At 15.8% G+C, this 70,126-nt stretch overlaps 11 protein-coding genes across 11 annotated transcripts, besides 130 other annotated features; 6 read left to right on the top strand and 5 right to left on the bottom strand. All coding sequences in view use genetic code 6, as the record gives it.

Moving 5' to 3' along the window:
- Positions 1-2,362: 2,362 nt before the first annotated feature.
- Positions 2,363-2,452: a microsatellite.
- Positions 2,453-2,649: 197 nt separating this feature from the next.
- Positions 2,650-2,717: a microsatellite.
- A 153-nt stretch (positions 2,718-2,870) lies between these two features.
- Positions 2,871-2,923: a microsatellite.
- Positions 2,878-2,928: a microsatellite.
- Positions 2,907-2,988: a microsatellite.
- Positions 2,918-2,968: a microsatellite.
- Positions 2,941-2,989: a microsatellite.
- A 1,788-nt stretch (positions 2,990-4,777) lies between these two features.
- Positions 4,778-4,805: a microsatellite.
- A 604-nt stretch (positions 4,806-5,409) lies between these two features.
- Positions 5,410-5,462: a microsatellite.
- A 560-nt stretch (positions 5,463-6,022) lies between these two features.
- Positions 6,023-6,086: a microsatellite.
- Positions 6,087-7,256: 1,170 nt separating this feature from the next.
- Positions 7,257-7,330: a microsatellite.
- Positions 7,331-7,693: 363 nt separating this feature from the next.
- Positions 7,694-7,739: a microsatellite.
- Positions 7,740-7,846: 107 nt separating this feature from the next.
- Positions 7,847-7,911: a microsatellite.
- Positions 7,912-8,026: 115 nt separating this feature from the next.
- Positions 8,027-8,066: a microsatellite.
- Positions 8,067-8,539: 473 nt separating this feature from the next.
- Positions 8,540-8,651: a microsatellite.
- Positions 8,652-8,887: 236 nt separating this feature from the next.
- Positions 8,888-8,939: a microsatellite.
- A 139-nt stretch (positions 8,940-9,078) lies between these two features.
- Positions 9,079-9,143: a microsatellite.
- A 59-nt stretch (positions 9,144-9,202) lies between these two features.
- Positions 9,203-9,234: a microsatellite.
- Positions 9,235-9,959: 725 nt separating this feature from the next.
- Positions 9,960-10,029: a microsatellite.
- Positions 9,992-10,031: a microsatellite.
- Positions 10,032-10,221: 190 nt separating this feature from the next.
- Positions 10,222-10,271: a microsatellite.
- Positions 10,272-10,273: 2 nt separating this feature from the next.
- Positions 10,274-10,313: a microsatellite.
- A 1,065-nt stretch (positions 10,314-11,378) lies between these two features.
- IMG5_206861 (hypothetical protein) lies at positions 11,379-11,860 on the bottom strand (the record flags this gene model as incomplete). Its single annotated transcript, XM_004037139.1, has 3 exons — positions 11,379-11,473; positions 11,546-11,612; positions 11,696-11,860. Coding segments are annotated over 2 exons (232 nt in total), but the record flags the coding sequence as incomplete, so codon positions are not given.
- Positions 11,861-11,995: 135 nt separating this feature from the next.
- Positions 11,996-12,041: a microsatellite.
- A 473-nt stretch (positions 12,042-12,514) lies between these two features.
- IMG5_206860 (hypothetical protein) lies at positions 12,515-14,045 on the top strand (the record flags this gene model as incomplete). Its single annotated transcript, XM_004037138.1, has 3 exons — positions 12,515-13,076; positions 13,463-13,969; positions 14,023-14,045. The coding sequence occupies 2 exons, from the start codon at positions 12,515-12,517 to the stop codon at positions 13,966-13,968; spliced, it is 1,068 nt and encodes a 355-aa protein (XP_004037186.1). The 3' UTR covers position 13,969; positions 14,023-14,045.
- Positions 12,660-12,690: a microsatellite.
- Positions 13,333-13,376: a microsatellite.
- Positions 13,335-13,374: a microsatellite.
- Positions 13,989-14,021: a microsatellite.
- Positions 14,046-15,214: 1,169 nt separating the features above from the next.
- Positions 15,215-15,252: a microsatellite.
- Positions 15,228-15,281: a microsatellite.
- Positions 15,282-16,137: 856 nt separating this feature from the next.
- Positions 16,138-16,194: a microsatellite.
- Positions 16,195-16,330: 136 nt separating this feature from the next.
- Positions 16,331-16,368: a microsatellite.
- Positions 16,369-16,372: 4 nt separating this feature from the next.
- Positions 16,373-18,113, top strand: IMG5_206859 (tubulin tyrosine ligase-like member 11, putative; the record flags this gene model as incomplete). The annotated part of the gene is made up of 2 exons (XM_004037137.1): positions 16,373-17,530; positions 17,571-18,113. 2 exons carry the CDS (start codon positions 16,373-16,375, stop codon positions 18,111-18,113), a joined length of 1,701 nt encoding a protein of 566 aa, XP_004037185.1.
- Positions 17,206-17,252: a microsatellite.
- Positions 18,114-18,180: 67 nt separating the features above from the next.
- Positions 18,181-18,268: a microsatellite.
- Positions 18,181-18,269: a microsatellite.
- A 527-nt stretch (positions 18,270-18,796) lies between these two features.
- Positions 18,797-18,852: a microsatellite.
- Positions 18,853-19,077: 225 nt separating this feature from the next.
- Positions 19,078-19,124: a microsatellite.
- Positions 19,125-19,871: 747 nt separating this feature from the next.
- Positions 19,872-19,942: a microsatellite.
- Positions 19,880-19,911: a microsatellite.
- Positions 19,880-20,002: a microsatellite.
- Positions 19,994-20,035: a microsatellite.
- A 250-nt stretch (positions 20,036-20,285) lies between these two features.
- Positions 20,286-20,353: a microsatellite.
- Positions 20,354-21,078: 725 nt separating this feature from the next.
- Positions 21,079-21,133: a microsatellite.
- Positions 21,134-22,203: 1,070 nt separating this feature from the next.
- Positions 22,204-22,261: a microsatellite.
- Positions 22,208-22,290: a microsatellite.
- A 159-nt stretch (positions 22,291-22,449) lies between these two features.
- On the bottom strand, positions 22,450-22,728 carry IMG5_206858 (hypothetical protein; the record flags this gene model as incomplete). Its single annotated transcript, XM_004037136.1, has 1 exon — positions 22,450-22,728. One exon carries the CDS (start codon positions 22,726-22,728, stop codon positions 22,450-22,452), a length of 279 nt encoding a protein of 92 aa, XP_004037184.1.
- Positions 22,729-23,400: 672 nt separating this feature from the next.
- Positions 23,401-23,487: a microsatellite.
- A 1,564-nt stretch (positions 23,488-25,051) lies between these two features.
- Positions 25,052-25,124: a microsatellite.
- Positions 25,065-25,120: a microsatellite.
- A 52-nt stretch (positions 25,125-25,176) lies between the features above and the next one.
- Positions 25,177-25,252: a microsatellite.
- A 70-nt stretch (positions 25,253-25,322) lies between these two features.
- Positions 25,323-25,404: a microsatellite.
- Positions 25,326-25,410: a microsatellite.
- A 2,992-nt stretch (positions 25,411-28,402) lies between these two features.
- Positions 28,403-28,436: a microsatellite.
- Positions 28,437-28,543: 107 nt separating this feature from the next.
- Positions 28,544-29,520, top strand: IMG5_206857 (hypothetical protein; the record flags this gene model as incomplete). Its single annotated transcript, XM_004037135.1, has 2 exons — positions 28,544-28,701; positions 28,752-29,520. The coding sequence occupies 2 exons, from the start codon at positions 28,544-28,546 to the stop codon at positions 29,518-29,520; spliced, it is 927 nt and encodes a 308-aa protein (XP_004037183.1).
- Positions 29,521-30,548: 1,028 nt separating this feature from the next.
- Positions 30,549-31,395, bottom strand: IMG5_206856 (hypothetical protein; the record flags this gene model as incomplete). Its single annotated transcript, XM_004037134.1, has 1 exon — positions 30,549-31,395. A coding segment is annotated over one exon (639 nt), but the record flags the coding sequence as incomplete, so codon positions are not given.
- Positions 31,396-31,439: 44 nt separating this feature from the next.
- Positions 31,440-31,510: a microsatellite.
- A 937-nt stretch (positions 31,511-32,447) lies between these two features.
- Positions 32,448-32,504: a microsatellite.
- A 1,055-nt stretch (positions 32,505-33,559) lies between these two features.
- Positions 33,560-33,599: a microsatellite.
- A 205-nt stretch (positions 33,600-33,804) lies between these two features.
- On the top strand, positions 33,805-43,034 carry IMG5_206855 (hypothetical protein; the record flags this gene model as incomplete). Its single annotated transcript, XM_004037133.1, has 9 exons — positions 33,805-33,956; positions 34,031-34,329; positions 34,424-36,849; positions 38,263-39,009; positions 39,056-39,425; positions 39,531-39,746; positions 39,855-40,245; positions 41,169-41,272; positions 41,501-43,034. Exons 1-9 carry the CDS (start codon positions 33,834-33,836, stop codon positions 43,032-43,034), a joined length of 6,210 nt encoding a protein of 2,069 aa, XP_004037181.1. The 5' UTR covers positions 33,805-33,833.
- Positions 34,170-34,210: a microsatellite.
- Positions 34,336-34,399: a microsatellite.
- Positions 35,284-35,311: a microsatellite.
- Positions 35,510-35,576: a microsatellite.
- Positions 35,512-35,590: a microsatellite.
- Positions 35,598-35,724: a microsatellite.
- Positions 35,640-35,830: a microsatellite.
- Positions 36,409-36,442: a microsatellite.
- Positions 36,435-36,544: a microsatellite.
- Positions 39,756-39,820: a microsatellite.
- Positions 41,338-41,430: a microsatellite.
- Positions 42,249-42,306: a microsatellite.
- Positions 43,010-43,049: a microsatellite.
- A 62-nt stretch (positions 43,050-43,111) lies between these two features.
- Positions 43,112-43,187: a microsatellite.
- Positions 43,114-43,190: a microsatellite.
- Positions 43,191-43,951: 761 nt separating this feature from the next.
- Positions 43,952-44,007: a microsatellite.
- A 1,048-nt stretch (positions 44,008-45,055) lies between these two features.
- Positions 45,056-45,100: a microsatellite.
- A 554-nt stretch (positions 45,101-45,654) lies between these two features.
- Positions 45,655-45,769: a microsatellite.
- Positions 45,678-45,771: a microsatellite.
- Positions 45,678-45,784: a microsatellite.
- A 466-nt stretch (positions 45,785-46,250) lies between these two features.
- Positions 46,251-46,289: a microsatellite.
- Positions 46,260-46,317: a microsatellite.
- Positions 46,266-46,317: a microsatellite.
- Positions 46,318-47,210: 893 nt separating this feature from the next.
- Positions 47,211-47,244: a microsatellite.
- An 8-nt stretch (positions 47,245-47,252) lies between these two features.
- Positions 47,253-47,305: a microsatellite.
- Positions 47,306-47,463: 158 nt separating this feature from the next.
- IMG5_206854 (hypothetical protein) lies at positions 47,464-49,692 on the bottom strand (the record flags this gene model as incomplete). Its single annotated transcript, XM_004037132.1, has 5 exons — positions 47,464-47,602; positions 47,665-48,429; positions 48,551-49,146; positions 49,272-49,415; positions 49,462-49,692. The coding sequence occupies 5 exons, from the start codon at positions 49,690-49,692 to the stop codon at positions 47,464-47,466; spliced, it is 1,875 nt and encodes a 624-aa protein (XP_004037180.1).
- Positions 47,623-47,663: a microsatellite.
- Positions 48,437-48,511: a microsatellite.
- Positions 48,438-48,511: a microsatellite.
- Positions 48,440-48,547: a microsatellite.
- Positions 48,454-48,549: a microsatellite.
- Positions 48,476-48,547: a microsatellite.
- Positions 48,908-48,969: a microsatellite.
- Positions 48,938-48,973: a microsatellite.
- Positions 48,959-49,005: a microsatellite.
- Positions 49,169-49,259: a microsatellite.
- Positions 49,220-49,260: a microsatellite.
- Positions 49,423-49,455: a microsatellite.
- A 25-nt stretch (positions 49,693-49,717) lies between the features above and the next one.
- Positions 49,718-49,778: a microsatellite.
- Positions 49,739-49,781: a microsatellite.
- Positions 49,782-49,835: 54 nt separating this feature from the next.
- Positions 49,836-49,904: a microsatellite.
- A 23-nt stretch (positions 49,905-49,927) lies between these two features.
- Positions 49,928-49,967: a microsatellite.
- A 624-nt stretch (positions 49,968-50,591) lies between these two features.
- Positions 50,592-50,647: a microsatellite.
- An 819-nt stretch (positions 50,648-51,466) lies between these two features.
- Positions 51,467-51,531: a microsatellite.
- A 240-nt stretch (positions 51,532-51,771) lies between these two features.
- Positions 51,772-51,826: a microsatellite.
- Positions 51,827-52,010: 184 nt separating this feature from the next.
- Positions 52,011-52,070: a microsatellite.
- Positions 52,018-52,070: a microsatellite.
- Positions 52,071-52,187: 117 nt separating this feature from the next.
- Positions 52,188-52,237: a microsatellite.
- A 597-nt stretch (positions 52,238-52,834) lies between these two features.
- Positions 52,835-52,892: a microsatellite.
- Positions 52,837-52,890: a microsatellite.
- Positions 52,857-52,893: a microsatellite.
- Positions 52,865-52,963: a microsatellite.
- A 2,066-nt stretch (positions 52,964-55,029) lies between these two features.
- Positions 55,030-55,063: a microsatellite.
- Positions 55,064-55,729: 666 nt separating this feature from the next.
- Positions 55,730-55,760: a microsatellite.
- A 745-nt stretch (positions 55,761-56,505) lies between these two features.
- Positions 56,506-56,612: a microsatellite.
- A 1,288-nt stretch (positions 56,613-57,900) lies between these two features.
- Positions 57,901-57,935: a microsatellite.
- Positions 57,906-57,948: a microsatellite.
- Positions 57,949-58,093: 145 nt separating this feature from the next.
- Positions 58,094-58,156: a microsatellite.
- Positions 58,103-58,156: a microsatellite.
- Positions 58,157-58,607: 451 nt separating this feature from the next.
- IMG5_206853 (hypothetical protein) lies at positions 58,608-59,663 on the top strand (the record flags this gene model as incomplete). The annotated part of the gene is made up of 4 exons (XM_004037131.1): positions 58,608-58,820; positions 58,862-59,006; positions 59,057-59,216; positions 59,282-59,663. The coding sequence occupies 4 exons, from the start codon at positions 58,608-58,610 to the stop codon at positions 59,661-59,663; spliced, it is 900 nt and encodes a 299-aa protein (XP_004037179.1).
- Positions 58,672-58,723: a microsatellite.
- Positions 59,664-60,480: 817 nt separating the features above from the next.
- Positions 60,481-60,540: a microsatellite.
- Positions 60,541-60,799: 259 nt separating this feature from the next.
- Positions 60,800-60,836: a microsatellite.
- A 597-nt stretch (positions 60,837-61,433) lies between these two features.
- Positions 61,434-61,484: a microsatellite.
- Positions 61,485-62,913: 1,429 nt separating this feature from the next.
- Positions 62,914-66,815, top strand: IMG5_206852 (hypothetical protein; the record flags this gene model as incomplete). The annotated part of the gene is made up of 11 exons (XM_004037130.1): positions 62,914-63,148; positions 63,206-63,485; positions 63,588-63,851; positions 63,912-64,265; positions 64,353-64,623; positions 64,774-65,212; positions 65,316-65,464; positions 65,597-66,348; positions 66,395-66,488; positions 66,565-66,581; positions 66,761-66,815. The coding sequence occupies 11 exons, from the start codon at positions 62,914-62,916 to the stop codon at positions 66,813-66,815; spliced, it is 2,910 nt and encodes a 969-aa protein (XP_004037178.1).
- Positions 63,172-63,199: a microsatellite.
- Positions 63,495-63,558: a microsatellite.
- Positions 64,273-64,320: a microsatellite.
- Positions 64,625-64,672: a microsatellite.
- Positions 65,469-65,507: a microsatellite.
- Positions 65,485-65,532: a microsatellite.
- Positions 65,526-65,591: a microsatellite.
- Positions 66,816-66,840: 25 nt separating the features above from the next.
- Positions 66,841-66,883: a microsatellite.
- Positions 66,884-66,906: 23 nt separating this feature from the next.
- IMG5_206851 (hypothetical protein) lies at positions 66,907-68,039 on the bottom strand (the record flags this gene model as incomplete). The annotated part of the gene is made up of 1 exon (XM_004037129.1): positions 66,907-68,039. A coding segment is annotated over one exon (1,050 nt), but the record flags the coding sequence as incomplete, so codon positions are not given.
- Positions 68,040-68,448: 409 nt separating this feature from the next.
- Positions 68,449-68,546: a microsatellite.
- Positions 68,454-68,526: a microsatellite.
- Positions 68,492-68,587: a microsatellite.
- Positions 68,524-68,587: a microsatellite.
- Positions 68,580-68,625: a microsatellite.
- A 1,454-nt stretch (positions 68,626-70,079) lies between these two features.
- Positions 70,080-70,104: a microsatellite.
- Positions 70,105-70,126: the final 22 nt, after the last annotated feature.

Below are 70,126 nucleotides of genomic sequence, written 5' to 3'. Positions count from 1 at the left end.
AACGGTGAAATCGATAATTTTTAGTTTTCGAGTCTATTAATTATATATTATATTATTATTTGATAAATCTCTATGTACAACTCCTTTTTGATGCATATATACTAGTCCTTTAAGTATTTGTCTAATTATGTTTTGAATTTCTTTATTAGTAAATCTAATATTCATTTAATTATACTAAGACAATGTAAACCCAGTTACATATTCGGTTACTATATAAACTTTCTTTTTGTTTTTTTAAAGGAAAAATTCTTTATACTATAAAATATTTTCGTGGTTTAAAAGAGAAAGTATTCTTTATTCTTGAAGTATCTTTTTATTTTTATTTTTTTTTAAAAAAAAAACAGATATATATTTTTTTTTTACTTCAAATAAATATTCAGTATCTTTATATGTAATTATTTTAACTGCAAATTATTTAGAATTTAAAATGTTTTTTCTTTGACATAATTTTACTATAGAATGACATCCCTTTATTTTAAATATATTAAATAAACATATGTATTTTTATATTTACTTCTCCTATCTTTTTGCCAAGTATGTAATTAACTTTAAAATCGTTTTTTTCTTAAATTTATAAATCTTCGCTTAGTATCTATGATTTTGTAGTTATTATTTTATATTAATTCATTTTTCTTTAAATTTTTACAGGAGAATATAAAGAGTCTATATTTAAATATGAGATTTCTATAGATTGTTATCTTCTATTAATATTAAGCTGTCTTAATAAAGGTTTATAATTTATTTCTACTGGAACATGTGTTTAATAGTATCCACTAGTAAAAGAAACACTCTTAATTTTTTGAAAAGTGAAAAAGTTTGACTATAACTGTTCTTATGATTTAATTTAATTTTGTAAATGTGGTTAAATATAATGTTTTTTTTTCATTTTTTTATTAATGCTTTTATTTTAAGTATATAGAATAATAATAATATTAGTAAGCAATTCCTTTTTAATTTTTAATGCCTATATTAATTAAAATTTAAGCAAATGAAAAAAAAAAAATATTCTAAAAAGAAATATAAAAATGATACAATAAAATAATAATAATAAAAAAAAGATTTAATAATTTATATCAATCGATAATATTCACAAACCAAATTTATTTAGTATAAGCAATATTTGAATTTCCTGAGTTTTAATTTAATATAGTAAATCTGCTTTTATTTTCTATTTAATTGATATTTTATTTTTCTTAACAAAAAACCCGAGAATCATTGAAGCTTAAATACTTTTAAGATGACAAATTTTTTAAATAAAATAATTAATTTTCATGTAATACATTTTATATGGTATTCTCTAGAAATTATATTTCCCAAATTTGATTTTCTTGGAAAAAATATTTTTATTATTATCCACAGGAAACATTTAATTTAAATTTATTTTATTCTTAAAATAATAAATTGGATTTTTAAATTTATAAATAATATTATGTAGGGATATGCTAAATTTAAATAATATCCTCGTTTTCTATTAAATTTATTTCGTTTTTTTATTTAAATAAAGGATTGAATTTCCATTCACAATATATTTGATTTTGTTCTAGATTTTCTTACATTTTTATCAAATTTTCATTTTAATTTTCTTTTAAGCGAATATATTTAGAAAATAAATATTTTTATTATTGTGTAAAAGTTTCTAAATTTTATATTAATAACTTATCACCGTATTTTATTTGCCTTTTATTTTTATTTTAATTTAGATTCTATTAAATTATATCATTTTAATCATCATTATATTTTTATTCACTACTAAAAGAAAATATATTAGAATTGTTCTCTGAATTTATTGTCATTAATTTTTCGTGTATAGTATATATATTCTTTTTATCAGAATGTTAGTTTTTATATTATTACTTTTATTTAACATTTTCTTATATTTTTGTATACTTTTTATTAACTGTTAGTATTTTTGTTTAAAAATTTTATTTAGATATATTTGAGTGAACATTATAATCATTTTCATATGAAAAACATAATTAACCCATTATTTATATAAAAAAATTATATAATTAAAATTATTTATTTTTTATAATCTTAAATATCGCAATTTTTATATTATTTTTGAAGAAAAACGTCTATAAAATTAAATATAATCAAATATTTTTTTAGATGTAAATAAAGTATTTTATTTACTATTATAATAAAATAGGCTTAATATTAATTATAATGTTAAGATTTTAAAAATTTAAATTTTAATTACACAATAAGTAATATTTAATCTTTTTAAATAAATAAATAAATAAATAATTTAATTTACATAGAATAGATTAAAAAGTTTAAATCTTTGAATTTAATTTATTTGTTTTTTAACAAATAAAAATATAACTACTATTTAAACTATATTTATAATATTTTTAATTATGTTTTTTAATTTAATTTAGTAAATATGATAATTATTTGTATTTTTTAAGTTTTTTATTTAATATAGGATATATAATAATTATTTGATTTTGTAAACATAACAAAAAAAAATATAAATTAATAGATATATATTATTATTAGAACAATAAAAATAAAAATATTAACAAATATTATATCAAAAATTGAAAAATAAAACTCATAAGTAAATTTTGATGAATAAAAATCAAAAAATAGACAACAAAATATAATTAAAAACATTTTTAAAATAAAAATATTGTATAATATTTTAAATAATTTTTATAAATTAAATATATAATTATAAATATAAAAATAATATCTTATAAAAATAAATATAAAAAAACACATAATGTATTATTTTGATATTAATATAATAAAAAGATTAAAAAAATATTTTATGTTGTTAAATAATATTAGAAGTTTAAAAGTAAAAAAAAAAAAAATTAATAAATATATAATAATTAATAAATTTAAAGCTTAAGAAGAAAAAAAAATGTGAAATTAATTAACAATAAAAATATGAAATTAATATAAAAATTAAATAAATAAACTAAATAATAAATATATAAATAATATATATATATATATATATATATACTAATATATATATTTATTTATTCATATTTTATTTTTTATCCTTTATACAAAAATTTTTTTTAATAAAATAACTTTTGTCCGTTTAATAATAATTTTTGTTTAGTTTTAAATGTAATGTAAAATAGAATAATTTATTTACTTATCAAATAAAATATTTCATTTATTTTTAAATAAATTTTTTATTATAATAAAAAAATGAATTATCGGAATAATATTTAAAGAACTGTTTTATAAAAAACATTTAACAACTAATTTTTATAAACATCAAATGTTCGAAATTTAATAAAAAAATCTAATAATGTATCACAAAATCGTTCGTAAATATGTCTTTTTTAGAATAATAATAATTAGTTTTAGGAACTTAATATAAATAATAATATTAATTTAAATATCTCTAATAGAGTAATTACTTTAAATTAAGGTGTAGTTTCTCGAATGGATTCTGTTAGTCAGGTTAGGTCTCCAAATAATTCGTATAGTCAATAAATTTATTAATTAAATTAATTATAAGCTAATTAACAAATAAAGAAAAAACGAAAAATATCCTAAGAATTTAATATTTAATATTATATTTAATTAGTTATTCAGCAAACTCTATTTATAAATATCTGTATATAAATATTTTTAGTTATGGTTTTATTTAAATTTTTATATGGACTACATTACATTACTATATTTTTATTCATGTGGATTTCAGATATTATATATTGTTTTTTTAGATTAAAAAGATTAAGCTTGGAGTAAAATAAATATATTTATATATATTAAAAATTTATTTATTTTTATACTTTTTTTTTTTAAAAAAAAAAATAAAAAAAAAATTAACTTCCTTTTTTTATTTGAAGGCTATTAATTCAAAAAAACTTGAAAAATAATTATATATGGATTTATATTGAAACTTTACTTTCTATTTTTTTTAAAGTAATTTTTGTTTTTTTCCTCTATAATATTTTTTTACATATTTTAAAAAAAAAAATAGAAGATTAATTATATGATTTATTTAAATGGAATTGAATTTAAGTTTTTTACTTTTCGCTTTTGATTTTATTATATAGTTTTATTAGATTTACCATCTTTATATTAAAATAAATTAAATATGATATTACTATGTCTTTAGTTATTAATGATTCAGTTTATTTTTATTATTTATTTTTTTAAAAATATATATATATATATATATATTAGTTTAGTTATGTGTTTAAAATTTTTTTCTCTTGTCAATTATTGCTTATTAATTTGAAAATTTGCGATTCCCTTTCATGGACATGGAAAGATATTTTCTGGCCTTATTGGATACTTTTTTATTTATTAATTGTTACTAATAGTATTTTTATTTTAGTTCTTTTTACAAAATGTATTTTGAAATTATTAGGACAACCAATAAAAAATGAAGAAAGTATTTATTCCAGTTAATTTTATTTTATTTTATTTTTTTTAAAAAAATAGTATAAGGATTGATTTGGTTTTTTTAATATCAAGTGGATTATGTATAAATACTATTTTATTTATTAATGGATTTATTTCTTATATAGATTAAGGATTAAAAGGTTAATTTAAATTTATAAATTATTAATTTAATAATAAAATAAATAGATTAGGTAGCTACAGCTTTTTAATATAATATTGTTTATATTTTGATTTTTAAAATTTATACATTATTGTTTTGGAAATAAATAAAGTATAAAAAATAAGCTTTTTTATTTTATTTATCAACAAAATCAAAAGGTTATTTATGATTTCTTTTTCATAAGAACAATAAAATTCAGAAGAAAACTCGAATTCTTTTAATAGTTAAATTATAAATAATAATAATAATAATAATAATAATAGAAGTATAAATCAAAATACAACAACAAATTAAAATATTTAGTAAAATTAGAGTAATTAAGATGAATTAGCAAACTAATAATTAAATTAAACTTATATTCAATAAAAAAAATAAAAAATTAAAGTTAATATAGATAATTTAAAAAGAATTAAAATGAGTGTAAAGGCTTCTTTAAAAATCGGAATACCAATGTTTTTAGTATATCGTTATTTATTTATTTTATAACAAAAAAAAAAAAAAAAATTTAATTAAAAAAGTAAAAACTATCTTATACTTATTATAATGTTATGTACATTGGTTAAATATTAGAAAATAAAAATTAAACAGAATAAAGTAACAAAAAATTATATATAATTATATGTTTTTTTTATTTTTATAAATAAATTTATATATAGAATCTGTCAAAAGTTTAAATTAAGATAATAAATAAATTTATTTTTAATAAGAAAAATCTTAAGGCAATAATTAAAAATTAAGTAATGTAAAAAGTGAATATAAATTAGAAATATAGTCTGTTAAAAAACTACCTGAAACTAAAAAATTTAACAATAAAAAATTATTTTAAAATACCGTATTAAAATTTAATAAGTAAAAAGTCCATGAGAAAATAAATGAATTTTAAAAATAATAAATAATGATACTTTAAAATAATAAATAAGAAAATATAAGTAAATAATTAGAGGAAAGTATTAATAATTGTGTTATTTGTTTTTAAAATGAACCAGATTCAGTTTTTTTACCTTGTAGACATGGTGGTAAACAATTTTTATTATTAAAAAAGAAATAGTATATATATATATATATAGAAATAATAATTAAGTTTAGGAATTTGTTATTAATGTGCTATGGATATTATTAAAAAAGCTAATGAATGTTATTTATGTAGAAAAAGAATATATTAGATTGCATAGATAGATATGAAAGATGAAAAAGAGTTTAAAAAAATAATATTTATAACGGCAGAATTAAAAGAAAGACCAGAAAAATATGAAGATATTTTTGATATTAAAAAAAAGAATAGTATTATAAACTTACAAACAAAATAAGAAAATAGTTTAAACTAAATTCATATTAATTAAAAAAATAGTATAAATAAAATTAACAACTTAGTTTTATAATAAAGGAAGAATTATTTCTAAGCATAATAAGTTGAGAATGAAGTTAATTAATTAAAAGATTTTAGAGTTAATAATTACTTGATTGATTTTACTGATTGATTATATTTATATATATATATATATATATATATATATATATATATATATATATATATATATATATAGGATTTTTATATATGTTTGTACTTTATATGGGTTTTTAATTATAATTATTTATTAAATTATATATACATATATATTTTTAAATACAATTTTCTTTTGTTTTATTTTAAAATGAAATAATTAATAATTAAACATTAAAATGATTTAAAAATTTAAATTCATAATTCTTTGAAAATAGATTTAAAAAATAGTTCATAATCTTTTTCCAAATTTTCTTTACTATATACTACAGGAAGAAAAGCTTAATGAAAAATATTAAAATCAAAGTTTTTTCTTTAACCAGGATTATAATTACTATCAAATGGATCCTATATAGAAATACACTATTTCTCTAAAGAATCATTTATATTTATATTTTAAATAGAAATCATTTTTTAGTTTTCATTTACAAGTTATTTTTCTGTAAAATCCTTATAAAAGTTTAATAATTAAAAAAATAAATTTTATAAAGAAATGCCCATTAATTTATCTAAATAACCTTTTTTTTCTAAAACTTATAAAATTATTTCCATATTATCCTCAAAACTTAAACAAGTAAATTATTAAATAAGCTTTTTTTTTTCATATGTATTTATTTGGATTTAACTTTTATCAAATTCAAAAAGTTAAAAATCTTATAAACTGACTAAATATTTGTTTTCTATTAAAAAATAAATCGTCATTAATACATAAGCATAAGAACTTAAAAAACTTTTTCCTTTTATATTATTTTATTGTCCAAAATATTTAAATAAAATACATAAAAGTCTGATTTTTTCATGGATGCATACATATGTTTTTATCAATCTAGAATTTTAATAACCAAAAGGATTATCATATATAATATCTATTTATAATTGTTTACTTATTTATTCTATTGATATATATGGAACTCTAATTTTTGTATTATTAATAATACTTATAGTATAATCATTTTCTAAATTTTTAAAAAAAGAAACCAAATATTTATATATATCATCTAGTATTTCATAGTTTGGAATAGTTTCATTTATATCTAGTTTTACATTTATATCTAAATCTGAATTCTATTAAAAAGTAAGTCCCTAATATAAAGAGCCATAAAATTATACAATTGTTTTTTACTTGTATTTTTTAAATAAAAATTAAGAAATTAATTATATTATTTATTCAGAAAAATTATAAATTTGTTAAATTTGAGAACTTTTTATCTATATTTTTTCACATTTTTATATTAAATAATTTTCTATTTTTTCATCATTTTTTATATAATATTTTTTATGTTTTTATTCTTTAAAAAAATCATCTTAAAATAAAATATAGGTATCAATTTATTCTTATATAGGGTTTACAGTTATTATATTTTAATTTCTTATTCTAAAATATATTTATTGCTTTAAATTTTCATAAAAATCTTTTAGTATATATTTATTTTCATTTAAAAAATATAATAAATTAATCATTGTTTGTATTTATTTTTAGCATTCTAATTTTCTTTTAGTTATAAACCTTTGTAATTGATCGTTAAATTTTATATTGTATGAAAATATTAGTTAAAAATGCTTTCTTTGTATTTTTATAAAACTTTCTCTATCAAAATTTATTGTTTATTAAGAATAATTTTCATACAATTCTTATATAAAGAAATTCATTTTTATTAATTAATATTTTTAGTATTATATTAGTATTTTTTTATTTAAATTAAAATAATTTATATACATTATTCAAAATTTAACAAAGATTTTACTAACTTTTTTTTTTTTATTTATTTATTTTTCGAAAGGAAAGAAAAGAATAATTTTCCTATATTTATTTATTAAAAAAAAATATACATTTTTTATTTTATAAAAAAAAATATCTTATATTTATATAACTAAAAATTAAAAATATGTTCAACTATATAAATAAATGTTTTTTTCTTTAAAATAAAAAGACTAGTCTTTAAAAAAAACATTTAATCTTTCTATTAAAAAATCATAATAACATTATAAACTTGGAAATTAATTATAATCTGAAAATTAATTTGAAAAGGCTATTTTTAATTATAGTTTAAGCTTAAAATATAATCCTAAAAATTATGAAACTGTATTCAAAATGGGAATATCATATATGTAATTATAAAATTATCATTAAGCATTAAAAACTTTTGATAGAATCAAACAAGTAAAATAACTTAATAATAAAAAAGAATTTTATTTAAATAAAGCTAAATGTTATTAAGCCGAAGGATAAATAGTGGAAGCAATATAAACATACCATTTACTATTAGAAATAGAACCTGATGACGCATAATTATATTTTGATTTGGGAATTTTATATGAATTTTTAGGAGATAATACAAATATTTAAAAGGCTTTACTTTTATATGAAAAAGCATTTAGTTTAGATTAAAATTTAAAAGAAGCAGAAGCTGGTATATAAAGATGTGTATAATAATAATGATTATTTTAATAATCTAATATAAAAAAAAAAAATTGTTTGTATATATATAATTATAAATAAATATATGTTTATATATTATTAAAAAATAAAATATATATATTTAAAATACTCAATATAATAATATAATTATTATATAAAGTAATAAATATATATTTTATATATTAAATTGTATTTTTAATAAAAATATGTTTGAAATATATAAATTTTATTAATATTGATATTATGATGTAAATTTTTATAAATATATATATATTAAAAAATTTTATATTATAAGGATATTTATTATTTATTTTATCTTAAAAAACAATATTTTTAAATATTAATATTATATATATAAATTTACTATTAAAAAAGCAATTATAATATTAAATATCACTAAATATATTTATCTTTTTTATGTAATTTTTCTATTTAATAAATATTAAAATATTTTATATTTATAAATATAAAAATATCTTAAATTAATTGTTTAAAAGTATTACTTTAATATTTTTATACTTATAATATGTTTCAAATTATAAAACGTTAATTCTATAAAATATTTATTTTGTAAATATAAATACAATATGTTTTCTAAAGTGTTATATATAAAAAATAAATATATTGTATAACATATATATATATAAATATTTTATATATCATTATATATTAAATATTTTTTTTTATTTTATATATCTTATTATTATTTTTAAAATATATATTTTTTTTTAATTAAAAAATATTTTTAATTTATATTTTATAATTTATATTATATGATATTATTTATGTTTAAAAAAATTATTATTTGATATTTATTTTTTTAGTTAATTAAATATATTGCATAAGCATAATTGTTATTTTATAATAATAATTCACTTTTATTTTAATTTTTCTAAAATTACAATAAATCAATCTTTTTTTTTAATATATGTTAATTACATTAATTAATTTATAATATTTGTTATTTATGCTAATTTAAAATAATGTATTATATATTTATTTTAATTAATTATAGAAAAATTTTAAAATAAATTTTTAATTAGAAATTAAATAATATATGCATAAATATATATATATATATATAAATATTAAAACTAAATAATTAAACAATTATTTAGATAAATTACTTTTTTTTAAATAAATATCCTTCTTAATAATATTATACTTTGTAATTAATTACATTAGAAAACTTATAGAAATTATTAATTTTTAAATATAGATTAAACTTAAATTAAATTAATTAAATAGTTAATTAATTGAGATTAATATAAATATAAAAATAAATAAATATATTTCATAATATTTAATTATTTTTTAAATTACAGAATAAGTAAAATTATTTATAATAAAAGTTTATAAAATAAATTATGTAGAAAAAAAACTAATGATTCTTTTAAATATGTAAATTAATATAATTTTATTATTTTATATATAGAAATAATAAAGATATATTATTTTTAAAAATTAATTGACATTTATTTATTTTTAGACTAAAATAAAATAAATATATATAAATATTAAAATTAAAATATATATATATATATATATATATATATATATATATATATTTTAAATTTAATTAGTATATTAGATAATTTAATTATATTTATTTTACTTTTTTAAATCATATATGAATATAAATAAATTTTTTTAATATTATTAGAATAAAAATTTAGTCTTAGAAAAAAATATTTTTATATCTATTTTTTATTTAATATATATATATTTATATTTAATATAAAATTTAATATAATATGATATATATATTATATTTTTAATAATTATTATAATTTTTTATAATATTATATACTATTAAATTTAATTTAAAATTATTGAAAATTAATTTAAAACTATGTTTATATTTATATTATATACAAAATAAATAATAAAAAAATGCCAAGTGGTTAATTATTTTATAAAATATTTATATTATTTAATCTATTATAAAAATAAATAATATTAATGGGAAACAAAAATTTATCATAAAATACAATTTGTTTATCATGTTCTAATTTAGAGTAAGAAAATTAAATCTCGTTCGATTAAAATTAAAGCTTTTAATTATAAAAATATAAGAACTATAGTCATTATTCATCTGATTTTTAAATTGAACAAAAGTACATATATTTAAATATGAATAAAAAAGATAAGTATTTTTAGATATTATTTTTATACAATATAGATTATGTAGAAGATAAAAATATATTTTATTAAACCCTTTCAAAGCAAAAATAATAAACAAGCTAAAATATATTAAAGTCTCATTTAATAATAAATAAATTTTAAATAGATTATAAAATTTAATTTTAGATTTTAAAAGAAAATATTGACTAAGAAGAAGAGGAAGAATGTTATGTATAAATTAAATAAAATAAAGTAATGTAATTCTTGTTATGATTTAAAATAATCAATAAGTTTCCTATTTAAAAAAATAATAAAAAAAATTAATCGTTTAATTAAAAATAATATCTTGGTTTTTGCGGTGTTAAATAAATAATATAGTTTGTGTTAGAAAAACATATAATTTAAATGAATAAATAAAGCAATTAAATTTTGTATTTAAAAACTTTCAATTTAAGGAACTTAATTTTAATTAAGAAGAAAATATTAAAGAAAATATTGAAAATATTATTAGACAATCTATTATTTATTAAGAAAATGAAATTAAAAATTCGAAAGTTATAATCTGATATATAACAATAAAAATATTTTTTTAATAAAAATAAAGATATATATGAAATTATATATAAATATGTATATATTTATTAAAAAAAATAAAAAAAATATTGAATTAAAAATTTTTAATTTATATGTTTATTAAATGTATATATAACCTCTATATAAAAAAAAAAAAATATAACAAATTATATTTTTAAATTATCTTGAGTGTGTTTGTGTTTTTTTTTTTTCTTTGTTCAACTTTTGAATATTAATATAGCCATATATCCATGATAATACATATGTAATAAAGTACTACTTTAAACAGTTACATCATAAGCAAAACCTTCCCCTAATTTAATTTTTTTTTTGTTAAAAAAGAAATTTTATCTTTTTATTTTTTTGACAATATTTTTTTTTTTACCTATTATACATTACCAACTTGCACCATATTTTTTATCTAACGTTTCTTTGATTATTTTGGCTGCTAACTAATTTTATTATTATTATTATTTATTTTTTTTTGAATATTTATTTCGAATATAAAGTTTATTATTTATATATTTTATGTAACTTCATTATTAGGAGTAGCTTAACCATCTATTGCAGATTATATTATATCTTAACATTCAGAACACATTTCTGGGTTCATGTCATGTTATACTACTATGGCTTTACTTTCCATTAATTTTCTAAGTTCTTAAAAATCCATATCACATATTTGTTTTTCTTATTCCATTTTATAAATATTTATTTTTTCCTTTCTTTTCTTTTCTTTTTTTTTTATATGTAATTTTATAAAAGTAAATAAATATTTTTTATTTTTTTGTTCAAAAAATGTTTTAAAAAAATGTTATCTTTTTTTTTATAAATTTTAAAATAATATAATTAAAAAAATTTAAATAAAAAATTTATTAAAATTATATTTAATAATTTTTAGTTATATATATTTTTTTTTTTTTCATATAAAATTTAATATACTAAGAATAAAAAAATAATTGATAATAAGTTTTTTATTTTAGAATAAATTATTCTTAAGATTTATAAACATCTTTTTATTTATAATGTAGAATATTTATATTTTTTTAGCTATTGTAAAAAAGTTAAATTTATAATTATAAATATATTTATCAAAATTATATTTGTAATAACATAAAATTTTAAATATATATTTTATTTCTCTAAATAAATCTAAAAAAAAATCTTAATTTAATTAAATTAATATATTTTTAAAGAAAAATTAAATTAATTTTATATATTTATAAGGATATAATTATAACTTTTGACTAATAATAAAAATTAATTACTTTTTTTATATGAAAGTGTTTATGTTTTTTCAATTGTCTTTTATCTTTTATTTAATAATTTATGAAAATATTAAGGAACTAGAAATATGAAATTTTATAATAAAAAAAAAGAAAAAATAAATAATTTATTTAATTTTATTAATTTAAAAATAAAAACATCATAATTTAATAGTATATAATATATTATATATAATTATTATTATTTTTTTTTTAAAAAAAATAATTTATTAAAAAAAAAAAAAAAACTAAAAAAAAAAAAAACAAATGAACGGAAAACGAAAATAAAATTAAGAAATGCAATCATCTTTAACAAATAATTTATTAGAAAAAAAATAAAATAAGAATTATAATAGGAAGAGAGTACACATTATTCACATACTTAATAAAAAATTTGTTAGACATACCAAGATACATAAAATGAGGAAGAATACGATGAACCTTTAGAATAAGAATAAGAAGATGAATTTAATTCTTAAAATAAATAGGCATAAAAAGGTTCTCGTTAAGATAATTCATTAAGCGTTCTTACAAAAAGGTTCATTCAACTTATTTAATAATAAAAGAATTAAACAATAGATTTAAATGAAGCTGTTAAATTATTAAAAGTATAAAAACGTAGAATATATGATATTACTAATGTTTTAGAAGGTATTTTTTTATATAGAAAATTAATATATTGAATTAATTAATTTATATATAAAAATATATATCCATTATTGAATTTTTTTGGGAAAGAGTTTTAATATGTCCTATGTGATTTTATATTAGGATATTTAATAAATATTTACATGGATAAATATATTTAAATACAAAAATAATTCTATATAATTATTTTTAAAATGCAAATTAATAATTTTTTTTTTAAAAAAAATAAAAAAAACTAATATACGATTTTATTTATATATATTTTTTTTTTTAAATTTTTTTTTTTTTTTTTTTTTTTTTTATAAACCGCAAAAATATAATTTTATTTTTTTGGAGGGAAAAAAATAAATAAAAAAAATATCAATTTTTAATTTTATTCAATTTAAAAGGAATCGGATATATAGAAAAAGTACACAAAAATAAATTGAAATGGGTCGGCGGTACAGATGATCCTGAACTTCAATAAGAAATAAGCTAAATGAGATAAGAACTAGAATAATTAGATAAATAAGAAAAGGAAATGGATTAATGGATAAACCATTTACATGAAAGTTTGAAAAATACATTTAATAATTCTGATGAAACATCTAAATATGCATATTTAACATAAGAAGATTTTAAAAATATATCTAAAAAAACATAATAAGAATCAAATGAAAATATGTTCATTATAACTGCTCCTAAAGGAACTACTGTAGAAGCTCCTGTTATGGAATAAGGAGTTTAATATGAATTTCCGTTTTAATTATTTTTAAATAGTAAAAACGGATAAATGGAGATTTTCTTATGTACTGATGATAATAATGACTCTGATGAATAATTAAATTAATAATAAAATGAATGTTTAAACGACTTTAATAGTTAACAATCTAATATTAAAGCTGAAACTGAATGATGTTTTTTTTTTTAAAAAGAATATATATATATATAAATTATATATATATATTAGCTTGTAGAAATATTTTTTACTCTTCTTTTTGTAGAATAAAATTTTTAAATATATTATTGTGCGTTCATGTTCTTTACGATTTTATCTATATTTTTAAAGTATTTAAATTACGGAATTAACGCTTTAAATAGAATCCTATTTAAGTTAAATAATAATCAGTTTAATTTTAAGAAACTAATACAAAAAATTATTAAAATATTATAAAAATGTAATATCTTTACATTTCCTATAAGAAAGTTATCCAAAAATAGAAAAGGGTTAATTATTTTTACCGATTTCCATTCTAAAATACTATAAGTTCTTACCAAAATTATTTCCAATAGATATAGTATTCCCTAAACTAGTTTCGATTTTTAATAAATCTATTCCATCACTTTTTAAACCACTAACGTAGTTTATATATTCGTTATTTTCTAATATAAGCTTTATTACTTAAATTTCATCATTATTATTGTAAAAAATCCATTTAAAACCTTCTTTTAATTCTTCTTAATAGTAATATATACATTAAAGACCTATAATCTTATCTTTTTTTAAGTAAAAATTAATTTGTTTTATTTAACTTATAATTAGTCCTTCCAAATGTTCATAATCATCGTAAAAAATAGAATTTTATTATGAACTTTAATATCCTTTTATATATTAATTTATTATACTTGTTTTTCTTTGAATTTTATTTTACCAACTAATTATTTTTCTATAAGTCTTTATTTAATAAATTTGCTTGATAAAATATTTTATTAAGGTTAACTTATTTAATTTAATATAGATAAAGAATTTTTGTTTTAAGATCGTTCACTATTATATCGTTATGATTAATTGTATTAGTGAAAAATAGTGGTATATTCAGAATTAATTTTTTTAAGTTTTTATTTTAAATTACTTATTTAAAATGTGAAATTTTATTAGTTTATTTTCTATTAATTATCAACATTTTTTAGTTAAAAACTTATATCTTAATGATGACTATGTAAGTTTTATATAGCTGAATTTAATAAAGAATAGTCTTTTTATAATTTTTCTTTATCTTAGTTTTTTTATTAAATTTATAATTTAATAGGTGATAAAGAATTATATTAGGTATCTGATTCTTTTATTTATTATTTAACTTATTTTATTTCAAATTTTAAATTTTTAATGTAATTTTATAAATTTTAAATCTTTATTAATAAAATAATTTTTATTAATAATATTATATATATATATATTTATACATATATATTTTTATATTTATTAACATATTTTTTTTTTTACTTATTCTGTTTATTATGCGTATTCTATGAACATTTAATTTTATTATACATATATTTATTATTCTTATTTTAACGTGTATAATTTATCTTGTTTATTTTTATATTCTATATTATATTCTTCTATTTAGTTATGTAAAATTTATAATCTTTTTTTTTTAATTTTTAAAATCTTTAGTTTATTATTATTAAAAAAAAATAAACTTTTCTTTTGTTTATATGTTTTTAATAGATGAATTATTTAATTTTTTAATTTATATTTTTTTTTCTTTCAATATTTTTTATTTTTGGTTAATTTTTAGAATTATATCTTCAATAGATTAGCTATTTATTAAATTTTTTTACTTATTTTTTTAAATTTTTTTATTAGAATTAAAAGCATTTTTTTTCTTTAAATATTAATCTATGTTATATTAAAGATCTTAAATTTATTTTCTTTTTTTATTATTTTCTAATTGAATTTTTTTTATACATTTAAGTCTATATTATTATTTATATAACTTTTATATTTATTTATTTATATCAGTATTTTTTTTTACTGTTCTTAATATAATTATTCAAGTTATTATTCATTTAATTATTTTTCATCATATTATCCTTCTAATATTTTATAACTATATTCTAAATCATTCATTTTTTATATATATTAGGAATATATAATAAAAAAATAATTTATATTAATTGTTTGTTATATTCTTAAAATATTTATTAGTTTATTATTAAATATATTATTTAAAAATATTTTGTATATATTAAAATTTATTATATTAAACACAAAAAATAAAAATGAAATATATAAAAAAATTATTTTAAATTATTAGGTTAGTTAAGTAAAAATATAATTTCAAGAAAATACAAAATTAATTATATATATATATATATATATATATATATATATATATATATATTTTATATATTATATTTAAATAATATGTTATTTTTGTTTTTATATATAATATATTAAATAATCATAATAATAAATATATTAAATTAGATTAGAAAATAACAGAAAAAAAAAAAAAAACTTTATATAACCAAACCCAAACAAAAAAACTTATTAAATATTAATTTTTATAAAAATTAATTATTTAAAATAATATATGAAAGTTCAAGTAGATAAATAGCAAACAAAAGATATATTATAAATAAAATAAACTAAAAATTCATAAAACTATATAGAATACACACAAGAAAACTAAATGAAAATTCCTTAAAAAAATTAATAAATAAACGGTTAAAATGAAAAACCCAAAACTGACAAAAAGAGAAAAACAATTAAAATAAATACATCATTTTGTCGTTCAGAATTAAAATTAATTCGATATTTAATACATAGAAATAATTGGAAAGAATGTTTTGGGTTCGAAGGGAAAATAATGTGGAGCGGATTAAGTATAAATTAATATGATATAAGTTCTGTATATGGGAGTTTGAATGTAAATCGAATTCCGGAAATATAAGAGCTGGCCCATAAGAAGACTACAGGATATTTTTTGAAATTATTTAAGGATTATTTTCCGGATTATTTTGATTTTTTTCCTTTAACTTTTTTACTGCCTGAGGATTTCTCAGATTTAAAAAAATATATGGGCTCTCATCCGAAAGAAATGTTCATTTCTAAACCAAGTTCAGGATGCTAAGGGGATGGAATCAAACTTATTTAGAGTGTAAAGGATGTTCAACTTTAATTTAATTATTCTCAATAATAAATTATTATTTAATAGTATATAAGTAATCCACTTATTATTGATAAGAAAAAATTTGATTTAAGACTTTATGTACTTATTAGTTCTTTAGATCCGTTTGTTGTATATTTACATGATGAGGGCCTTGCTAGATTTTGTACTGAAGATTATTAAAAACCTTAGTAGTAAAATATTAATAATTTCTATATGCATTTAACTAATTATTCATTGAATAAATAAAATCCAAATTTTAAAGTTATTTTTTTTTTTTTTTTTAAATAATTTTTTTTTTTTTGTGATCTTTAGTTACCTTAAGAAAGTGATATTAATAATATTAATGATTGCTCGAAAAGATGCCTTTAGAGTCTTTGGAAATCTTTAGAAAAAGAAGGATATTCGAAAGATAGTATTTTAGAATAAATTGAAGATTTGGTTGTGAAGTTTATTATTAGTATGTACCCTTGCTTACTTTATAATTATAAAATAACTTTTAATAATAAAAACACAAAATGTTTTCATGTATTAGGAATAGATATTTTATTAGATAGAGATGGAAAACCATGGTTTTTAGAAGTATTTTTTTTTTGTTTTTTATAAAAATAATAATAAATAGGCAAATGGAAATCCTAGTTTTAATATAGAACATGAAGTTTTATAAAATGATGGGAACAAACTCAAAGAAATAAGTTTATTAGATAAATATGTAAAAAGTTATGTAGTTGAGGATGTAATATTAATTACTAATTAAAAATTAGAGAAATAAATGAAAATAGGTGTTGGAGGTAAATTTAATGGATTTAAATAATTAATATGTGGGGATTAAGATATAATTAATTAAATGGATATTTTTATAAAAATGCTTAAAATATATGGAAAATTAAGTGGGTTTTAATTTAGAATTTTAACTGCTAGTAGATTTTCAAAATTATCGAATTTTTAAGGAATGATGAATTAGATTGTCACAAAAAACGATTATGATATCATTTATAAAAAAATTATGAGAAATTAGTTTGAATAAACTTAAATGGGATTCTTTGAATTTGTTAAGGCTCTTGAATATTTGACTAGCAAATTGAATAGTAATGAATATTAAGAAAATAATAAATTACCGGCTGTTTAAAAAATAGTTAATAATATTATTAGCCAAATTTAATGAAAATTTAGTTTTTTTTTTTATTAATACAAAAATAATTAATATTATGTAAAAGATATATAATTATTACTATATATATATATTAATGAAATTATATATATATATATATATATATATATATTATATATATATATATATATATATATATATATATTTATAATTATAATTAGTTTTTCTATAAAATTTAGTTATATTTAAAAATATATATAATTTTGTTATTAAATTACAATTAGTTTTAATATATTTATGTTTTTTTATTTTCAAACTTTCTTTACTTAATTTAGTTTTATTAAATTTTTCATTATTGACGAACTTTATTTATAAATTCATCTACATAATCAGACACTTTTTTTTTGCTATTTTTTTACAATTTTCAATTTCTTTTTGGTTTTATTTATTCATTTAAAAACATTCAGCTATTTTATTTTATAAAAATGTTATTTTAAAATCTAAATTTTTTTATTCTTTTTCTAATTTTAACACTTTTGTTTCCATACAATTTACATAACCATTTAAATCGATATTTTCTAAGCATCTAAATTCAATATTAATTTATTCATTTTATAATTGCTATAGTATTCCTTATAAATATAAATTTAATTCTTAACTAAACTAATGTATTTACTAATTCATTTTTTATATAATAAATTATTGATTTATAATAAAAAAAAGGATTAAAAATTTAGAAATATATTATTTTATAAAAAAAAATTATTTTTAAGAAAATAAAATTATTTTTTATTTATATATAAAATAGAAAAAATATAAGAAGATAAAATAAAATTAATTTATTTTTGTTTAATTATAATATAAAATTAATTTTTTTTTATATATATTTTTATAGAAATCTTTATTAAAATTTTTAGCTTTATGGAGAAAATTTTGAAATTAATTTAATTTATTTTTAAAGATTTAAATAAATAATATTAAAAAATTTTAAATTTGATTGAAAAAAAAAAATTAATTCAAAATTATTTAATATAAAAAAAAAATTATTATAATAAAAATAAAAATATATATTATGAAGTAATTTAAGTATTTAACAAAATATATAAATGCATATTTCGTATTTTTTTTTAAAAAAAAATTAAAAATAAATAAATTATAAAAGAAATTATTAAATAACTATATGATAATTATAATTAAATAAAGTAAATAATTTATAGTCTATTAAATTTTAATTTTTATATTTAATGTTTGAAATAGATTATAAAATTTCAAAATAATAATAACATTTAAGACATTTAATAAGATATAATTAAAATTTAATATAAAGCTCTTTTTGATAATTTTATAAATTTATTTTTAAAATAGTAATTAACATTAATATATAATAAATTTATATATATATATCAATTAAATTGTAAAAATTAAATTGAATTTTAGAAAAATTAAATTTTTAACATTAAAATATTGATTTATGATAAATATTGAAATATACTATAATTATTATAAAAAAATAAAATAAAAAAAATTTTAGTTAATGTTTTATTTATATATAAAATAATAATAAAAAATAAAATTAATTGACTTAATAAAAAATTAAATAATAAATGTATTATTAAATTATAAAAAATTAAAAAATTTGTTACTTTTAATTTTAATTTTAAAATTTCTATATAATATTCAATTTTATTATAAAAATAAGAAAATTATATTTATTAAATAAAATAAATTATTTACAAATAATATTTTAATATATATTTATTAAAATTATATTAAATATATTGGTATATTTTTATATAAAATTTTTTTTTTTTTTAATATATATAAATATATTAAATAATATATATTAAATAAAAAAAAAAATATATTATAAATAAAATAATAATTAAAATATTAATAATATTTAAAACTATAAATTAATATATATAAAAAAATAAATATATATATATATATATATATATTATATATATATATATATAATAATTATTTTTATAACTTAACTTTTTTTTCTTTAATATATATTTTTTTATAATTATAAAATGCCTTTAGATATTAATTTAATTAGAAAAGATTTCGGTTAATAAGTGAAATAAAATTTAAAAAAAAGATATTTATAAACTAATATAATCGAATAACTTTTAATAATAGATCAAAAATGGAGACAAAACTAAACTCAATATGATAATTAACGCTAAAAATTAAACGAAACTAATAAAAAAATATCTTCTTTATTTAAATAAAAAGAAGATATTAAATATTTAATATAAGAAAAAGAATAAATATAAAATAAAATAGAAATACTATAATAAATAATAAAAGAATAGAAATAATAAATAAATTAATATCTAATATAAATACCTAATTTATTGGATGATTAAGTACCTGATTTTTCTTAAATTGAATACTTATATGAATCAAAAAACAATTAAAATAAACCTATTTTAAATTATAAAAAAATTCTCTATTTTTTAAATAAAAAATATCTTAGTAATTATATATATGGTTCACTCTTTTAATTAAATGTAAGTCTATTAAATTTTGTTTAGTTTTGTTTGATTAAAATTAGTTTTTTACCTATTTAAATACCTTATATAACAAAATCTCATATTTGTTTTTTGAATAATTAATCTTATAAAATTAATAATAAAGAAAATTAAGTATTTTTAAGGTCCTTTAAAATAGGAATTTGTAGCTTTTATATGAATGAAGTATTATCTGATTTACCAATTAAATATTATTGTTAATAAATGCATTTTAATAAGTTTAAATAAAGAGAATAAGTATTTTATATTTTTTTTTTTTTTTTTATTATATTTATAAAACAAAAAGATATTTGTTAATATATTTTGTAATATGGAAAGTTCTTATAAAGAATTAGATAATATTTTGGCTTTTTGTATAGAAATTTTATAAAAGTTAGAATTACCTTTTAGAGTTATAAAAAAATCGGGACTTTGTTTAAATAAAAATTTATATTGTTCTTTGAAATATGTATTAGAAGGATATTTTCCGTATAAATAAAAATATAAAGTAAAATATATATATATAATATAAAGTTATATATATTTTATATAATAAATAATAAATTTAAATACAACTTATTGTAAATTTTTATATTTTTTTTTTAAATAATACATAATAAAATATATATTATATTTTATAATTTCATTTTATTTAGTATTCTATATATGATGAAAATAGTATCAATATAACTTTTTTTTATTTATTATTTTATGTTTTTCTAAATTAAATATTTATTGTAAATATAGAAACTAATATCCTTACAAAATACAACTGATTATATATCTCGATAATATAATATATAATATTTAAATCAATAAAAGTAATTATAGTATTGCCATATTGTATTTGGTACTGTTTGTGATTAATACAGAATTATTAATTGCATTTTAGAAAACTATTAAAATTTGAGTTAAATTATTATTCCTGATATTTTAGTAAATTAAAAAAAGTAGTATTAAATATTTATTTTAATTCAAAAAGGTTTAATATTTAAATAAAAAGTTTATAAATTTTAGATAAATTATATGATATAAAATAAAATATATTATATACTTTAATTAATAATCTTTACTATTAAAAAATAAATTAACATAAATGAACATATATAATGTATTATTTTTTATATTAAAAACAATCAATTTTTCAAAAAATTTAAATAAAAAAAATACATAATATTTATTTTATATTTTAATAAATATTATTATGTTTTCATATAAATATTAAACAATTTAAAATATTATTTTTTTATGGACAAATAATTAATATTATTGATAAAAATCTAAAAAAAACTATAAAGAAAAAAAAAAATGTTATTAATAATAAAAAAACATATTGAAAGAAATAGTTATTTACTACTATATAAGTAAACATTATATTTTTAGTAATTTTCAATTAATATTTCGATATGAAATCATAATATACAATAATGCCATAATATAAATATAATACTACAAAAATTTTATTTATAATTATAATAATATAAACAGTGTTATAATAATTTGTCTCAAAAAAAAAAAATCATTTGAAAAATAAGATATTTGTATTTAAATTTTGTAAAATAACATAGTTAAATATATTTAATAATGTAATATTAATATAAATATTATTATTATATTTTTTATTTTATATATATATTTATATATTTATATATATATATATTTTATATATTTATATATATATATTTTTATTTTTATATATTTAATTATTTATAGATATATTTCTATTTATAATATATATTAAAAAAAAATTAATTTTTTTATATATATACATATATTTTTAAATATTATTTTTTCTATATCTCTATTACAGTTTTATTTATTTAAATTATTTTTCTATATAAATATTTTTTTTTTTATTTATAGTCTTTAATTCAACCAGTTTTAAATAATAATATAGCTAATTATCCTATGTAAAGGTATATATAATAATTTCTTTCAAAAGTAACATAACTTGCGAAATTACGACCTACGATACAATGCCATGTGCCATGATATCTACATCTAAAATCATCTTTTATAAAAGTAGAAATTTCTTTATCTGTATTACAATAATCAATTGCTTTTTTTGCCACTTCTTTTACATCTTTAACCATATCTTCTGTCATATCAAATGATTTTACGACAGGTTCAACTCTATCCAGATAATTCATTTTTTTATTAATTTTATATTAATTTATATGTTTTTTGTTAATATATTTATTTTTAAAAAAAAAAAATTAATTTCTATTTTTAAATATTTTAATAAAAGTTTCTTTTGTTTTTTTATATATTAAGAATATGCATATATTTTTAATAAAATAAACATTGATTTATTCCTAACAAAAATAAATACTTTATAAATCTATAGGCTTTTTATTCTTTCTTATATATATATATTTCGGCTAATAAATAATTTTTTTAATATATTTCTATGTTGTATTTTTTGGATTTTGAATCTATAATAATAAAATACAATTGTTTATTTTTCTTTATATATATGTATAAATTAAATAAAACATATACTCTTATTTTTTAGTTTTTAAGGTAAAATATATAATTAATTTAATAAAAGTTTATTTGAATTTTATAATAATTAATATATTTAAAGTTATTATTTTTTAAAAAGTATTTTATTTAATTATTTATAAAATATAGATTTTTTTATAATAAAAGAAATAAAAAATTGTTTCGTTTTGAATTTATTGCTTATAAATGTTTATATTTTTTGATTATTAGTTTTAATTTAAATATTATACTATATTTTTAAATAATTCAGATTAAAAATTATATTAAATTTTTTTTTTTAATATAATATATTATAAATAAGTATAAAGACAATAATTTATATACTATATATATTTCATTATAAATATATATACATATATATATTTATATATATATATATATATATATATTATATATATATATATTACTTAAAAACATATTTATTTAATATGTGTATTTCTATAAAAAAATTATATTTTTATAAATAGTATATATATTAATTATTATAATATTTTTATAAATATATAAAAATAATTAAAATAAATTTTATTCATTCAACTAATATTTTAATTTTTTTAATATTAATAGTAGTTAAAGAAACTCTACAATTTGGGCAATTTAAAGAATTCTTATTATTGGTAATCCATTAATCTATACATAAAGCATGAAAAATATGATTACAAGGTGTATTTCTAATCTATTCATTTTTACAAATGATTCTAAAACAAATACTGCACATATAGTTTCCTTTTTTAATTGTTTCATTAATTTTTTTATTATTAAGTTTAGTTTCTTGTTATTATTCTTCGATTTATTTTATAACATATTAATATAATTTAATTTTCGGCATTAATTAGATATATTCATCATAATTAAAATATGGATTTATTCTATCTAATTTAGTTAGTTTATCATGTATATGTTTATCAGTTTTATTCTTTCTATTTTAAATAAAATTAGCAATTCTTTATCGGTTTTTAAATAAAAAAAAATCATAATTATTGAAAATATAAATGAAAAAACTACAATTAAAATTATATAGCCAACATTTAAAATATTTTTTATCTCCTTTTGCTCTATATGTATTTAAATTTCCTATTTTTATTCTTAGTTTATATTTTATATCATTATAAGATACTTTTTATTAATTTTTGTAATGTATTTTTTGTCTATTTTTTATATAAATTCTTCATTATTATTTATAAAATCATCTATAGTTTCTATATACACGTTTATTTATTTTTAATATTTAATTTCAAGCTCATAAACTTTAAAATTTTCGCTTAAATAAAAAAATTAAATTTCTAAAGGATAAATTATTATATTTTAATAGTTTTTTATCAATTAAGCTTACAAAGAACAGTCTTTTAAAAAAAGAAAATTTTCATTTTTACATTTACAAATTCCTTTTTCACAAAATCCATTCGAAAAACAGTTAAAAGGACAATATTATTCGCTTTAATATATTTTATATGAAATATTTATATTTTCTTATTCTTAAATTCTTTAAAATAAACTTACTTTAATATTAATTTGTTACTATTAATCAGAAAAAGTGATTATTTTATTCAATTTTAAATATTATTTTTATGTTTGCCATGTTTTTCGATAATTATTTATACTTTTATTTTAATTATTTTAAATAGGAATATCGGTTATACTAGCATCTATGTATATATTGGATGAATTAGTATGTAAATCTATTTCTAAAAATATGTTTTTTAATGGTTATATGTAATTTTCTTTAAATAATTGAATTTCTAGTGTACAAGGAAATTAATTACATTACTTTTAACCTTCTATTATTGTTAATAGTATTATTTTTTTTAATAAAATTATATAAAAAAATAATAGTTTCATATGAGAATTCTATTCTATTTTATATTATTTTCAAAAAATGCTTTAAATAAGTAATTATTTGTTTGCTTTAATATATTGGAAAATGAATTTTATCGTTTATTTAGGTAAAATAATAAATAAAATTAAATAATTAATAATAAAAATTATATATTATTATATTATATAATATATAAATTATATATTATTATTTATATATTAAAAAATAATCAATATAGACAATATAAAAAAGCAGCGAAAAATTAAAATTATTGGACTTATAAAAATTATTAATATTTTTTAAGATATTAATATATTATAAAGATATTATTAGTTTTAAAAATATTAAAATTTACATTTATAAATATTATTAAAAAAAAAGATAATAATTATTTTATTTATTAATATAAATAATATTAAATAAAATTATATATAATTATATATAATTATATATAATTTTATATAATTATATATATATATATATATATATATAATAATTATATATATATATAAAAAAAAACATATTAATATATGTTATTTCAATTTATTGTAATTTCTTCAATTTATTAATATTTTATATTTTATTTTATATTATCTTTAAATACTTTAAATCTTGTTATTAATTTATTTTAATTTTTAATTCTTTCTAATAAAAAGAATTTATTAAAATCTAATTAAATAACAGTTTCGTAATTTCCATTAAAACTTGAAATTTTTTCTTTACTATTTGTATGAATCTCATTTTAAAATTTACAAAAACTTACTAAAAATGTTCCTTTCTATTTAAAAATCGGATTGATATTAATATTAAGTAAGAAATAATCAATTTTTTATTTAATTTAATGCTTTTTTATATCATATATTAAAAAATAATAATGATTAATAATTAAAACTGTTTTCTTTTTTATTTAAATACATTTTTATTCGAATTAATTCATTTTATCTATGAAAAAGCATTTGTTTTTTTCTTTTAAAGTATTGTGATTATTTTCTTCTAAATCTTAATATTATTCGTTTTCATTAATTTCTATTTCATGAAGGTATATTTAATTATAATCACTCAATATTATATAATAATTATTATCATAAAAAGTAAATAATAAAGGCTCTTCTGTAGAATTACTATATCTATAAACTATTTATGCATTTTTATTTACTATTTAGATTTAAAATTATTCACAAAGCATGATTAAAAACCTTTTTTAATTAGGAAGTACTTTTAATGCACTAGTTTGAAAATATTAAACTAATTTAAAAGAAGGTAAATGATAAAAACTTACTTTTATATTTTCTAAATAATCTTAGTATACAATTAAAGTGTTTTATTTTTTATAATAAAAAAGTATATTAGCATAAATAATCTTTAGTTAACCTATTATTTCCAAGTTTTTGTTTTCTTTGTATTATATTAAATATGAAATTTTGTTTTAATCATATATTAATAGATGAATTGCTTAATTTTTCTATCTTTTTAAAAAATATAGGTTTTCTTTTAGTTTTAAAATACTATTTATTTCATAATTTTTAACCTCTCTTAACTTTATTTGTATTAAAATAAATATTGTACTTAGAATTCTAATAAAAAGCAAAAAAAAAATACACATAAGAGCCCAATAAATATATAAATAAACAAAAAAACAAAGGAAAAAAATGTATTTAATTGCTAAATATATTGCATTCTTTTTATAATTTAAAGAAAATCCATATAAAAATACTAAATTTTAAAATATTAATATGTCATATACAAGTATTAATACATATATATTTTATGTATGTATAAAGATTAGAGGAAATATGAATTTTTTCATTTCTAAAAACAATAAAAGGAGATAGTTTTTTTCTTAAAATAAAAAAATATCCTAAGCTTAATCAGATAATAGTTGAGATATGTTTTCTCTTAAAATATAATTAAAATGCAATTATTATTATTCTAAATTATTATTTTTATAGTAATTTCTTTTTAAATAATTATATAAAATAAAATATATCATTTTTTATTATTTTTTGTATTATTAAAAAATAAAATAAAAATGAATTAGATATTTTTATGATATATCATTAGTTTTTTAAATTAAAATAAAAATTTTCAAACTATTTTCTATTTCACTAATTGAAATTTAGAAATGCAATATTTATATTTTTATATTTACTGTTCTTTTAAATAAAAGTAATTATTTTATTATAATTAAATTTATTTATAAAAATAAAAAAAAAAGAAAAACAAAAAACTTCTCCAAAAAAGAAATGAAGTTCATTTTATAATTAATTAAATAATATATTTACTTATTTCAATTTAAATGTCTAACCATTTTTAACATCTTAAATAAATAACAAAATTTATATTAATGTATAATGTTATTTATAAATACAATAATTTTTGGAAAATAAAATAATTTTTATAATTATATATATATTTAGCTATTAAATTAATAATGATTTATTATATTTTTTAAATAATATCGGAATTATATTTATATAATCCTTTATTTAATATATGTTTTCTAAAAAAGCTCTATAATAATAAAGGTTCTTATCTTTTTTTATTACATTTAATTGATTATCCGTTTTAATTTCATAACATTAAATTCTGTTAAATCAGAAATTATTATTAAAGGATATTTTTAATATAAGAATCATTGTTACATCTTTAGAATCCAATTATTAAATGGGTTTAAATTATATTAAATGAAAATAAATAATAGGTTTATTTTTTTAATCATGGTGTATTAATATATTAATAAGAATATTTTATTTTTTTTATAAAAATGAGCTGCATTTGGAGCTTATTATTTTATTTATTATATTTAATTTTAATAAATAAAATAATAAATTTATAACATTATATTAGTTTCTTTTAGAATAAATATTTTTTTATGTATAGGGAATATATTTAAATTCCTTTGTGAAAGACTTATGAAAATAAAAAATTTGTAGGGAAGAATATCTTTTTAGGTATTTTCATATTGAAAAAAATAATATTTTAAATGACATCATTATTGTTTTTGTTGCCATTTTTAGAGAAAATATATAGGGAATAAGTAAATTGGAAAATAATATAGTGATATATAGGAGTATTATTATAGAAACATATATATGTGTAAATATTAAAAGGAATTAATAATATATTTAATTTTAAACATATAAATAGAATAAAGTTTTATTGTATGTTTCTAAAAGATTATAGTTTAATATTTAAAATTAAAATGTAATTTATAAATGAGTTTTTAATTGCGAGTTTTTTTTTTTTTTTTGGTTTTTAAAATTAATTAAAGTAATATTTTTTTTTTTAATTTTTTAAAAAAGAAATTTATTAATATCATAAGATTATATAATTAATTAATATATAATAATACTTAAATAAAAAAAACGAAATTTAATTAATATTATTGAAAAAAATTATTATGTTATTAATGTTTTTATTTGAAATAAAAATATTTATTTTATTTATTTATAATTTTTAATAGATTTATATTTTATTTTATATAAATATAAAATAAAAATGATAAAATATTATTTAATAAAAAATATTTTTTAATAATTAAAAAATACATTTAAATTTTGTAATGTAATTCTTTCTAAAACTAATAAAGTAAACAAAAAAAATAAAAAAAAATACAAAAACTTCATAATACATTTCGAAAGGAAATGAAATAATTAACAAAACCAGAATTTTTAAAAAACCCACAAAAATATTACCCTTAAAAGGTTTTCGAAAAATACGGTTATACTCGTCATATATGTCCAAAATGTTCAAATAACTATTGGCGAATTTCCCCTTCTTAAAATACCTGCGGAGATTCTTAGTATTTATAAAATAAACAAAAAAAATAAAAATATATAAATTTTGTATTAGATGTACTGGAAAATATACATTTATAGGCGAGAAAACTGGAATTGGTATATAAAAAAAAGTCACATATACAGAAGCTTGGAAAATATTCGAAAAATCATTAAATAATGCAAGAATTTAATGTAAAACTGTCCCCAGATACCCAATAGTAGCTCGTTGGAGAAATGATGTTGATTTCGTCGCGGCTGGAATCTATTGTTTTTAGCCTTATTGTATGACTGGGGAGCTTTAACCGCCTGAAAACCCCCTTATATAGCCTTAGTTTTGTGTAAGATTTAATGATTTGGATAATATTGGGCTAACTGGGAGACATTATAGTGGTTTTGTGATGCTAGGCATATAATGTTTTAATTATCCAGGAAAATACATATTTTTTAGTGAGGAATGTGTTGAATTTAATATAGAATGGCTCACAAAAGGGCTAGGAATCAAGAAAGAAGAAATAACTTTCGTAGAAGATGTTTGGTGTGGGGGAGGCAACTTAGGGACTTCGATTGAATTTTTCGTAAAAGGTCTAGAAGTGGGAAATATGGTATTTATGTAATATAAATATTCCCCAAACGGAGATATATGGCCACTAGAAACTACAGTTATAGACGTCGGAATCGGCTTAGAAAGGATTCCTTGGGTACTTAATGGTAGTTATAATTCTTATGTTGATACTTTTGGAAGATCGTATGCTTATTTAGTTGATAAATTAGGGGTTTTAATAATAAAAAGATGGGTTTTGGGAATAAATAGGACCTTTTATGTGTATTTTAAATAGCGATGAAGTGGAAAATATAGACTAGTGTTGGGAATTAATTAAAGAAAGAAGTCGTTTTAAGGGAAGCTTAGGTGAATTAAAATAATTTGTTTAACAAACGAAAGATATTTTTGTTATTTTGGATCATACTAGAACTTTTTTAGTGGCAGTTTAGATGGATGTCTCCCTTCTAATGTAGGGGGAGGGAGTAATATTAGAAATATACTAAGAAGGTGTTTTGGTATATTAAAAAAAAAAGGATGGCTCAATATTTTGAAAATGGAAGGGTTTTTGAACATTTTTTAAGAACATTTAAAGGATTTGGAAGGTATATATGGAAAATTTGAGGAATTTAAGAGTTTTTAAGATATTGTTTTGATGGAATTTTAAAAATGGGAAAATAAAGATAATTTAGAGAAATAATAAGTAATTAAATTATTTGAAAAAAGCTAAAGCCTTGATTAATGGATTTTAGCAATTGAAAGTTACGGGATTTAGCCTGATTTTATTGAAGAAGTTTTAAATTTGGAGCCGCCAGCGAATTTATGGTATGAATTAGAAAATAGGAAAATGAGGATTACTAAAAAAATTAAATAGTCTATGATTAAAATTCCTTAGAATTTACCAGAAACTATCGAAGATAAAGAAAATATTGAGTTTATATCGAAAATAATACATATATAGGAATATAATATTGATTGTTCTTTTTTAATTTTAGAAAAAAGCTGCTTTTATCCAACTTCTGGTGGATAATTACACGACATGGGCATTTTGGAAATTCCTGAAAAAAATATAGCTTTAAATGTAATTAATGTAGAAAAAATCGGGAAATATATAATACATATAATTTAAAAAGACTAAAAAATTCAAAACTTAACCAACAATGAAAATATAAAAGGAAAAGTGGATAAAAAAAGGAGAAATATACTCAAAAATCACCATACGGCTACTCATATTCTCTTTGCAGCTTCACGAAAGGTTTTAGGACCTCATATATGGTAAAACGGGGCTAAAAAAACAACAGAATAAGCACATTTAGACATTACGCATTTTCGAGGTTTATCTAATGAAGAATTGAAGGAAATCGAGATTGAGGCAAACAGTATTATTTAGAAAAATGTGAAAATTTAAAAATAAATAATGTCTAAAAGAGAAGCTGAATCTCTTTATGGGTTCAGACTTTATTAAGGAGGGATTGTGCCTGGAAATAAGCTAAGAATAGTGAATATTGAAGGGGTGGATGTGGAGGCATGTTGCGGTACTCACTGCGATTTCACAGGAGAAGTTTAGAAAATAAAGATTCTAAAGAGTAATAGAATTTCTGATGGGGTTGTGAGACTTTATTATGTGGCCGGGGATAGATGTAGGTAATAAAATGAGGAAGATGAGGCTATTTTGAACAGTTTGTAGAAAATGTGGGGTGTTTAAAGGGATGAAGTGGTCAAAACTGCTTAGGGTATTTTTAAAGATTATAAATAGTTTAAAAAAATCGTGGAGGGTTAAAAAGTGGAAATTTTAGAATTGAAAATGGAAAGATTTTTGGAGTAAAAAAATTGGGATTTTGCTTTAGGGAAGTGTAGTGGTGAAAATTAGGCGACTTTTTATATTTCATAAATGGGAAGATTTGTGGTAAAAATGAAGGATTTAAATAAAGGAGTCGTTTTATTATCTGAATAGTGTATTTTTGGATAGTTTGGAAGTATTAAATTGATTGATTTTGAAGATTTTTAAAGGTATTTAAAATAGGAATTATAATTAAAAGGTGAATTTAAAAAAATAAGCAATTAAATAAGTTACAAAGGAGTTAAATGCGATAATGTTTTATAGTTTGTATTTATTGGTGATAATATTAATTAGAATTAAGTTTTAAATTATTTAAATTAAAAATATAAGAGTGTTAAGTTATGAGTTAAAATAAATAAATATATTTGTATAAAGATAAAAAAATATATATAAATATATATATTTAGATATATATATATATATATATATATATATATATATATTTAATATATATCATTCATTTTATATTAAATATTTTTTAATTTTTAACATTACACCCATTAAATTTTATAATAAATATGTATTATTTAGAAAAAATATAAATAAATCATTTTTAATAATAATTATTTTATTTGAATAAAATATATTTATATAATAATAATTAGTTTAAATTGCATAAATATAGTAATATATATATAAATTAAAATAAAAAAATGATTTTCTCAATAATATTATTCTTTATTTTAGATATAAATATAAAAGTAGCAAACTCTAGCCGATTTGATTAATATTTTTAAATATTAAATGAATACAATGATTATTTTTAAAACTACACAACTATAAACATAATAAATTAAATTTAAAACGCACTTTCCATTGAATAATATTTTACAACTCCGCTAATCCAAAATGAAAAAAAAAAGCAAAAACTTCAATTAGAAATTGAAGAAGAAGAAAAATAGAAATTCGAACTATAAAATATACTTTAAAAAAAAAGATAAAAATAATAATAATTTGAGGTAAATTAAACAAGATAATTGTAATAAAACAATGACAATATTACAGCAAATGGAGACTATGATTTATAATTTTAATGTTAAAAAAGTTCAAAGCAAGTCGTTATATAATAAAAAATCTATATATGTGAGAATAAAAAAATATCGAAATCGGATTATGATTAATTATCAGATTAAAAAAAACAGCTATGTGTAGTTTAAGAAGAGAAAAAAAACGCGTGTTTATGTCCGAAAGATCGAGTGGGTAAATATTGCACTAAAGAAACAAAAATTTAATGTAAAATAACAGTTATAAATCAACATACATGCCCAATTTTCAACAATTTTAATTTCGTTTCGGAATATGGTGGATTTCCTCCTTGTATATAAATAAAACCTGATGATCTTTATTATATAAGAGTTATATAAAAAATAAAATAAAAATAATTTAATAACATATATATATATATATATATATATATATATATATATATATAATTAATTTATATATATTCATATTTTTTTTTATTATATAAAAATAAAGGCAAATGCTTAATGTTAAAATATGATTATTCGTAATGGACCAAAAATATATGATGTAGAGGAAGAACATACAATTTTATATGATGAAGTGCCTTTAGGAGAAGATCCTAATAGTTGGTAGAGGTTTGAAAGGTTTGATTATGTAGTTGATAATTAGAATCTTTATATAGGAAGGATGAGAGATTTTACTCCTCAAATTAATTTCATTAATTGGAATGTTTTAAGCAATTCAAATAGTGAAAATTACATTAATAGATATAATTTGACAATTGATTAATTAACTGGGAATGCCTCATTTTATATTGTTATTGATTTTTCTAAATTAAGTGATTAAATAGCTACTGTAGGAAGATATACGATGTAGTTAAATATTATTGAAATATATTAAAATGAGTTTATTAAAGATGCTTTTATTATTAAATCTTCAAACGTTTAAAATATTATTTTAGATAATGAATTATATGTGGAACCTAAATAAAAATAATCCAAGAATATTTTATTAATTATATTAATTAGTATTTTAATTTTTATTGCTGTTGTGATTTTTGCTTTTACTATTTATATAAGCTATGTTTAACGTAGAATGAAATCAAATAATAATATATTTTAAATACAAAATGGAATTAACGGAAGATTAAATGAACATTCGGAATATTAATAATGAGTGAGATATATAATTTTTTAAAAATATTTTTATTTGTTTGTATTTTTAAAATATATATATATATTTATTGACAATACTATTTTATTTAATTTTAAGTATTCAGATTTCTCTATATTAATAAAAATTAAAAAATATTATTATTATTTTTTATTAAGATGATTTTTTAAAAATATTTATAATTTTTTTAAAAAAAATTTATTTATATAAAAAAATACTTTTCTTTGAAAAAAATACAATAAAAATATTTCAACGTAAAATTTTTAATAACAAAACATAAATTTTGTTTATTTTTTTATTTAGTTTAATTAAATAATGCAATATATAATTTTCTTTATTAAATAACTATATATATATATATATTTTTAAATATATTAAATAATTTAAATAATTCATATAATTTATTCGTTGTTGATTAAAATAGAAATGAAAAAAATAAATTACCATTAAAAAAACGAATTAGGTTAACATATTTAATAAAAATATATCAAAAATAAAACACTAATCTATATTAAAAATATATATGTATTTTGAAATTTATAAAAATTCAAAAATTAAAAAAAGAATAAGGAAATTAATGGGTAGATAGATTAAAAAGTATATTTAGTGAATAAATAAATCTAGATTAAAGTGATAATATGAATTATAATACAAATACTAGCCAAGAAGATTTTCAAAATAACAATTTTTCTGATTTTTCGGAAAATGAAAACGACGAAGATTTAATTATTTAACAAAAAAATATATAAGAAAAGCAAGCAGTATTTTTTTTAATTATAAATTAAAATAAAAATCGTTAAAAATTAACATATACAAATATATATTTAAAACATAGAAATTAGAATTATTTAAAAAAATATAAGAGGCAATAATTGATGATAGTTTTGATTCGTATTAAAGCTCAATAGAAAGTTAAAATAACATTATTAATAAAATAAAACATAATTAAATTGTGAATAAATACATAAAAAAAGTATAAGAAGAACTAAATGATGAATATAATGAAGAATATAATAAAATTAATCCAAAATATTGTTTAAAAGTATTTGAGATGAATATTTTTGAAAAAATATAAAAGTACCCTGAAAAAACAATAATATAAATAATTTACAAATAATTATAATTTATAAGAAAGTAAACATATATATATATATATATATATATATATATATATTTCTATATACATATTTTTAAATATATATATTTTATTTATTAAAAAATTATATAGTTTGATTTCATATATAGCTTTAAAAATAATTAAAAGTTAATTTTTTGATAATTTAACAATTTTAGTAATCATTTTTAATTCAATAGTATTGGCTTTTGATGATCCTACCAGCGATAATGATAATATAGCTTAATTAGATATGTTTTTTCTTATTTTTTATACATTAGAAATGTGCTTAAAGATACTTGCTTTAGGTTTTGTATTTAATAAAAGATCTTATTTAAGGGATACATGGAATCTGTTGGATTTTATAATTGTTTCTTCTGGATATTTATCTTATTTACTAATTTCTAATAGTAATGTGAATTTGAGTTCTTTGAGGTCTTTGAGAGTTTTGAGGCCTTTAAGAACTATTTCTAGTGTAAAATCTTTAAAGAAAATACTCAGTGGTCTATTTAGGGCTGTGCCTTTTTTGAAGAATTCGCTTATTGTAATGCTTTTTTTTTACATTATTTTTGCTATTGGTGGTTTATAATTATTTAGTGGAGCCTTAAAAAAAAGATGCTTAGAACTAGAAACTGGAATTGAATATGATTATGATGATAATAATTAATATGCTTTTTGTGTGACATCAAATGATTGTCAATAGTATGATAGTTAAAAAAGATTCATTTGTGGGAAAATTATAGGAAACCCAAATTATGGGATTATGAATTTTGATACTTTTGGTTGGTCTTTTTTGACAGTTTTTTAAGTTGTGACAATGGAAGGGTGGAACGATATTATGAGAGGTATTTAGTAGACTTTTTCAATGTGGTCGATATTTTATTTTATTGGAGCAATTTTTATTGGGACGTTTTTTTTAACGAATTTAACTCTGGCTATTATTTCGGTCAGTTATAATTAGTAATCACAAATTGAAGAAAAAGAAAAAGAAAAAGAAAAAGATAATACTTCAGGAAAAAAATCGAAAGGGTTTGATTTAGAGACTTTAAAGTAGAAAGGGGCATATATTTCAAATAAAATTTTATATAAATAGACGGAAGAAAAGAATGATAATAAAAAAAATAATGGGTTTTAGTTAATATTGACGAACTTATTTAATAAAAGAAATCTATCAAAAAGATTAGATAATTAAAAGGAAACTAATAAATAAAATATTGAAAAAATAAAAAATATAAATACAAATAATAATAATATAACAAATATTAATGCAAATATTAAAAAGAATAACAATAATAGAAATATTATTACAAATAATAATATAAATAGAGCAAATAATAATAATAATATAAATGATACTAAAAATATAAAAAAATTAGATAATACATATAATAACATAAATAATAATATTAATAATAGTAATGAAAATTATAATTATAATAGTGATAATAATGAAAATAATGATAATAATGATAATAATGTTAATGATAATATTAATAATAATAATAATTAATATAATGATAAAAATTCAAATTAAAACAATATATTGCTTACATAAAATATTGATGAATTTTTAATTAATTAAGTATAAAATGAAAGTTTTCATGAAAAAGCAAAAATGGATAATATTATTAGCTCTTAATATTAAAAAACTAATAATATTTTAATGAATAATAAAAAAAGAATTTAACTGAAAATACCTAATATAAATTTTATAAATAATATATGTAATTCGCCTTTATAAAGACAGCAATCAAAAATTAAATTTTTTGGTACAGAATTAAATAATAAATAAATTATAAATAAAAATACAAATTTTATAGATTAACAAAAAAATGCAAAAAATTAAAACTTAATAACTATAATTAATAATAATAATAATAATACTGAAATAGTTCTAAATAGTCCTAGCATTTAATAAGAAAATAGTCTCAATAATAAAAAAGATTAAAAAAAATATTAAAGGTAAATGTCTATAATTCCAAATAAATTAGACACAAAAATAATTGCAAAATAAACTTAAAGGTAATCTAAATAAATACAAACAAAAATTGTTGGAAAAATAAATAATATTTCCATATAAAATTAAAACATTAAATAAAAATAGATTTAGTAGATTTAATAGATTTAATAGATAATAATATAATAATAATAATAATAATAATAATTATAATAATAGTAATAATTTTAATAATTGTAATAATAGTAATAATAGTAATAATAGTAATAATAGTAATAGTAATAAATATAAAATCTTTATTGGAATATTAATTAAGGTATAATGTTAGAAAATTAATAATCCAAACCTTATTAAATATAAATTTCAAGCAGCAACTAAATAAATAGTAAATAAGACTTAAAATTTAGTAATACAATACTAAATTCATAGTAGAGTTTTCCTAAATAATAGGAATTTGAATAAAATCCTTAAAACAATCAAACATTAAATAAAATTAATTAATAAGTTATAATAACTAATTAATAATAATCTCATTCATAAATTGTAAATGACAATTATGAAGATGATTTTTTATAAAGAATTTGTTAGATAGTTGAATAGGATGAGAAAGATAGTTTCAAAAGTGGTGATTCTTCAATTGAAATGAATATTTATTAAAATCCTATTAATATAAATAGTTTAAAATAATAGAAAAAAAATAATAAATAAATTGAATTTGGGGGTACTAAAGTTAGTTTAGAGAGAAAAATAAACTCATATGGCTAAGCTTAAATTTAATTCGAAAATTAAGATGAATAAGTTTCCCATTTTTCAATAGAGAATCAAAATATATATTTAAATTCTGAAAAAAAAACTTATCCTAAAGAAAATGTAGAATTCTTATAATAAACTTAAATGGAAACTATTCCTATTAAGAAAAAAAATAAGAGAAAAGAAGAGAATTAAATTAAAAATTTATCAGAGAAAAAAAAGACTAGGAGAATTACTCTGAAAGTTGATTTATTGAAAAAAAAAACTATTATAGATAATAATAATTAAAAATTAAAAAGATAAGAAACTAAACGATTAAGTAAAAGACTAAATTTAAAAATGATTTAAAAAACTAAAACAGAGATAAACGAAGATAATGAATTTAATGCTTTTAACCCTCAATATATGAAAGCCATGGCTGTTTTTAGTAATTTAAATGAATTTCATTTCGAAGATGTATTACCTTCTAAAAAGAAGAAATAAAAGGAGATTAAAAAATAAAAAAGGATGTTCAGAATTAAATAGATAAAGTTTACTATTTAATATGTTTAATTGAGAAAATAAATCAGTAAAGTGAAAACTTTGAAAAATTTAAGGGCTAATTTCAATATAATTCCTTGTAAATAGACTATCAGGGTTTTATAAATGAAATAAAATTAATAAGATGAGTATATTAGGGAAAATGCGAATTAATAGAAATTTTTAGACGACGAAAATAATTCAATAAAGTAATAAGAACCAAAGATAAATTAATAAAATGACGTTTTTTATAAAAAAAAATCTACTCAATAATAAACTCTGTAAAATCAAAATGTCATAAATCATTCAGATAGTGGTTTTAATAAAAATGCTTAAGCTAGTCCTAATATAAAAAATTAGTTTTTAAATAAACTCAATTAAACTTTTAATCCATAAAATAAATTATAATACTAAGATAGTTTTAATAAAGTCAATAATAGTTTTTAAAATAAACAGTGCAAAAACTAAAAAAAAATTGATAAAATGAAAAAAAAACTCAACATAGATAATCCCATTTTTAAATGGGATTTGAAAAAGGCCAACTAATTAATTTTTTAAAAAATCCCTGAAAATGCCAATATAAATAAAGAAGAAAAAAAAAAAGATACAACCGAAAATAAAAAAGAAGAGAATTTAAATTTCTCCTTTGATTTATTCGCAAGCAACCAAAACCTTAAAGCTTTAAAAAAAGATAATATTCAATCTACAAATAACATAGAAAAGGAAGATCCTTAAGAACTCCAAATCCTAAGATTCGCTCTCGAACCAATTGAAAAACCTTATAATAATATCAGAAAAAACGAACTTTTGAATGCTGAGAAAAATTATAATTTCACTATTGAAGTACCCTGGTCTTTAGAGGAAGTTTTATAGCAAAGTTCCTATAGTAAGTCTGCTCATTAATATAAATAAATACTTTAATCATTGACTTATAAAACGAAAGATTTAGATTAATTCGAAGGCGGTGTTATTGGAATTATATTTGCTGTAAGGAGAATAGTTAAGAAGTTTGTACTTTCGAAATATTTCGATAATTTTATAATGTTATGTGTAGTCATGAATACTGTAGTTTTGGCTTTGGATGGGGTCATGAGTGATTAAGGGGAATATATTTTGAATTAATTTAATTTTTCTTTTACAATTATTTTCACTATAGATATGGGATTGAAGCTATTTGGAATGGGAGTGATTGAATATATAGCGGATAAAATGAATATTTTTGATTCAATTATTGTTTCCTTGAGTCTTGTAGAATTACTTATTTTAAATGATGGAACGTCTTCGAATACTAGTAAATTTTCAGCTTTTAGATCTATTAGAATTTTGAGAGTTTTTAGGGTATTAAGAGTCACTAGGTTAATTAGGAGTTTGTAGTTTATGAAAATTATGATGGAAGCCATTTCGAGTAATATCTCGAGTTTTATTTATATTCTGTTACTATTGATTTTATTTATATTTATTTATTCTTTATTAGGTTTATATTTTATATAAATTTATGTTTGTATGTATTTGTTTTTTAGGAATGTAAACTTTTGGTGGTTAGTTTAATTAAAAAGAAGCTGGAAGAATGAATTTTGATAGTTTATAGAATGCAGCATTAAGTGTATTTTAAATAATGACTATGGAAAATTGGAATGATATAGAAACTTCATGTTTAACTTCAAATATTAATCCTATTGTTAGTTTGCTATATTTAATAAGTTGGATTTTTGTTGGAAATTATGTACTTTTGAACTTACTTTTAGCAATTGTAATGGATTCTTTCAATTAAGAAGGACTGGATAAAGAAAAAGAAGAATATTTTTAAGGTTTAGATGTAAAGGAAGATATAGATTTTAATAATGTAAATGATGCTACATAACTTTTGAATCAATCAATTGGTTATTTAATGTAATCTGGGTATACTTAGAATTTATAATATAGTTAAGGCTTTAATTAAAAAAAAAATACATATAATTTAAACGAAAAATAATCATTAAAAAAATCTTAGATAAGTTCGAAAAAAGAATTCGATTAAAATTCAAAAGAAGAATATATGGAAAATAATATAAATGATAACATTGATAATGATTAAAATAAAAAATAAAAAAAATAAGATTTCGAAGATATAAAATGTAAAAAAGCTTGGTTTATTTTTAGTTAATAAAACAAAATAAGAATACAAGCATATAGAATAGTTAAACATAAATAATTTGAAAGTGGTATATTGGTGTAACATAAATATATATATATAAATATATATTATTTATATATATATAAATATATATATATATATATATATTATACCTACATAATATTTATAATTTTTTTTATTCATAGTCTTATAATATTAACCTCTATAAAGCTAGTAATTGATACATATTTTAATTCATCAAATCCTAGTGATTAATATGAAATATATTTAAGTAAGAAATTTGATATTATTTTTACTGTGTTTTTCGCTACTGAAGCTTTTTTGAAAGCCTTATCATTTGGTTTTATTTTAGATAAGAATTCTTATTTACGTGAAGAATGGTCTTAATTGGATTTTTTTATTGTTGTCAGTAGTTTAATTGACATTAGTGTAGAATCAATAAACCTTAGTGTTGTAAAAATACTAAGACTTTTACGTACTTTACGTCCTTTAAGATTTATATCCCATAATCGTTCCATGAAATTAATCGTAACTGCTTTATTGGAGTCTGTTGGTGGTATTGTGAACGTAGTTTTGGTTTTAATTTTAATTTGGTTAATGTTTGCTATATTAGCTATTAATTTAATGAAAGGGAAACTATAATACTGTGAATTTCCTTCAAACTATACCTTTACTGATGACTCTTAATATTAAATACATTAATATTAATGTAATTTAATAAATGGGGCTTCTTGGAAGACTAGAGATACTAATTTTGACAATATATGGAATGGAATGTTGACTCTTTTTGTACTTTCTACACTTGAGGGATGGCCAAATTATTTATTTTATTTTTTAGATGCCGATGAAGTTGGTCCTGTTAAAAACAACAGTTATTATTTTGTCATTTTTTCGTGGTTTTTATTTTCATTGGCAGTTTGTTTTTATTAAATCTATTTGTAGCTATTATGTCCTTTAATTATAATTTAGCCTCTAAAAAATCAAAAAATCAATACCTTACCGATAGCTAAGCTTAATGGATTGAATTGCAAAGGCTTATTTTGAAGTCTAATCCTGATTATTTATCTTTAAAACCGCCTGATAATAAGTATATATTCTATGTCTGGAAATTTTGCGAGTCTTCCATTTTAGATACAATAGTGATGATTTGTATAATCTTAAATATTGTGACTATGGGAATGGCTTATGAAACTGCTCCTATTACTTATAATGATATATTGAATAATATAAATACTTTTTTTATGGCTGTTTTTATAATAGAGGCTTTATTGAAAATGATCGCATATGGAATTAGGGGGTATTTTTACAAGGGATGGAATCAGTTTGATTTTTTTGTAGTTATGACTTCTATTTTAGATATTATTATGAGTTTCACTGGAAATAGTTTTATTAACTTTCTTAAAATAGGACCTTAGATAGCTAGAGTTTTTAGAGTTTTAAGAGTTTCCAGGTTATTTAAATTAATAAAAAGCTTTGAGAATTTATAAAAAATAATATAGACAGTTATTTATTCTTTACCTTCTTTATTAAATGTTACGGCTTTATTATTTTTAGTTTATTTCATTTTTTCAATCTTGGCTGTTTTTTTATTTGGAGATATAAAGTAAATCAATAATTATAAAAATAATATATAAATACAATAAAAAGTATATTTAAAATGTATATACGTATATATATAAATGTATATATGTAAATAAAGATATTTATATATATATAAATATATATATATATATATATATATATATATATATATATAAATATTAATTTATTTATAATTATAACCATTTACATATTTATGATATATAATTCATTTTATCTTTTTTATTTTTAGATAAGGAACTTTAATATCTAATGATAGAAATTTTTCTAATTTTCATTAATCTTTAAATTTGTTATTTATATGCAGTACAGGTGAAAATTGGTATATTTATATGTTTGATTTAATACATAGTGGTAATAGTTGGGCTTCTTTATTTTTTATAGCTTTTATTATTGTGGTTTAATTTGTAATGATGAATTTATTTATTCTTATTATTGTAGATTAATTTGAATAGAATTATATTAATAGTGATAATCCTTTGAATGAATTTAAGGAATTTGAGGAAAACTTTAAGAGTGTTTGGGCTAAATATACTTAAAAAAATCATGGAATTAAAATTAGTGAAAGACTTTTAACAGATTTATATTTAGAATTAAAAATGCCTTAAGGATTTGAGTATAAATAAAAAGAAAATGCTTTCAGAGAAAAAATAAAGGAAAATTTTAAAGATATAAAAAATGAAGAATTAGAATAAAAAGTAGAAAAATTTAAAGTCTAATAAAAGTAAATAGCTGCTAAAAATATTATGTAAATGAATATTATTTGTGATTATGAAGAAGGATATGTATACTTTAATGAACTTATGTTTTTTATATAAAAATATTCATTAATTGATAGTATTTATGATGTTAATAATCAATATAAAATATAGGAAAATAAAGAGTATGCTTAAAAGTATTATAAAGGACTGGAATTAATAAAAAATGAAGAAAAAAATACATTCAAAAGAATTAATATTAAAAGAAAAAAAGTAATAATAATATATATATATATATATATATATATATATATTATATGCATATATATAAATTTATATAATAATTTTATATAGTAAAATTTAGCCAAATAAAAAATTAGTTAATTAAAAGTCACTTAGGGTGTAAATCCAATTGTAAGTCGTTTATTTGTTGAAATGTCATATAAAAGTTGGAAGAAATATAGTTTACAAATTTAAAATAAACTATTAAACACTTTAATTGATTAAAATGATATTTCGAGCGAAAGTGATGATACTGATGAAGACTAAGAAATAGAAGAAAATTTTAGATCATAATAAGATATTTTTTTTAATATTAATACTGAAATAAAAGAGGAAAATGATAAAATTATTTTATTTAATATGTAAAAAAATTCTAATTAAAACAAAATTATTAAACGAGAAAATACTATAAAATTTCAACGGGAAGATATAAAACATACATTTATTCCTACTATTTTTAGTAGTTTTAATAATTTTTTCGTTTATTTACCTGATACGTAAATATACAAGGATGATTTTTTTGATTTTTAGGAGGATAATCTATATTATGACAGAAAAATTAAAGAAATTAATAAAAAAAATTAAGATAATAAATCGAAATGCCCGTCCCTTTAAAAATTTGATACTTAATTAAATAGTAGTAGTTGTATCTAAAATAATGATAAATTAAATACTCATATTGATAAAAAAGTTACATTACCTATTGAATTTGTTTTTCATAATTAAAATGAAAAAAAATTAAGTATAAATGAACATAAAATAAATGTTAAATTTAATTTAAAATGATTAAATATTAATTTATATTAATTTTTTTTATTTATTTAGGTTATTATATAATGTATTGTAAAAAAAAAGTTATTTATATATTTTTTATTTAATTTTAATAAAAATAATTTTTATTTTCTAATTTATTAAAAATATTTTTCTATTTAATATTTAATAGATTTAAATATCCTATCAAAAATATAATAATATAATGAAAATCTTAAAAAAGAAGAAATTTTATAAAATTATTTATAAATAATTAACTTAAAAATGATAATAATTAAAATATAAATAAAATTAATTTTTAAAAAACGAAATAAAATTTTCATGAAAATGATTTATAATTTTTTTATTTTTAAAAAATAAAATAAAACAAAATAAAAAAATTAGTTTTTATTATATTAATACTATATACTTAAAATAAATATTTATAATTTTAAAAAACTAAAAATAAAATAGATTAATTAAAGAAAATATTTTTTAAAATAAATCTAGTTTATATTGATCTTATTTATAATTAGAAAAATAAATATATCATATAATATAAGTTGAGAAAAAATTATATTTTTTTAAATATAAATATCAGAAAAAAAAAAAAAAAAAACCATTTATATAAAAGTAATATATTCATACAAAAGAATTTATTTACTAATTATAAATTGTTTCTTATAAAGAATTTTAAATTTAATTATATTAAAAATAAGATTTTCCGCATTAATAATCTTTTTTTTTCTAAATATTTTTTTCAAGTAATTTATTATTATCGAAATCTTATAAATATTATAATTATTAATTTTTTCTTAAATCTATTTTAGCTATTGCATTTTATAGTCCAAACATTTCTAATGCTTTTTAAGATGCATAAATAATTGGAGTTTCTCCTTAATTATTTAATATATATTAAATCACCACCAGAATTAATTACCAAACTTATAATCTATATATATATATATATATATATATATATATATATATATATATATATAATTATATAATTTTTTTTTTTTAATAAATACATTTTCTTAATTTGATAAAAAAGCATAATGTAATGGCGTATTTCCTTCTAAATTTTTTATATTTGGATTTGCTATTTTATTAAGTATTAGCCATTAAACAAAATCTAATTTTTTAAATTTACAAGCAATATGTAAAGGAGTATTCTCTTAATTATCTTAAGTATTAATATCTTCTTACGAAAATCGAAATCCCATTTTAATGAATGTATCAAATGATTCGAATTATATCGAAAAGAATAATTTTTAAACTTTAAAACTATGCTATTTATTTTATAAAGGGGAATTAATATCTATTTATTAAGAAATACTTCTTAATTTTTACAAAGATTAATTTTTTTTCATAAAATTTACTTTTTAGTTTAATATATGTTCATTTTGGTCATTTTTTTATTTATTTAATAAATCTTTATTTACTGGAGATTAAATTTAAAAGGAAAAATTTTGTATTCTTTTTTTTATTTAGGATTTTTTTTCTATTATTATTTAATTGTTCGGTGTAAATACATCATTTACAAGGCTTTTTTTTCTTTAAAAAGATAAGTAAATTTAACTTATAGATGGATTTTTTTAATCAAAGGAAGCTTTTTTCTAAATTTTTATATATTAAGGTTATATATTTGTTATTTATTCAATTATTTATTTATATTAATGATTATATTAAGCTTTTTTTTAATCTTTAAATTTTTGGAATATTTTCTATTTATTTTTTTTACGAAAAAAGCTTTGTATTTTAATTATTGATTATATTTATTATTTATTATATGATTAATTTTTCGAGAAAAATTCGGTTTTTTCATTTTTTAAAATATCAGAAGGAGGGGGGCCTCCAGTATAAAAATTTAGGAAATTTTATTAGATTTCTTTAATTTTATTTTAATCGAATATTTTTGGTTTTTTTTAAAAAGAATTTATTAGTCTTTTTTATTTTCAATTTTTATACATAGTTTTGAAGGAAATTTATATGTTTTTTTATTATAATTTTACTATTTATTATTGCAAAGTATGTTTATTCGATTTTTTTAATATTTTTAAAATTCTTCTTTTCTTAATTTTAATATTTTCTATTCTTAAAGTTCATTCAAAGTCATCATTTATAAGTTTTATATGCAATTTATTACTTCATCAGATGTTTTTACCCTTTTAAAAATTAGTTTATAAACTCAGATCCTAATATATCTACATTAGGAAGCTTTATTTAGATTTTTTAAATATATTTTTAATATAGTCTTGTTTATTTTTGATGTATTTATTTTTTTTTTCTTATAATTATTAGAAAATTTTTTTTTTTTCACGAATTTCTTATTCTTTTTGTAAACATTTTTACTTTTAAATTAAAAATTATTATCGAGATTTTTTTAATTTAATCTTAATTTCTTCATAATTACTAATTATTTATTCGGCCAGGAAAATTTCCATCTAAAAATTAAAAATTAATATAAAATATATATATTATTATTATATTACTTCGTTTATTATTGAAGGATCGATAATATTTAAAATTTACTGAATTTTTTACTTATCTAAACATTAATTATATAATTAGCTAGTATTTGCTAAAAACTATAATTCTTCAAAACTTAAATTTTATTAATCTTGAAATTTAAAGAGTAAATTATCTAAATAAAAAATATAAAAATAATTAATATGAATATATATATAAATATAAAAATATATAAATATATAAATATATAAATATATATATTTATTTAAATATAGAAAAATATATATTAGATAAATATAAATATATTTATATATGTATTAGTTTAAATTTTAATATTTAAATATATTTACATATATTTTTATTATTTTTAATATATAACCTCTTTTTTTTATCCCTAAATTTTCTTATATACCTTTTTAAACGAAAGGTAAAAAGCTTATTTATAACCAATTTGATGATGCTATTTAATCATAATAAACATTTTTTTTATCATTTCTTATTTGTTAAAATTATTATTCGTTTTATTAGTCCCATTATTAAATGTTTTAGTTTTAGTTTTATTCTTTACTATCATTTTTTTTATATATTTTTAATTAATTAAGTTAGTTTTAAATTGAATAATTTCCATATTTTAACAAATTTTAAAAAATTTATTAAGTATAATCTTAATAATCATTTTTTTGAATTAATATTTAAATTTTTTCCTAATTTTTATTAATATTTCTTTCGTTTAAAATATTTTCAATCATAAATATATTTTCAAACTATAATCCATATTTAACATAAATGATATAAATATACATAATTAATATATATATATATTAAATATATTTATATAAATTAATATTTAAATATATTTTTTATGTAGTTAAATATATATATTTTTATTTTTCATTTAAATACTTCATTTATTTTAGATATAATTAAATTTTTTAACCTATATTTTAACATTTAATATTTTGATTTTATTTATAACCAATTATATTTTTAATTTTTTTAACTTTAATCATCATTTTTTTTTCTTTCTTGAATTTATACAATTTCGTTTAATTCAATTTTCTTATTCCAATTTTAATATATTTAATCTATTTTTTTCATTAAAGATTTACAAATATAATTTTTTTTATCTTCAATATTATCTTTATTTTTTATATTATCATAATTTATATTGAATATACTAAAAATACTTTTTAATTTTTAAAAAAATTATATACAATTAAATTTTTATTACTTGTCAGCTAAAATAAATTCTGCTTTATAATTTTAATTCTATTTTTTTATATTTTCTTCTACATTTTTTAATAGTAAGCATTATAGAATTATAGAAAGTAAAGGATTTATAATTTAATAAAAATTATCAAAATATATTGTTTTTTCTTTTATTTTTTCTAATGTATTATTATCAATTAAATTTAAAGATGTGCTTTACTATTTTTAAATATTATTTGCTTTATTTACATTACTTGAACGATTTCTTTTTTATTATGATGACAATTATTAATTATTTGATAAAAAATAATATAATTAATTCTAAAATTATTAAAATTTTTTATTTATGTCATATGTTTATTAAAATTGATTATTTTGGGGATTATATATTTCTGAATTTCTTACAGATGATAAAGATTATTTACTTTATTTATTAAATGAATTCATTTCTATAATATATAATAAGTAATTATATGATAAAATTAAAAAATAATTAAAAAAAATTATCAGTTTATAATAATAAATATATTTAAAATAAATAAAAAATAAATAAAGAATATAAATATAATGAAAATATATATATATATATATATATATATTAATATAATTATATATTATATTTATATTGTTTTTGTTTATATATACTGTTATTTTTTTAAACATACAATCAAAAATATAAAAATCTAATTTTATTTTACTTATTTTTTTATTAAAAAAAAAAAATATTAACAATATATATAAATAAATGTAAATCTTTATATATAACAAAAAATATATAAAATAATCATTATTAATAAGTAATTTCATCTAAAAAAGCTTCAAAATCATCCTACTTAATCTCAATAATTGAACTCTCAAAATCATCTTAATTAAATTCCAATTTTAACTCAGAAGCTGCCTTTTAAAACTTAAATGCAAAAGTACTAAAGTAAAAAAATAATGCATATATATACAATTATATATATATATATATATAAATATATACTTTTTTTATTAGAGATAACTGCCTATAACCCCAACTATAGTAAAAGTATTATTTTAAGTATTTTTCATACAAAGTACTATCGGTTTAATTTTTTTGACTTTTTCTTTATAAATATCCATTAGAAAAACTGCTAATTTTTACAAAGAATAAGGGTGTTGAAAATACACATTTTATGTATTTGTATCATTATTTAATTTAACAAATCTAAAATCACTACAAGATGTTATTAAGTCTCTTTCTATTGTAAATTTAGCCTCATTTACTAGTGCTTTTTAGAATAAAATAGCCTGTTCAATTCCTTTCATTATCATTTTACAGCATCCTGTTTATAGTGCTTCATAGGCCCACCAAAAATTACTAATTCTACCTACTAAAGTTTCATTTTAGAGTTACTATTTTTCCTCAAAAATCTATAAAAGTACTTACTTAGGGCATTCTAATATAGCTGTTAGGCTATATACATAATCAATGGCTGATATTTGAGTCTTTTCATCTATCTATCTTACAAAAGAACTAAAAAGTACATTATAAAGTTTAAATTTATTAGCCTCTTTATGTATATTTTCCTTTAATTTCTCCTTGTATTAAGTTTACATAAATTTAAACTATTAATTAGCCTCTTCTAAAGGTATACCTAACATTGCGATAAATTTCTTTAAATTTCTTTCCCCATTTTCAGTCCATATACCTAATTTCGATGCAAAATAACTAGAATAATACATACTTTAGTATAAATTCCAGCTTCTAAGGCAAATAAATCTATATCTAAACAAAAATATAAAATATAAAATATAAAATATAAAATATAAAAATATATAAATATAAAATATAAAATAATATAAATATATATATATATTATATATATATATTTATATATATATATTACTCATTAGATGGTTCAATAAATCCTATCTATTTAATATCTTTTTAATCTGTATTTAAGATGTTTACTTTTTCGATTTCAATCATTAAGAATTAACACATATCATCGTATTATTCTTAAGTGATTTTATTATGTATAAGCATGTCAGTAGCTCCTAAAATAGCACACCATAAAAATTCATTATTTTCTTTATTTAATTATTAACTCATAGAATACATTAACATACTTGTTGATTTTCCATAGAAAAATCCTTCGTAATAATTTTCCATTTTTCTTTATTAGTCAAGTTTAAGTTTTTTTTAAGATTTATTTTTATATTTTAATTTATTTTTTCTTTTCTTTTTTCTTATATCTTTATTTTCTTCTTCCTCTTCATCATCGTCATCATATTCTTAATCTTCTTCTTCATCTTCATCTTCTTCTTCAATTTCTTCGTCATCCTCAACTTCAATTTCTTCTTAGGATTCTTCAATTTAAGAATCTTCACTATCATATTAACTATTATTTTATTAATCATAACTATTTTCTAAAATCTCTTTGTCATTTTTATTTTTAGGACAATTTTCTTAATTTTAAGTGCCATCTTCAATAACAATAATCTAAAAATATATATAAAAAAATTAAATATATATTTTTATAGAAATATAAATATATAAAGAATTATTTAAATATATATATATATCTATAAATATATAATTATATAAATATATAAAAAAAAAATTACATTGCTTTTATCTATCAAATTATGATGATGTATAGGTCTGTGATTATCAAATACATATGCTTTTATATTAGTTTTGTTCTTTACAAAATCATTTTCTGTTAAATCCATTAGTCCTCCACAATTCAAAAACAATAAGCTTTGAATCTAATCTTTTTATATTTTTTTTTCTTTTATATTTTTTTTTTATTACATTGATGTTTTATTAACATTCTTCTAATGAACTTTATAATTAAGAATAGCCGGATACAGGATATATTTTATATGTAATTAAATCTTATTTTAATAAACCTGTTAATATTCTTAGAGCACCCAATGAATCGACATCAAAAGATACAAATATAGCCACTGTTACTTAACCATTTATAGCTGATTTCTATATTTTCTCATAACAATATGTTATTTGTATTTAATCTATAAGCATTTTCTTTATTTTTTTTATTAATATATTATTTATTTTTATATTTTTTTATTTATATTTTAAATATTTTTGTTTAATATTTTATTTTTAATTAAAACCCGCGAAAACATGCATTTTTTATATTGTCTTTTAAAAATATACATTTAATTTTTAAAAAATAATGTAAATGACTATTTTTAATATAAAATAAGTAAATATATATTTTTATAAAATAAAATTAGTATTATTTTTCAAAAACATATATAATTAATATATATATATATATATACATATATATAAAATAATAATCATTTTAAATTTTCAATAATAATTAAAGCAGATATATATTTATTAATATTATCCTATTATTATTATAAATCTAATGTTTCTAATTCATTCATTATATTCAAAAGTTTATTTACATATTTTATAAAAATCGTATTATTAATAAGAACATTTTCAAAAATATATTATTTAATATTTAACCAGTTTGTTGATATTTATTCATAATTATTAATATTATTTTTATTTTCTAATTAAGATATTAAAAATAAATTTTATTTTCCTGCCCAAAATACAAATTATTCTTAATTCATTTATTTTTAATAAGATTATTTATAAAAATCATTTAAAATATATTATTATTAACTTTAAATATTAAATATTTTAATTAAAAAAAGCAAAAAATTCTCATTTATAATTTTACTACTATTATTATTATCATTAAAAAAGATCTAAAAAATATTAAGTATTATTTAAAATAACTCTAAATTTTTTCTTTAAAAACTTAAATTAAATTTAATAAAACATCATATATATTATTTATATCATTATTTAAAAAAAGATTTTCCATATTTTCCAAATTAAAAGAATTCTATTTAAATATTAACTTAATATTCTCCTCAAAATTATCTTTATTTAAAAAAGCCTTTTCTATTTAAAAATATAAAGTTTCTTCTTTTAAAAGAATAAAGCTTTCACAAAAAAACTTAAATATAATTGCATTTAAATCTTCGAAATAAATTAATATTAAAACTTAAATTTATTTGTATTCCTTTTCATTCAAAATACACTATTCTAAAATTTAATAAACCTTATCCTCAACCACATTTTTTAAACCAAATTTATTCTAAAAATGTTCATAAATTTATAAATACAAAGGCTTGTAAATATTTTGATTATTTTTGAGAACCTTTATATTTTCCGTAATTATAGAATTCATCATTTTATTAATTTAAGACATATATTTTGCCGAATTTTTCTTTTATATTATATTCATTTTATTTTTTAGTAAGGTATTTCTAATTTCTAAAGCACAATTTTATTATTACGCATTGTTTTTTTCTGGCTATTATTATATTTTAAATGAATAAATTTGTCTTTAATTCTATATATTTTAAATATTAAACGAATAATCCCCTTAACTTAAATTTTTTTTTTTACTTTTTTATTATTATTAACTTTTCTTTTCTGAATTAAATTTTGTATTTTAAATAAAACCTTAACAATAACTCACTTATAGACCTGTTTTGTTTTCCATAATAAGAATTTTATTTTATTTAATAATCTCTTTTTTAAAAAGAAGTTTGGCTTAATTGCTATGTCTTAAAATTTTGTTAAAAGTCAAGTTTTCGTGTTAGTTCTAATATTATTTTTTCCAATTCAATTATTTACATTTATTGTATTTTTATTTGGTTTTCTTTTGCATTTAATTCATTTCTATAATTATTTTATTTTTTAGGACTTTAACTTTAAATAATAGTCTATATATTTGGTTTGTTAGTACTTTTTTCAAATGTATTTAATGTACCTATTCTATTTTATATTTAATTATCATTTTTATTATTATTTTAACTATCTTTTGTGTCAATAATAGATTAATGTTCTAGTTTTTAAAAAGACTTAATTATCTATTTTTAATCGTATTATTGTTAAGTTATTAAAAAAGAATTTTAAAAAAAATCTGTTTATGAATTAAATTGAATTATTTTTTGTTTACTTTAATTTACTTATTCTTAATCACTATTTATGTAACTGATTTTTACATTTTCAATCTATTGAAGAGAGTTGTTTTGTTATTATTAGTTAGTATTGTCTTCTTACATTTATTATTATTTTTATTGTATTTTATCTTATTTTTACTTTATTTATTATATTTCATTTATATCACATTATTTGTTTTCTTAAATTATATTTGGAATTTTATTTTACTAAATGTTATTTTATTTATTATTTTCTTTTACGACTAAGCTTTTTAATTATTAAATATTTATTTTTGTGTTCAGTTGCTTTTTTTAAATTTATTATTAAGAAATTTTATTTGATAGTTATTATTTTTAAAGTTAATTATTATTTACATTTTAATTATTTTATTTTATCAAATTTGTAATTAATTTTATTTTTTAAGGAGTTTATTAGCTTTTTTCAGTTTATATATTTGATTATCTATTCTACTAAACAAAATTAATTTATTATTAACTTTAAGATAATTATAAGCTTTAATTTACAGCTGTAAGATCATTATTATTATTATTATTATTATTATTATTATTATTATTATTATTATTATAATTTTAATTCTATTATTTATTTAAAAAATTTATTTTTGTTTTTTAATTTTATAATTTTTCTTTTATATTATTGTTTGATATTAGATAACTATTTAAACTTTAGTATTAGCTATCTTTTTGTTTCTCAATATCATCTAATTTTATATCATTTAATTAATTTAAACTATAATTTTTTGTTTAATAATTTAAATCAATATTTTGTTTGTATTCTTATAATATTTTTTATTCTTATTATTTAAAATTAATTTATAATAATTAATTTTATGATTATATTTCTTCATAAAAATTTTAAAAATTATTAGTTTGACAGCTATTATTAATTACAATTATTTCTGTTTGTATTTCTTTGTCAAATTAAATATTTTCAGTTTAATTTTCCTTATTATCTTATTAAAGTTCAGTTTAAATATAATTATCTTCAAAATGAATTCTGTCTGTCTACATTTAACTATCTTTCAACTAAAATAAATCAAAAGTATCAACACAAACATCATTTGAAAATAAACATTATTCAGTACCAGTAGAAGAAACATCATCCTAATTATCACTTAATAATTTATGAGATTATTTATCAATTATATATTAATATACGAGCTAAAATATAAATAAAAATAAAAAATATAAAAATATATAATAATATATATAATATATATATTTTTTACTTATATTATATACATATTTTATATAATATTTAAATATAATAATTATATGAATTATATATATATTTTAATACATTATCAATTTATTATTATTATTCTAATAAAAATCTATTATTCTATTAAAATGATATTTTTTTTTAATATAATTAATTTTTAATTTTCCTATTTTCCCATATATCTAAAAACTCTTTTTCTTTTATTTTTAATGCACTTTTCCAATCTATATCTTTAAATTTCATAATATTATGTATATTTTACATAATTTAATAATTATATTATTATTAAATTTCTTCTATTTAACTTTTTAAAATTTTGTTTTATTTTTCAACTTTTTTTCCTTATTTTTTTAAAAACCGATTTTTTATTTTTAATTATGAAATACTTTCTTCTAAAATTTTATTTTTTTCATTATTTTATTTTATAATTCTAATATCATCATCAATTTCTTTTTAATATTTTTTATGAAGTTCCCCTATTTCACAAAGGAAATTTTTTTCCATTTAGTTTTATTTTTTATATAGATTAATGAATATATTCTCACTTAGTGTAATTTAGTTATTCCATATACACTCAATAATAGTTGCCCTTTCTTTACATTCTAAAGCTGTTTATTTAATTATTTCACATAAGCAAGTTGTAAAAACATTCTAATAATAATCGAACATATCAACTATATTGAAATTTTAATTAGTAATAAGTTCCTATAATTTTTCTTCTAACCATTTTTATATATTAATTACTTACTATCTTTTAGCACTCGTTTATACTGAATATGAAAATTATTTCATTGCTCTTTATAATTTTTCTTCTTTTTACATGTTTGGAATGACATTTTCTGATATATGAACACTTTCGAATTTTTTGGGCATTTTTTCTTTATTTAAAATAATTCCTTCAAATATTGGACTATTTTTATGGAAAGTATTTTTTAGTTTTAAATTGAAATTTTCGCTATTATATTTTTATTTTTCTACATTTTAAAACAGATCTTTATTATAATAATTATTAACATTATTATTTACTTATTTAGATGAAGTTCTAAAATTATATTCACTTAACATTTAAGGTTCATTTATTTTAAATATTTAATTTTTAACAGAAGAAGGCTATATTCAGTTATTTTCAATGTTTGTTGATTTTTTCTTTTATGATAATGAGAAATTTATATTTAATTAACGCAATTTCGTATTTATTAATTAATCACTTTCATTTTTAATTCGATCAGAATTTTATAAATTGCTTATTTTTGTTACTTGTGAAGCATTTTCTATTTTTAAATTCATTTCTTTCTTTTTTTTTTCACCCACCCAAAAAAAAAAAAAAAGAAAAATTATAATAATATTTTTATAAACAAATTAACGTTTTTTTTTTGTTTTGTTTTTTGAGTTATATAATTTTTATTTTTAAATATATAAATATTAATGATTTATGAATATTAGTATATTTTTATATATATTGATTTTTTTATCATTATTATATATATTGATTATTTCATAATTTTTCGATTTCTTCTAATAATAATTATTATAATTCCTAGTTTTTTTAATTTTGCCATTAATTTTTCTATAAATCATAAATAAAACGCTAAGGTCCACTTAATAAAAAAATAAATTATTTATATATATGTAACATTATTAATTAATTATATATATATATATAAACTTAAATATAATATTACTTTAGATAATTTCACATTTTAAAATATTTTTTTTATAAATAGAAAGAAAAAATAAGATACCTTAATGGTGAAGAATACCAAATTTAATGATTTGGTTTTTATCTATTTATTACAAATATTTTATTTTGCTATGCTGTTACTTTTAAAACTCCATCACTAATTTCTACATCTGTAATTTTTTTATTTTAAGATTCTTCCATTGCATTTCCTAATTCCTTATATTATAAAAAAATAATAGTAAAAACTTTGCAAGCGTTATTATTTCATTTTTAAATTTCAAAAAAAATAAAAAAAAACAAATACATGTAGAAAATCGGAACAATATTTCTAAAATTATTTAGATGTTAATCCATTTATTATTTCTTAATTTGATTTACAAAAATAATATTTTATTTAAAATTTAAAAATATATTTTAATAAATTCATTTTGTTATTATTTTTAGTTTATTTATTAATATAGATATATATATATATATATATATATATATTTTACAAAAGATATTATAATTTATTTATTATATATTCATTCTATATATTTTTAAAAACTTCGAAAATTCCATTTTATTCTAATTATATTCGATATTTATCAATATTTTCTTCATTTATCATATATATAATTTTATCAATTATTTATTTTTAATAATATATATCATTATCTAATAATATGTTATAAAATAAACTCAAAATATTTAACTAAATCAACTATTAATGAATACGAAAATCTCCTTTTTAAATAAAATTAAATAATATATCAATAGCTTTCGAATTCTAATATTAAAAAGCTATTTTTATAATTTCCTATACAATCTAAGGATAATGCTAAAAAATAACTAAACCATCTAAATAAAATATAATTTAAAGTACTTCTTTTTAATATTAAAATATATATTTATCACATATTTAATAATAGTTTTCATTATAAAAAAATTAAGAATTCAATGAAAAGTTCTTTATTATTTTTTTAATACATTTAAATGCATATATAACTATAATTTTTTATGAATCATTAATTAAATTAATTATTTTTATTTCAATTAGTTGATTTAGATTGATTAAAAATTTCTTTTTTTAAAAAATTTTGAGACAAATTAATATTATTTATTCAGAAATATTATTGTTAAGAAAAATTTTATTTATAATTTAAAAAATAATACTTTATTTTGAAATTATATTTTGAAATTTATTACTTAAAATATTCTTTATTAAAATACAAATATTTTATATCAATTTAAAATTTTAGCTTTCTTCTAATGTTATTTCTTATATTTTTTCTAAAAAATCTAAATCTAATATTTATTAATTTATTATACTACTTTTTTTATTTATTTATGATAAAAATTCCACTATAAATTCAATTATAGTTTTTTTATGTTTTTATTTTAAAATATTATCTAAACAAATTAAAAGTTAGCCATATATAATCTAATCAATATATTCTTCTTTATATAAAAAAATTATAAATTAAATTAAAGTTATTTATTCTTTTTCTTCCAATTAAATATTTTATAATTTTTCTATTGTTATTTTAAGCCAATCTGATTCGTTTTTTATTTAATTTATATCAATAAACGATTAAATATATTATTTTTTAAAAAATTAAATATCTTTATATGATTATTCTGTATCTTTATCTTGATTTTCATATTATAAGCGTTTATTATTTAATATTTATTTCGTTTTCTTTTTTCTTATTTTTTATTGCATGCATTTTTTTCTTTAGTTTATGAATTATTCGAAAGTATTCATTTATTTTTAAAATACATAAAAAAAATTTTAATTTTTTTTTACAGGCAAAATATAAATTATTAAAAATTCAAAAAAAAAAAAATGAAAATATTTAAATTAAAAAAAATAAATTAGAAAAATAATTTTTTATATAAAATTTGATAAATATATATTTTTTTTTTATTTATTTTAATTATATTAGATAATATATTATATCTATATAAAAATATTTTTATATATATATATATATATATATATATATATTTATATATATTTATATATATATGTTATAATTTATATATATATTTATATTAGATTTCCATTTTATTGATTAATAATAATAAAATTTAATAAAAAATAATAAATTAAACAATTACAAATATATTATATATATATAAAAATAAAAGGTTATGTATAAAGAAAAAATTAATTAATTTTTTGAATATCAAATAAACCTCATATAATAAACATAAATAAGATAAACTTAATAATCCCTTATTTAAAAGCATTATAGTAGAAATAATTAATAAAACAAAAAAAACATTAAAGTATAAGAAATATATATTAATAATAACTTATATTAATAGAATAGTTTTATTTCATAAAAAATTTAATAATAAAAAAATATTAAATAGCCTACTTAAGATAATTTAATTTAAAAGAGAAAAAGTGCCTGTCTATAGTAATTTTTATTGAATAAATGCTAGTCTAATAACTGCAATTCAACGAACAAATAAATTTAAACTTAATAAACAGATTTTAAATAAAAAATTTATCCTAAAAGTAAATCTTAAATAAATAATGTTTCTTAAACTAATATGAACAAATAAGAAATTTAAACTAAATAAAATAATATTTGTAATATTTTTTTTTCATTTAAAAATAAAATAAAAAAAATTTAACAATTTTTTTATATTTTTTAGAAAATGAAGTAAATCAATATAAAGAATATCAAAAATAATCAAAAATATAAAATTTAAATGAAAAAAAAAGTAAAAATTAGTATTAAATTAACAACTTCTTCCTTTAAACAAGTCTTATGCCTCTTAAGAAAAAAAATAAAGTACCAATAACTCATTTAAATTTTTAAAAACATAAAATAATAATTTAAATTAATAATCATCTAAAAGAATACAATAATGTATGAATAATTCAACAAGATTTTTAAAAGAAAATAAACCGTGTTTTTTTGAAATTCCTTAAATAAAAAATAAAGTAAGTAATAATAAATTTAATGACTTAAAAGATGAATTTAATAAATTTATTGAAAAAAATCCAGATTTTTTATAATATGCTATGAAGGAATATTTAAAACAATATGAAAAAAAAAAAAAATAGTTAATATGGATAATTAAATTGAGTAATCTAATGAAGAACAATAAGAACAAACTTAGAATAAATAAAATAGTATGGATTTAGAAAAAAAATAAAATAATGATTATAAGGAATAATATACAAATAATTCTAATCAAAACTAAATATTAAATAAAGAGATTAATAAATAAACTTTTTAAATAATAGAAGATAAATAAAAATGATTTGTTAAAAAACATATAAAATATTTATAAAATAAAAAATAATTATTTAATAAAATATTATGATATGTATATATATATATAAATATATATATATATACACATATTTATATTTTTATTTAATATATAAAATAAAATTATTTAATATTTAAATTTATTTTAAAATTTAAATAATAATACTATAATCTTATTAATAAATTTAATCAAAATGATTTTTTATATATTGTTCGATTATAATTCCGTAATAGACTATTCTTTAATTATTAATTTAAAATATTTATTTTTATAAATTTTTAATTTATAGAATATTTTATTTTATAATTAAATAAAAAATAAAATTTTTCTTATTATTCTAAATATAAGCAAATTTGAACACATTAAAAAAATATTATATATATATTTTCTATATATAAAATATATTTAGTTTCTTTATAAATAAAAATCTGTTTTAATAATTTATTTATTATAACTAAATTATAGAATTTTTTAGTTTAGTTTTTTTAGTTTTTATAAATAAAATTAATAAGAATATAACATTTTGAATAAATTTTGTTGTCCTATATTTATTTTCTTTTATAAAAAAAACTTAATTTTAATATAATATGATGTATTTTTCATTATTATATCAAAAAATAAAAATAAAAAATTATATTTTTATTTTATCCGCCATTATTTTTTAAAAAAAAAAATAAACTAATTTTTTATAATTAATTATCAATATAAAATTTTCATTTATATTTATATAATCTTTTAAAAAAAATCAAATAATAGAATGGCTAAACAAAAACAAATCAATAAAAAAGGAAAAAAAGATTAAAAAAATAAAAAAGAAACTTAAAATGAATATGAAAAAGATGAATAAAAAAAACAATAAAAAAATGAAGAAAACACTAATGAAAATCAACAAATAGACGATTTATAAACTTAAAAAATAACATTATATAATTTACTTGATGTCCCAAAAACAGCATCTATTGAAGAAATTGTAAAAAAATAAAAATCTATTTATTAAAACAAAAAATATAGAAAAAAGCTTATAAATAATTAGCCTTGAAAATTCATCCTGATAAAAATAAAGATGATCCTACAGCTAAAGAAAAATTTTAAAAAATTGTTGAAGCATATAATATTTTATCAGATCCAAATAAGAAAAAAGAATATGATGAAACAGGTAATTTTTATTTTACTTTAAATTTAAAAATATATATAAATATAAAAAAGGATCATATGGAGATGATTTTAATTAATAAGCTTTTGAATCTGCTTATTCTTTTTATAGAAGTATATATAAAAAAGTTGAAAAAAAAGATATTGATGATTTTGCTACAAAATATAGAAATTCAGATATGGAAGAAGAAGATTTAATTAACTTTTATAATGAGTATTTTTTTTTTATTTATTTTTTTTAATAATAAATAAAAAAAAAAAATTAAATTTTTTATTTAGAAATAAAGGAAATATTAATAGTATATTAGAGTGTATTCCTTTAAGTAGAAATGAAGATATAGATCGATTTATTAAAAAATATGAATAATTAATAAAAGACGGAAAAATAAAGAATTTAAAAGCTTTTTCTACAAGTTAGAAACAAATTAGTTTATTAGATGAAAATGAAGAAGAGGGATTTTAAGAAGCAAATGATGATCTTAAAGAATTAACTATGTAAATTTTAAGTAAGAAATAAAATTAAATGAGCTTTTTGGATATGATTGAATAAAAATATTCGTAGAAATAAAATAAAAAAACGAAAAAATAAAACGTTGAGAACAATGAACAGGAGAATTAAAATGGTAATAAAGTTCAATAAAAGAAGCTTAAAAAAAAATGATTTTTTTAGTTTATAAAAATAATAATATATTATGTCTAAATTTTTTATATTAATATTATTTTTTTTGGTTTTTATTTTTAATATATATATAAATTAATTTTTTTTTTTTTTTCCACAATTATATAAAATATTAATTTAATAAAAAATAAATAAATTATATTATATACTATATATAATTTTTAAATAAATAATAACAAAGAAATACATATGACAGATACTGATTTTTATAAAGAAGGTTCTATTTAATCTTCTTTGAGAAATTTACGTAAAAACGATAAGTTAGCAGTAAAAATTAACAAAAAATCAAGTAGTTGTTTTAGTTATAAAAGCTTTAAAAAAAATCTTTTAAATAATAAAATGAATTCAATATGCGATTAAATTTCTAAAATATAATAAATAGTCTAATAATTTTAAGATTCTAATTAAATAAATTAATAGTAATTTATAAAAATAATTGAATAAATTGCAATCAATAAAGATTTGAACTTTATTAAATAGTTTTGGGAAATACTTTCTATTAATTATTAGTTTGAAAATCTACCGAAAGAATTTTTAATTAATTTTTTTGAAATTTTAAAAGATTAGTTATTAAATAAAATCAATAATGAAAAAGTTATTAAGAAATTAAAAAATCTAATTAATGATTATTATAAAAGGTATAAATAAAATAGAAATAAATAAATTATTTTTTTTAATATAAAAAAATAGTTTAAATGATAGTCAAAATCAAATATAAGAAATACCAGAAAATACTTTAAAATAATTATTAAAAAAAATAAATTAAATGAAATAATAATAAAGTGAACAGACATATATATAATAATTATAAAATTAAATATAAACATAATAATAATAAAATTCTAAATAAATTTAATAAAAAGAAATAAATAAAGAAAAAACATAATAGGACGAATAACTATAAGAAAATATAGAAAAATAACAAAAAAATAAAACATAAATAGAAGAAGTTAAATAATATATAACAAATGAAATAAATATAGAAGAATGCTAAAAAAATGACAAATTTTAAAAACTTAACGTAGATGTAGAAAATTTCAAATTGCTTTTAGAAAAATTAAATTATTAAACAATAAAAAGTGCTGATAATTATAAAAATAGAAATAATAATAATCATTTAAATTAAAAATTATAATAAATTAAAAATTCGTAATATTATAAATAAAAACCTCCTCTTATGAAAAAATCTAAAGATAAAAATGAATTAGAATTTTTAAAAAATAAACTCAATTGTACTTTTAGACCTAATATTTCGATTACTTAAAGATATAATTAAAATGTTTTAAATAAATAAGATTCTGATTTTGTAAGAAGGCTTTATGATAGATCTTTTGTTTAAAAAAAATAAGAAGTTCATAATTAGTTTTTGGAAGAATAGGAGTTAAAATAAATAAATCAATGTACTTTTAGACCATAATTAAATGATAATTATAACCATGTTTAGAGCGTTGTTGTTTAAGAAATAGAATAATATAATAAATATATTTCTTTTTGTAAAAGTTTTACTATGAATTAATAATAGTAGAGTGAAAATAGATATAAAATAATGTATAAGTTAAAAAATTTTTCTTCACATTTAAATAGTGATTAATAAATAATTTGAAAATTTAATTTTATAAAAATAAAAATATATTATTAAATAAAAAATAAAGAAAAATGAATATATTTATTAATATATAATTTTTTATTTATTTAATTAAAAATTTTATATATATAATATTTAATAATATATTACATTTTTAAAATTTAAAATAATTTATATTTTATATCATATCTTAATTTTTATTTATAATCATTTTTTAAAATATATAAATAAATAGCAGATTCTTATAATATACTTTTAAATATAATAATATTAGTAACTATAAATCTTATATAACCATATAAATGTTAGAAGTTTTTTTATTTATTTATAATTTTTTTAAAAAAAGATAAAACAAAAATTTATTAAAAATATAATTAGATAACTTATTATATTTGATATATAAAAAAAATATTTTTATATATATAAGTAACTAGATAAATAATTAATTTTCTATAACATTATTATTATTATTAATGATTACAAAAAACAAAAGAGCTAAAAAAAAATTATATATTAATTTATTTTAAATCATATTTATTATGTATAATTTTATATTTTTCAATATTTTAAATTGATTATTATTTTATATATTATAAAATTAAAATTAAAAATATAAAATAAAATTATCCTTTGTTAAAATTTTCAAATATTTTAGTTTTTTTAATAATAACAATTTTATTTTGTTTTGCTTTAATTTTTTTTTTTTATAATTATTTTTAATATTGAGAAAATTTTTATAGTCTTTTTAATTTGTTTCTTTTAAATATGATATTAAAATTACTATTTTGATTAATTTTATTTTTCGATTAATAATTTAAAATCATATAATTATTTTAAATTATTTATTTATTATATATTAATATTTTTTAAAAAAATAATATATGATTATATATATTCTATTAAGATATTTTTAAATAGTAGATATTTAATTTATCTTCTTTATATCATATAAATTATTAGAAACATATTCATATTAGATATAATAATATGATTATATTTAAAAATTGTTTGAATTAAAAAAAATAAAAAAATTATATGAATATTTTACTTTATTAAATTTTAAATAATTATATTGTTTGAAATAAATTAATTCAAAATTAAATATAATTAAATTTTTATTTTTTTATTTTTAAAGTAATATATATATATATAAATATTTATATATAATTAAAATAAAAAAATGGAAAAAAGTGAAAAAATCCTTCAATTATAAATTTAATCTAAATTATAAGGATTTGGATATGGTTTTTTTTTTAAATAAAATTCCAAATAAACAATTTATATTAAAATAATAACAAAAAATAAAGACTATTAATACAAAAACGTTTTACAAATTGATAAAAACTGTAAATAATTCTTCTAAAATGATACTTCTAAATATATATTAAAAGATCGAACAATAACTACTGGAAGACCTGATTTTAACCTTCCAGATAATACTATATAAACAAATAAATACACTTATTTTAATTTTTACCAAAAAACATATTTGAATAATTTAGTAAATTAGCTAATCTGTATTTTTTAGATTTAAAAAAAAAAATAATAAAAAAATATTTTTTCTTAAACAAAAAAATAAAAAAGTTTATAGGAATAATATAAACTATTCCTTAATTAACATTATCTAATGGAGTTCCTGCAATTTTCATGCCTTTAGCATTTATATTCTTTATTACAGCTATAAAGGACTTTTTTGAAGATTATAAAAAAATAAGATCAGATAGAGATGAAAATAATTAAAAAGTAAATGTTTTTGACAATATAAGCTAGACTTTTAAATAAATTTGTTGTAAATAATTACATCCAGGTCATATTATTAAAGTTTATAAAGATCAATATTTTCCTTCTGATTTAATATTAATTTTTAGCTCAGAATTAACAGGTTAATTTTTTTTTTAAAAAAAAATATATATATATATATATATATATATATTAATAGGTTATTGTTATGTAGAGACCAAAAATATAGACGGGGAAACAAATTTAAAGCTAAAATTAGCAGATAAGAAAATTAAAAAACACATTCCTTCAGAAGATTTTTTAAATAAAGAACATCTTATAGTAAACTATGAAAAACCAAACTCTATTATATATAGATTTAGTGGAAATATACTAGCAAAAAATGGAGATGAGATACCCTTAGGGGCCCAAAACTTAGTATTAAGGGGCTCTAGTTTAAAAAATATAGATTATGTAATAGGTCTAGTAGCATATACAGGGTAATAGCAATATATATATATATATATATATATATATATATATATATATATATATATATATATATATATATATTTTTATTTTCTTAAAAAAATATAAAAAAGACACAATTGTAAAATCATGTGTAATGTTATGAAAGCTAATTTGAAAAAAAGCAAACTCGAATTAAAAACTACGAATTTTATTTTTCAAATTTTCTTTATTTAGATTAGTATATGTATTATTTGTTCCATAACTTATATTATATGGTATCATTTAAATGAAAATAAACTAGGATATTTACATATATAAAAAAACGAAATTTAATTCGAAGATAATAATTTTTTAAATTTTTTTTTAAGATTTGGAAATTGGGTATTAATATGCACGTATATTATTATTATATATATTTATGTATATGTCCTTTTTTTAAATTAAATAAAATATAGGAACATTATTCCTTCAAGTCTTTTAGTCACTATTGAAATGGTAAAATTTATTCAAGGAATTAATATTTCAAATGATAAAAATGCAGATTATCCTTTAGTTTATAAATCAAATTTAAATGAAGAATTAGGACAAATTAATTATATATTTTCAGATAAAACAGGGACACTAACAAAAAACATTATGGAATTTAAAAAAATTGTTATTGGTAGTACTGTTTATGGTTAAGAGAATGAATAATTAACAGATGAAGAAGTAAATAGAGAATTTCCTAAAGTAGAGCATGTAAACTTTAGAGATAAAAAATTTATTAATATAGTAAAATAGCCTAACCACCCAGAACATATGCAAATAATGTATTAGATATATATATATATATATATATATATATATATATATATATATATATATTTAATATAATAATTTTTACTTTATAAAAATAGACATATATTATTTATTCTAGCTTAATGTCATACTGTTAATTCTAATATAGATTTATAAGGAAATACTTCATATTCATCTTCTTCACCTGATGAAATTGCAATTGTAAATTTCACGAAATTTGTGGGTGTTTAATTTATGAAAATAGACGAGGATAATAATATTATAATAAAATTTAATAATACTGATTATACTTTTGAACTTCTTCATGTTTTTGAATTTAATTCTGATAGAAAACGTTAATCAATAATCGTTAAAAATCATAAAGGAAAAGTAATATATAAAATATAAAAATATAATATATAAACATTTATAATATAATTAGTATTTCTTATTTTGTAAAGGAGCTGATTATATAATTACAAATAGAAGAAGTTATTAATCTGACGAAGGTTAAATTTTTGAATTAAACGAAAATTAAAGGCTTTTGGTTTAAAAGGATTGAGGACTTTAATGTTTGCGTAAAAATAAATAAACGAAAATGAATATATATAATGGAAATAATAACTTGATTCTGTTTAATAAAATAGTTAGAACGTATTATATGATGTTTTTATACTTTACGATTAATTAGAAAGGGATTTGAATATATTAGGGGCTGTTGCAATTGAAGATAAGCTTTAAGATGATGTTCCGGAGATTATTACGTCTTTTAAAAATGTTGGAATTTAAGTTTGGATATTGACAGGAGATAAAATAGAGATTGCTATAAATGTAGCTTATTCTTGTAATTTATTAGATAATTACTTAAAGAAAATTATCATTGATTTAGATGAAGAAAATGAACTTTAGAATTTTTTACTTGAATAATTAAAAATTTTAGAAAATGAAAATAATTAAAATTCATAGGAAGAATATGAATGTGATTCTATTATAAAGTAAAATTAATCTAAAATAATACATAAAAAAAATGCACTTATTATTTCAGGTTATTCCTTAAATCATATAACTAAACCACATATTAGAAATTTAGTTAATTATTATATATATGCAAATATTATATGTTTTAATTTAAAAAAAGTTACTAAAAATTATAAAATATTGTAAATGTGTATTATGCTGTAGAGTATCTCCTATATAAAAATAATAAGTAGTAAATATAATAAGATAAAATGTAAAAAAATGGATAAATATATATAAAAATATATAAATATATAAAATAAGAAAAATATAAAATATATATATTTATACATATATAATATATATATATATATATATATATATATATATATATTTATATAATAAGGATTCATTATCTACAACTTTAGCTATTGGCGACGGTGCAAATGATGTCAATATGATTACTGCCGCACATTTAGGTGTAGGTATTATAGGAATAGAAGGATAATAAGCATCTAGAGCTGCTGATTATTCTATAAAAGAATTTCGTCATTTACGTAGCTTATTATTTTATCATGGGAGAGAATGTTATAGGAGAAATTCTGATTTAATAAATTATATGTTTTTTAAGAATATACTATTAATAATGCCTTAATTTTGGTATGGATTGACTAATTATTTGAGCGGATAGACTTTATATGATTCTATTTTATATTAATTTTATAATATTATTTTTACTTCTTTACCTATTATAGTCTACGCGACATGCGATTAGGAATATTCTGAGAGGGAATTATTATCGAATGAAAAAAAGAACTATTATTAACAAGGAATTAACAATGAACTTTTTAATTCCAAAATTTTCTGGAAAAGTTTTATTTCAGCGACTATTCAAGGCGGAATCATTACAATGATATCACTATTTGCTTTTGAAATTAATTTCGTAAACGAAGAAGGACGATAATAACATTTTTGGGCTACTGGAATTATGGTATTTGGACTTAATATTATTGTTTCTAATATAAGAGTTATTATTATTACTAATGAGTATAGTTTTTGGTTTTTTATATGTATTATTGGATCGATTTTGTCGTTTTTTTTTGCCTTGTTAGTTACTAATTAAATTATTTATTCTGATGTTTATTTTTCTTTTTATTAGTAAATATTCATTTGTATATATATTTAATTATATATGTATATTTAGGGTTTTTTCAAGCTTTAATTTCTATGCAGGATATTTTTTGGCTATTTGTGCAACTTCTTTATTTGATTTAGGAATATTTTTGTACTCAAGTAGGGTAAATTTTTTTGTTTGTATATATATGCATTTTATTATATATATTTTTTTATTATTCTAATTAATTAATTTTAAAGAATGGAGTTATTAATATGTACAAAATTAAAAAGAAAATAAATAAAATGAACTAGACAACGAATATTTAAAAAGTCATTTATCATAATAAGGAAGAAAAACAAAGGCTTAAATAAATATAAAAAATTAATAAATATCAGGATTTATTATTAATAAATTTAAATTTTAAATAAACTCTAATTAAATAATTGATAAAAGTGACAGTTCAAACAAAACAGGACTTCTATCTAGTCCTCTTGACAAAAAAACATGAACAAGAAAAATTAAAACAATAATATAAATATATATTAATAAAATAATATTATAAAAATAAAAAATATTTGAAACAAAAATCTTATTTTATATAAATTACTGAAAAATTAAATTAAATAATAATAACAAAAAAGACATAAGACAAAAATACATACAAATTAAACCAAAAAATAATCAACTATAACTCTTAAAAGAATTAAAAGAATAATTCAAATACGAAATCCCTTATTCCCATCTATTTTTAAGTTTCGGTACATTATAAGCTTCTCTCCCAACTGCCTAATCTATACTAACTCCATCTGGTACATTTAAAACATAATCCGGTCCTGGTTACATAAACATTGCAAAACTATTCCTCGAGACACCACTATTAATACTTTTAGATCCTCTAACAACACAATGAGGTGTAGCTTCAAGAAATCCTCCTGTAATAATTTATGCAGTTTCCCCAATTTAGAAAGCTAGGCAATCAGCCGGGATTTAAATTCTTTGTATTTCCGTAAATCTGTTTTTGGCATACAATCCACCTTCAGGATCACTAAAATCTTCAACTATATTACCCTATGAGTCCGTATATATAGCACCACATAAACCAGTTAAAGCTGCATGGTCATTATGCCAGCCACACCAGTCGTCATCAATATTTTTTTATTTATTACTAGCAAAATAATGAAGTAGTCTAGCCAATGGTTATTGTCCGTTTTTTACTATATCTTCCAAAGTGCCTATTTTGTAATTTGCTTATACACTATTTACATATTTATCGATATGATGAGACAATAAAGATCCTGTTTCTACTATTATTTTTCCCATATTCTTAAATACAGTTTCCAATTCCGGAATAGTATCTTTAGGCCATACATTAGGGCCATAAAAGGCACCGTTTTTTTTTTATTATTCAGTTAATTCTATAGGAATATCTCTTAAAGGATTAGCGTAAAAGCTACCTTTTTAAAAATCGTATTACCCTTTAAATTATTCTACACCATGACTCCAACCTATAGCGTGCATATATTCAGGTTTTGTTAATTCTTTAAGTTTTTCTTAGGGAAGGTGAGCTAGTTTATGGGCTAATGGGAGTAATTTTAAACGGGCTTAAGGGTAACCTGGGACGTTCTTTATTAAACATAAGCCTACTCCTTCAGGACCGAAGGCTTCGATAATTTTAGAGTTAAGGTTTAGGGATTGGTCTGAAATTTCGGAAAAGTCGAAAACTATTACTTGGGCATTTTTTTTTTATGTTTATGTTGAGCTCATTTATTTTATTTATATATTTTAATTTTTTTTATTTAATTAATTATTGTTTAAAAAAGAAGATTTTTTTTTTTTAATAAAATAAGATAAATTTAAGTTAAGTATAAAAGTTAAGTATTTTTTATTTTTCTTTAAGATTAAGTAATAATTAATAAAATTTAATTTTGTGAATATACCAACATAAATAATAATAAATAAATATTATTCAAAAACATATAACTATAAGATTATAAATAAAATGTGAATAAATTTGAATATTATATAAATAAAAAAATAGCTTATAAGTTAAATTATTGTTTTATGTTAGATTTTAATAAAAAAAAATAATTAAGAATAAAGAATAATATTAAAAATTATTTTTTATTAATTGTCTAATAATTTATTTAAAATATATAAATGAAAAATAATATTAAGAAATATTAAATAAAAATAATAAATAAAATAAATAAATAAAAATATATATTTATATATATATATATATACATATTTATATATATATAATTATATATAAATATATATTTGTTATATATTTTTTTTTTATTATTTATTTTTATATAATAAATTAATTATATTATATTTGTTAATTATAAAGAGATACATTAAATATTTAAATATATAATAAAATTATTTCAATTTTAATTTTTTTTAATTTTTCTTTCAGTATCATTTAAAGATTTACTAAGATTATTATTGAAACGAAATGAATTATAATTTCCTCTATTTTTTTTATTTTAAGTTATTTATTTAAGTACATTTTCTTTAATATTCTCATTTCCTAAATCTCCTTTTTCATTATTCTAATAACCATCCTTTTAACATTATTTTTTTTATAAATTATAATACTTAATTAATAGTCTGTCATAAAGTATTTTTATTTACATATATTATTTCATAATGATTTAGTTTTCATCTAAATTAAATTTATCTATTTATTCCAAACCATCTAAATTTTTATCTTAAATTTCAATTAATAATTCTTATTCTGTTGTTTGATTATACTAAATATCATTTATTTTATCTTATAATACTTAATTTTCTTCTAAAAAGGCTTCTATTTATTTCTACATTATAAGCTTATTTTAAACCAAATAATTATTTTATGTTTAAAGGTCTTAAATTTAATTTAAAAGTTGTATATTTTGTTAAAATTCATCTTCTCGATTTATATTTTCTTTCAATTTTTAATTTTCTTAAAAAAGCTTATTTTTTTAATTTTCTAAACTTTATATTTTTTCATTTTATTCTTTTATTTTTTATTCATAACTTTCTTTATAATTATTTTCTCCTTCTTTATACAGTTTTAGTTCTACATTTGTGTTTATGTATTTTTTGCGAAGTTCTACTATTTCTTAATTTTTATCATTTTGGCTATTTTCTAAGTCTTTTATTCGAAGTTTTAATTAATCGTCTTGTTTGTTTTTTAACTTGCCTTTTTATTTTATTTTTTTAAATAAATTTCAAATTTTATTATAATAAATCTGTCGTGTTTTTGTTTTTTTTATTAAAAAAATATTTATTTTAAATGAATTTATTTTTATATATTTTTTTACGTTTTGCCATTTAAGAGATATTTTTTTTTTCTCTTAGTCTATGGTATTTAGTTTTTCGATTAATTCTTTATTTTCTTTTTCTAATACTTATATTTTTTTCTAAGAATTAATAAGATTAAAGTTAGATAATTTCAAATGACTTTCAAATTTTTTTGCTTAATTAATATATTAGTAAATATCAATTTATTATTAAGATATATTAGTATTATAGTTTTCCAATTATTTTTCTATTTCTGAATATTTTAATTTAAATGAATTTAATTCTTTTAAATTTTTATTATTTTATTCTTTCAACAATTCTATTACTTCTTTTAAATGAATCACTTATAATTAAGATGTCTTGTAGTTATTTTCTATATTCGATATTTCATTTTATTTATCATTTAATGAATTATTTCTTGAATCATATATTAGTAATTAATTCTCTAATAAAGCATTTTTTTAAATTAGTTGTTATATAATTATATCTTATTCTTATATCTTATTTGATAATTAATATTTTTCAAAA

Source organism: Ichthyophthirius multifiliis (genome assembly GCF_000220395.1).
Source record: "Ichthyophthirius multifiliis unplaced genomic scaffold scaff_1120509250264, whole genome shotgun sequence".
Taxonomy (NCBI): domain Eukaryota; phylum Ciliophora; class Oligohymenophorea; order Hymenostomatida; genus Ichthyophthirius; species Ichthyophthirius multifiliis.
Note: the sequence above shows the minus strand (reverse complement) of the source record. Positions and strands in the feature narration are given on the sequence as shown.